This window comes from Python bivittatus, unplaced genomic scaffold, assembly GCF_059951505.1.
Source record: "Python bivittatus isolate LINGU-HERP-01145 unplaced genomic scaffold, Pbiv_v1 ctg000020_np1212, whole genome shotgun sequence".
NCBI classification, from domain to species: Eukaryota; Metazoa; Chordata; class Lepidosauria; order Squamata; family Pythonidae; genus Python; species Python bivittatus.
In genome coordinates this window covers 48,961,050-49,033,138 of record NW_028277030.1, presented here as the reverse complement: position 1 = coordinate 49,033,138, position 72,089 = coordinate 48,961,050, and the positions used below count along the sequence as shown (strand labels likewise).

At 38.5% G+C, this 72,089-nt stretch overlaps 1 protein-coding gene across 1 annotated transcript; it reads right to left on the bottom strand.

Annotated features, from left to right (window-relative positions):
* Nucleotides 1–12,267: 12,267 nt before the first annotated feature.
* On the bottom strand, nucleotides 12,268–35,588 carry SPACA1 (sperm acrosome associated 1). The gene is made up of 7 exons (XM_007438025.3): nucleotides 35,309–35,588; nucleotides 34,683–34,739; nucleotides 28,754–28,855; nucleotides 27,695–27,801; nucleotides 26,338–26,473; nucleotides 15,421–15,541; nucleotides 12,268–14,032 (listed from the first exon to the last, which is right to left on the bottom strand). The coding sequence occupies exons 1-7, from the start codon at nucleotides 35,460–35,462 to the stop codon at nucleotides 13,816–13,818; spliced, it is 894 nt and encodes a 297-aa protein (XP_007438087.3). The 5' UTR covers nucleotides 35,463–35,588; the 3' UTR covers nucleotides 12,268–13,815.
* Nucleotides 35,589–72,089: the final 36,501 nt, after the last annotated feature.

Here is a 72,089-nt window from a genome sequence, read left to right as displayed (position 1 = left end):
GCTGGAAGAGTGTTTTCGCAAAATAGGGCTTTACTGATACTTTAAAGGAATATTTTACCGAATTGTATTGGCAGGCAAAGTAGCCCACACTAACAGAATGAAATAACTCTCATTTGAGAGAGAAAGATGCAAGGGTGTGTGTTGGGGGCAGGCAAAGACAGCGGTTACAACAGAGTTTGAAAATGAACATTCTCCTTATTGTCATTTTGGAGGCAGTTAGTACAGAGCAGATTGAAGGCAAAAGGAGAAGAGGATGGCAGAGGATGAGATGGTTAGATAGCATCACTGAAGCAATGAGCATGAAACTGAGCCAACTCAGGGAGGCAGTGAAGGACAGGAAGGCCTGGCGCAATATGGTTCATAGGGTCACGAAGAGTCGGACATGACTTAACGACTGAACAACAACAACAAAGTACAGAGCAGAGATGGTGGGGATCCGGCAAGCATGGGCACCTGCAGAATCCTGTGGCTGTCATCAGAATGATGGGGGCAGTGCCACAGCTCTGCCCCTTTCATGTGCGCATGCAACATCGCCATGCTCATAGAGAAGGGTTGGGGCATGCAGTGCAATGCTAGAGTGTGATTTTTGTTATTCTTCCCCCTTCTTCCCCTGCCCCGCTGAGGCCACAATCTGCTAAGTATGCAATCAGAAAATGTCCAGGAAAATACGTAGATGCGGGAGAAATTGTGCATTGTGATTCATTACAATTCAGGGGAAAAGAGAGTGACTTTGTGAACTATTTGTATGAAAACAGCATTTATGATAGAAATATCATCACAGAAGTGAAAAGCAAAATTCTAAGTAGATAGATATAGAGCAGTGTTTTTCCAGTGTCTTAAAGTTGCCAAGTTGGAAAAACACTGATATAGAGGCTAGGAAGTTAAAATAAATGAAAACCAATGTGAGGGGTTGTTTTTATTGTATGGTTCTATTGATAGCAATGGACATATTGTTCCTTTTATATCCCCTCTCCAAAACACTATGATTAGAGGCTTAAAAGGAAGTCCTGCAGAAAACAAATTCCTGATTGGAAGCTGGAGCTGTCAATCACTGTCTGCCTCTGCTTCCTTGGAATCCCTGAGATGCAGCTGAAAACTACTCATTGTCTTTGAATCCCAGGGTTATGCCTATAGTATAAACCTATCACACCAGTTGACAGGCAGCTACATAGCCATTCCAGATGGTTTTTGGTACATCTCAGACAAGGGTGCCCAAAGGATTATCTTTGCCCATATAAACCTGCTGGACTATTGCGTTTGGCATCTGCTGCTCTATTCTAAGCATCACAGTTTTCTGAGATGAAAGCTCATTCTTTGTCTCCACCTCTCCTTTGGCATTTGATTCCCAGGAAATTTTGACTGGTGTCATCTTTATTTTCCTTTGGTGTTTTCACTCTCTTATTTGTTTCTTCTGCTACTCTTGCTGGAAGGTTGGGTAAAGCAGATTGCCTAAAGCCATCTTGGGTGTTCACTGGCAGAAGTTACCACAAAAGAGAGCTCCTGTTTTGCTTCTTAGAGCCCTTGCTCTCAAAACAAGGGTGGTTTTTTTGAGCCAGGCAACCAAGGATACATAGCAGCAAGTAGCAATGTGCTGCTTTTTTCTGAGAAGCAGTAATTTTGAGAGAGTGAAAAGTAAAGGTAATGGATCAAAGAATATAGAAAAGGAAAAGGAAATCTCTGAATGCCCTTTGCTCTGGCTTTCCAATCCCCCCCCCCCCTTTAAACTACAGCAAATTGATCATATCTGTGGGGACTAAAGATTCTCAAATTGAAAAGCAGAAAGAATAAAAATTGATTTTGGGGGTGGGGGAAGCAGAGTGTTAGTTGTAAAAACACCAGCAAGAAGATGGAGTGGAGGCTGAATAGGAGAGAGGGAGCGCAGAGAACTTCCTACATGGTAGTGTAGAAGTAAAACCAGGAATAATTAGATGGTGCTTTTGTGATATAAAGCAGGGGAAATAAATTACCTAATTAGTAAGTTTCAGGTTTCCTGTCTTCATTAAGATTAGTGGTAGGAAGGGATTAAGGAAATAAAGTTGAACAATCAAGTTCACTTTATGCTTCCTTAATATGCTACTGGAATAAGACCACAGAAACAGACAATGGGCTTTTCCGCACTATGGCCTTGAGCTGCACTGTCTCCTGTGCATAAAATGGCTGGAAATGAAGCCGGCTTAAAAAATGGCTTTCTGGCTTTCTGGCTCTTCCTCCACTTTGGCCCCAGTGATGCCAGGCGTTCTGTCCAGACCGCAGTTAACGTGGCCTGATTGGTGGATTCTCCTCCTCTTTTCCTCTTCTGTTCATGCCATGAAACAAGCATCAGTTGCTTTCCCTTCTGTGGGCACATCTTTTGAGGACTGGTGAAAAAAAGTAAAATAAAAACAGTTTTATAGCTTTTCCTGTCACTTGGGCTAGGAGGGAAAACTTGGCAAAACTATTGGAAGGAAGGAAGGAAGGAAGGAAGGAAGGAAGGAAGGAAGGAAGGAAGGAAGGAAGGAAGGAAGGAAGGAAGGGAGGGAGGGAGGGAGGGAGGGAGGGAGAGCCAACATGTCACCATTCCACTACTGAACCTGTAAAACATAACAAAACAAAAAGAAAAAACACAAAGCTTCAACTGTTCATGGCCAGCAGCCCAGCAGCCCACTTTAAAATAGCCATCGAAGGCAGAGAGGGGGATCCAGTGGGAATGACCACCAGAACCCTCCCCAGCCAATTGGAATAGAGGCATTTATGTAGGTCAGAATGAAGCACAGGAGGTGGACCAGGTTGCCCTGCTTGTACCACCAGAGAAGGAAAAACACAACTTTTGATGCAAAACCAGAAGATACTTAGATAGAGATTGCCATTCCAGCAGACTTGGGGCAGGCTGAGGAAAACATCATCCATTCCTGCCCTCCCAAAATGGTAGGTGGCCCATTCTCATACTGGAGTAAGCAGGAAGTATGGATCAGCCCAAAGTCTGCCTCCATGGACTGAAACTGGAAAAATATGCACATATATTTTTCATTTCACAAGGTTTTGAAACCACAAAACTCACTGCTGAGAAACCATCATGTTGACATTTGATCTTATTTTAGAGATATTATGTGAAGACCCAGATCCTTTGAAAAACCCATAATGCTGAGAAAAGTGGAAGGAAAGAGAAGAAGAGGAGAACCAGCAGCCAGGTGGATGGACTTAGCTACAGTGGCGATGGGTACACAGTTGGAAGTCCTGAAGGGGCAAGCTGGGGAAGACCTACAGTATCTATGCGGTTGCTAAAAGTTAACACTGTTTTGATAGTGCATGATCAATCAATTAATCAAAATATTGTATTATTCTGTACAGATATATGTAATGATCCACGGCATATTCTAAACCAATGGTTCTTATTGCATCTGTAAAGTCTTACCAATCAAAGATCCTGGTTTCTACCATAAATGGAGCAAGAAGTCAACTTCTTCCTCAAGAAAGACGTTATCAATTGATGGGCATTCTATTATAATAGTTATAATTCATGGTAAGATTTCAGACTCAAAGTTTAAATTACATACTGTGTTTCCCACCTAAACTACTGGTGAGGTCTGTGATATACACACCACCTGTTGAGAACTACTGTGCCAGACCACATGTATCAAAATATTTCTGACAGCCTATAGGTCAACTAATTATGAAAAAGAAAAAAGAAATACTTCTTTATATGAATGAATCAGCTGATTCAAGTACAGATACAAATGCCACATCCTTTATAGTTATATTTAAAAAATATGTTGGTTTATACACATAGCATAACCCTGTATCAGTCTATCCAGAAGTAATCTGTGATCACTTGGGATTTTGCACAGATAAATGGCATAGACTGCAGATTTAAGAACTATCTTATATATATATATATATGTATTCTGGAGTCAGACCCACTGAACTTCATGATACTTGCTTCTGAATAGGCATGGATAAAATTATACAGTCCAGTAAAATACAGTTAGAAATACAATTAATCTTTCAGTGCTTTTATTGCCATGAAATGTTAGACTGATGTGCATATTTAGTGAGGTGGAGACATGGAATTCCATTCTGAATTTATATTATTCACAGCACTAATTAATGCAAACTTTGGAAATTTCACTTATCAACTGAAACTATTGTTTAATTCACAATTCAAATTATAGTTTCCTGAGTCTTAAGCACTCTAGAGAAAATATCTCCACTGATCATACAGAACTAAATGATCTCTTTCCATGATTATTTTTTATTTGTTTTACGAAGCATGAAGTTTAAAAAAATAGTCTTTTTTAAACATTGGTAAGAAATTAATGTTACAAAACACCATGGGAGGGAAAATCCCTGTTGCTTTCCTGTTTTTTTGTTAAATGTCTTTGACTAAATTAAGTAATAAAATATAATTAAAATCTTTGGGATTCATCACCTTCATTTTGAGCTAGGCATGCATAAAACTGTAAAAAAGAGAGAGAATTATTTCCATCACACACTATTAGATCACACGTTAAGTGAAACTGGCTCATATATTATGATCTTTAAAAAAATTAATATACCTTCGGTTTCTTGAGAAACACACAGCAGATATATACAGATGAACTAGGCATTACTAAAAGATCTCCAAAGCAAAATAGCAAAACAGAAAGAAAGGAGAGATTGCCTCGTTGGTATGTGTTCTATTACCCTCTCAGACAAATTAGGAATGGACAGAAATCAAGGCTAGGTGAAGACTCCCTTTGAGTGTGTGAGTGCATGTCATGTGCATACGCACTTGCCTGGAAGAACCTTCTTCAACCCAGGGATCTCCAGACGGATCGCAACACTCCCTCCCAGAATTCCCAATCACAGAGCTGTTGGCCCTCTTGGCCGGTATATCATTTGGGGGAATATGCCCTACAAGGGCACAGGTTTTGTTCCTAATCAGAAGTCAGAAGCAGAAAATACATTTCTGGAAATGAATATGTAAGGGAAATGCCATCACATATGTACTGATAGTAAAATATGAAATAAGAGAAACTACTTTGCATGGGTATATGCTGTTGCAAAATCACTATTCAGTCATTAATGAGGTCCCTTTCTCTCATAATGTACCTCAGAAGTGTCCAACCAGGCTGCAAGTGGTCCCCAAGTGACCCATCCCTGAGAGAATTTTAAAGTTGTTACCACACTTTAATTACTAACACAACAGTCAGAAGAAATAATTACATATGTGACTGGAAGATAATACTCTTAATTCTACCTTATTTTAATTAAATGTAAATGAAATGAAATAAACTTTTTTCCTAGCCCCACCACTACTTTGGGGGACGTGGCCCAAAGGCCAGCTGTAGCCCTCAGCCCCCACCCCAGTAACTACCCGATTTATTCATTGCATGTTCATCTTTATGATATTTATAATGTAAGGATTTAGTTAAATGTTCCACAAACTCAGTCAAAATATAAGGAAAATAAGATTTATTTATTCATTTATTTAAAGATTGATATGACCGTCCAACTCACAAAAATGCAACTCTGGGCAGCATACCGCCATGAAAACAAAGAACAGTATCCCAACAAGAGAAAATCAACAAGAACAAGACATACAGTCAGGGTACACTAACACGGTCACCACTTCCCAGGACAATTAAATGTGCAGATCTAAATCTTTCAAACTGACTTGTAGGTTTATTAGTACTAAAAGTGCAACTTTGTATATGACCAAAACAAATGTAGCAGATTTCCATCCAAAGGTTGGCATCCTTCAACATCTCTTCTGAAGATTTAAATAGATTTTTTTAAAGTCAGAAAGCATGAAATCCTATCTATATTGAAGTGTATAAAAACTCTTTTTTAATATATTTATTGAAGTTGCATTTTTAAAACTGCCTTTTCCATTTTTATACAGAATTTCAATTAATTTTATCTGATTCCAAAACCAGGTTGCATTATCTCAAAAGTTTTCTATTCAACTTTATTTGTATAAAAATATTTTCTGTCTCTTTCCAATCATGGATAAAATTCTGTATTTATATATAAGGGCTGTTAGAAATATTTTGTATCTGAAATGAGACCATAGCCTTTAAATTTTTCCATAATTCCCTGATATGAAAAGACAAAATTAAGACTGGCCCATTTTCCTGATTACTAACAATGCACATAGATGGTGGCTTCAAAGAGTTTGCAGATGGATTCTCATATAAACAAGATTATAATGCAGTATCTGAAGTATAGTATGCTTGCTCTCATCAAGTTAGTAGCAAAACTGACTGCAGTCTTGAGAAATGTGGAGGTGGAAATAGCAACTGGAGATCATGAAAAACTCCAGGTCATTTAACATCCTGAAAATATTTAAAATTGTATTGAAGGTAAGGCACTAGAAATGCATGTAGATCCTGCAAATCAAACCTATAACGTACAGGACTGTTGAACAGGGAATTTACTGTTCATTCTAAATAAGTATTAGTCTTTGGGGATCAGATCATGATATTAGATAGGCACGGAAATACTATATGCAGTAATATTCACTCTATAAATAAACCCTTGAGTTATGAAGTCCCTGCCTTCACAAAAATGCTTGAAATTTAAAATGTAATATGGAGTGTAAAGATCAGCAAGTGGAAGAATTGAATACCTTGGAAGGTTGAAAACAACTACCACAGGGGCAAAATATTATCTTACTTGGGGATCAAAAGGAGTAGCGGTTACTTCTATCACTTTGTTGGTGAACTTATTGATGGTGGGGTTATTAACAATTTCTATTGTGAATATGCTCTTAAATGAATAGTCAAAGTTAGCTTCTCTTTGCTATTTGCTTCAGCTATTTCATTTTTCCTATCTTTGCTTAGTGGATTGGATTCAAACTTAAAAGCAGAATATTTGAACTTAATGGGATTTAAAATAGAGATGATTAACTTGTTCCACAGATTTCAATGGGTCTCTGCTCTCAGAGACACATGATGCTTTACAGTCCAAAATGATCAGCTTCCCACCATACCCTAAACCAAAAATGAACAAACTACTTTATGGTTTGACAGGTTGGATGAACCTGGTCATTGCAGGCATAACCAAGATATGGGTGTAGCTTCTGCCAGCCAAGTATTCTCTAGTAGAGGAGGCTGAGGAAAATGGGAAGGAAGAGATGTGGTTGTAATCCCTAAGAACCTCATCTCCCTTAGCAAGATCCATGTTAGAGTATCTGGTTTATATGTGTACCTCAGCCTTGGGGCTGGGATGTATTGGGGATTCTGTTATGTGCTGCCTACCACTCTGCCTCCCTGACCAAGTTGATGGAGCTGCTCTTGAAGTCTCCCACAGTCTTGGAGCAGAAGGACATTGGGGATGGTTTGTCTGGAGGGGTCAGGAGCTCATAGCAATCAACTTGTCAGCCCTTTTTGGTAGGCCAGGTCAGGAAACAGACTTCATAAGTTTGCTTGGAACTATGCTTTATTGATAAAAGCTGTAGTAACAGAATCTGTAAAGCTTATGTCATAACCCACTGCTGTTTGTTTTGGACTTTGATGCACTGTTCCTATCTAGTGGTTTTTGTTTGTAAGTCACAGAATCAAGGGGAAATATTGCACACTGTGGGGTAGGGGGTGAGAGAGGAAGGAGAGCAAGCTTCACATAATCTATGGAGAAACTGAAACGGGTGCTTACTGGAAATAGCGAAGATTGCTGGGAAATCACTGTTGAGCTATCCTTGGATCAACAGCTAGATTTAAAAGAGGCTTTATTTTATAGTTTTGATTGTGTGTGTGTGTGTGTGTGTGTAGAGAGAGAGAGAGAGAGAGAGAGAGAAAGGAGCAGAGATCAAAGCAGGGAGGCAACTGGGCTTGTTGCCCAGGGAGGCAACAAGCCCAGGGGAGGGGGTGTGGGAAGCCATGCAGCCAATCACAGCTGTGGCTGTTAACAGGTAGTCCTCACTTACCGACCGCAATTGGGACTGGCTACTCCATCAAGTGATGCAGTCACAAAGTGAAATGTTACATGACCACACCAACTTACAACATCAGTTCCAGCTGTGGTGGTTAAGCAAATCACACAGGTTAAGAGTGATGTCACATGACTGCAACTTGTGACTTCCTGCCACCTTCCCCATTGACTTTGCTTGTTGGAAGCAGCTGTGACGCTCACAAATGGTGATCATGTCACTACAGAACGCTGTGACTGTCGTAAATGCACACCAGTTCCCAAGCATCCAACTCATGATCAGGGTGACTGCAGGGACACTATGATGGCTGCAACTTTGAGGACTGGTCGTAAGTCTCCTTTTTCAACACTGTTGTAACTTCAGTTATTGAACGGTCAGTAAGCGAGGATTACCTGTAAATTGGACGGAGCACTTGAAACCCTCTGCTCTGAAGTGCTCAAGGCAGCTTGCGCAGAAAACTACAACTTTTGTAGCTGAAAAACTTGGGTAAGAATTGCTTTTGCGATGGGCTACAAGTGGGAGCAGTACAACATCATCCATTCCTGCCCTCCAGAAGAGGTGGATGACCCCTACCGGCAATGGGCTATGTGGACATTTAGATATGCTCCTTAGTCTAAGGCAGTGGTTCTCAAAGTGTAGTCTGGGGACCCCTGGGAGTCCCTGAACCTTTTCAGGGGGTCCACGAAGTCAAATAAATATTTTAAAATTTCTCAATTTTAATTTCTAAATATCAATAGATATAACCTACATAAACCAAAGCTTTTTGGGGTTCTCAATCATTTTTAAGAATGTAAAGGGGTCCTGAGACCAAAATGTTTGAAAACTGCTGGTCTAAGGAAAACTGCATATATGACAGTGTAACAAAGAAAAATCCTAGATAGAGAGGATTTATTTAACAAGTTAAAAAACCAGAGTATCCTGGGTATGGAGTGACCGCTTGCACATTAAGACCTAGCTTTTTTAACCATGGTTTGCTGAACAGGCCACAATGGGCTTCCATGAATTCTAAGCCATAAATCGTGATTTACAAGCCATAATAGCTGGGTTCACATATAATAAGCCAGGCAAAATAGTACTTATCTTAAGTTAATGCAGCATTAATAAAGTCCAATATACAGTCTGCAACCAATGGCTAGATTCACACAACATCCTAAACTGCAAAGTAGCTAACAACATTTTAGCCCAGCATGTTTGGTAAAACCAGCTCAACATGTTGTATGAAGCCAGCAAATTGGATTAAATAAACTAAGTAACCATGATACTGATATGAACATTGCCAGTAAATTTCAGATTCTGCCCACCTTCGGTCACAAACAATTCATTTTGATAGTTTCTATTCCTCGGGCTCAGCAAATTCTGCCGTGTAGTTCTTCCTCCAGACTTTTCTCCTGATCCTCTCAGTCCTCCCATCTCTCCACCAACCCAGATTCCCACCTCAGAGAAAAGCTTCTCTGGGCACAAAAGAAGCCGATACCCTGCTTAAACAGACACTGGGACTCCATTTTGGGGCAAGGGCAATGTTCAATACACCCAGATGGCTAAGCAACATATCTGAAGGGCTACCTCTGTGGTGGGGTGTGTGTGCCAGAGTAGGCAAGTACAGATGCTTCAGAGCACACAGGAATGTGAATATAGGGGCTTTCTGCAAATTCTTAAAACAGCCATACCTTTTCCCAGGATCACATGACTGCCTGCAGTTGGTGCATGATCCTATGAAACAGTGAACTTCCAGGTTGGTAAAAATGGAGGACTGATGAGTCTCCAAACAGTGGAGATGACACTTTGGTGGGGACAGGTAATGGGGCAGCAAGCCCGGGACTGCGAAGCCTCTCCGGACAAGGAGAAGCCAGGAGATTATCCATGTGTGCTCCAGAAGACAGCTCCTTGTGAAGAGACTGCAAACTCTACAGGAGACTCCTAAGACTGCTGGAGCCATGGAAGAAATATCACACTCACAGCACATTTGGAACATAACTTTAAAAGCTACAGAGGTCTTCCAAGCAGCAGGTCTTACTGTACCATCCAGTATGTGATCCTTCGATCAGGCTTAAAGATTAAAGCTAAAAGCAAAGAAAAAAATATAAAGACTTAAAAATAATTAAAAGCAAAAAGGTTTGCTAAGAATCTGAATTAAGAAAGTTTAAAATGAACTAGGGACAGTTGAACTTGGAACTATTTACTTTAAAGTACTTCTGAAATAATTAAATACATACTTCCCTAGGAAAGAGGACTATTTAGATTTGCCAAAGAAAATGATTGGCTTTGTCAAACAAAGAGATAAAGGAAAATTGGAAAAGATCATCTGACCATAGAACTACAGAGTGCTGAATGGGACCAAAGAGTTAAGGGCACAGAGAAAGGTGGGGGGGGGAGCCACTCTTTTATTTTTACTTCTCCTTTCTGGATGATAAATTAAAGAAACTTGCAGAAGGGAGGAGAGGATCTTTGACAGAGCAAATGACAGAAAAAGGGATTACACCAGAGACATTGCAAAGGATGTTTGAGGACTTGGGGAAAAATGTGACTGAATCTGTCAAGAGAGATTTGGCTTCATTGGAAGGGAGGATGAAGGAAAAATTTGCAAACATGGAAGAAAAGATGAATTAAAAATTTGAAGAATCTGTATTGCAGATGAGTTGGGAGGTTAAACAAACTAAAGATAAAATGGAAAAATTATCTGTTAAGAGACATTTGATTACATTTGAAGGGAGAAAGACCTGCGAATATGGAAGAAAATATGAATAAAACAATTGAAGAATCTGCAATACAAATGAGACAGAAACATTAAGCCAAGAGATGAAAAGACAATGTGACACTAGATTTAAAAGAGAAAGTATTTTGCCTGAGATTGAGAGTAGCTACAGAATGATCTGGACAGTAGGAGAGGGTTGCTGAAACCTTAATTTTTTTTTTAGAATGGGAGGAAGAAGACATGGATGCAGAAGTGGACCAGGTGTACAGAATCAATACAAGAAATTAAGAGTCAAGAAATGTACTCAGAAATATTTCTGTGCCCCTTGTCTCTACGACAATATCTTAACACCAAGCTAAGGATTAATAAAGTATCTTTTACTTCCATATCCTAAACAGTGCACGGCCTATAGCAGACACCAACAGATTTAGCTTACCAGGACTAGGTCTGTTCTCATGCATCCTGAATGTGCTTTTCATCAGGGAGTTTATCGAATTTTGTGTGTGCAGGTTAATACACTCTATTTTGTTTTCTAGCAAGAGTTTGAGTAGCATTATATGCTTTTAAATTGCTCACAATTTCGTAACTGAACTTAAGATTTGCATTTGAATTCTAAAGTTTTTTTTTAAAATACAACCTCTGAAAAAGAAACACTAGTATCAGTGACAAGACAATATTGTGCCTGTTTTCTTCCTTTTTTAAAAAAAAAAAGTATTTTGAGTTGTTGGATTTTTTTTCTCCTCATAAAGTTTGTAAATACCAAATTTATCATCCTATTGCTGTCTGGCAAATTGTATGAAATGTTTTTGCTGTTTAGGTTGCTCATTCTGAAGTTTCCTTGACAGGTTCATGAAAAATAACTGCATTGTCATTAAACAAACATTACATGGAGTAATAGGTTTGAACCTGAGCAAAATGTTTGATTTAATTTAAAAGGCAGACACTATTGCTACCACTGTGTTCTATGTTTTTATCTCTATTTTCTGTACAGGTAGTCTTCAGTTAACAATGGTAACTGGGACCACAATTGCCATCACTAAGCAATAAAGTATGATGTCACATGACTGCACTGCTTAGTGATGGCAATTCTGGTACCCCAGTTGCTGTTAAGCTAATCACTGTTGTTAAGTGAGGATGTCACATGGTTGCCACTTGCAACCTGCTGCTGGCTTCCCCGCTGACTTTGCTTCTTGGAAGCTGGCAAAGGTGGTCGCAAATGGTGACCATGTGTCCATGGGACACTGTGGCGTATTCACGAGCCGGGTGCCGAGCGCCCGGATCACAATCGTGTGACTGCAGGGACACTCTGACAGCCAGAACTCTGAGGACCGGTCATAAGTACCACTCATTCAGTGCCGATGCAAGTTTGAACAGTCACTGAATAAGTGGTCATTAACAGAGGACTACCTGTATATATATTGGTTCATTCGAATCAGTCTGGACTCTTGGCATCTACATGGACAAGTCCCTGAAGTTTTCTTGGCAACTTTTTTAGAAGAGGTTTGCTACTGCCTTCTTCCTAGGGCTGAGAGGGAGTGACAAGTCCAAAGTCACCCAGCTTCTATTCCTGCACTTCTAACCATTACACCAAATTGGCTCTCATTCAGATTTTAGGATGCTCTAATTCATTCACTAAATGACACAATAAAACCATGCCCATTTCATAGATACAAATGTCTTTTTATTTGGTTGCCATAGTCTGGTTAGGGAAACAACATGTCATTTTTAAATGTAGAATTTTATGTCCAGTAATGTTTATTTTGTTTCTTAGAAAGAAAACAAAATATATATACAGAAACAGTTGATAAGTTCTTTAAAGAATTACAGGAGGTGCATTTAGAAGGCTTGCATCAATGTCTGAAGAAAAATAAATAAGGTTTACTTCCTTCAGTGAACTGTCATCTTTTTAATTATTTACTGAATAAATGTTTAATGAAGACCTTTGTGAATATCATAATCAATTTTAAGTAAACTTCCATATCTTTAGCATAAGTCTGTAAAGTTTTTAGCAGAGTTATTAATACCGTAACTATTCTAGGCACTTTTAAATTCAGTAATGGCTACTTACTATAGCATATTTAAGATGTCCTACCTTATTCATAATGAACCTTGTAGTTTTAATTTTTTATTTCTGGAGCCATAATTGTGAAGATCTTAAATATCTAATACCTCTCACTTTAACACTCTAACCCCTTTGTCTAACCCTGACATCAGAAACATGCAAATTTAGCTATTATTTAGACAAAAGAAAATAAATTATCTGGATTCTATAATTTATGTATTTATTTATACTTATATTCTGCTTTTCTTCCAGGATCTCAACACACTACACTAAACACAATACTCCTTCCTCTAATTTTATGCCTATAACTCTGAGGTAGGTTGAATGGAGAGATGGTGAACAGTCCAAAGTCATTCAGTAAATTTTCATAACTGATTGTGGACTTGAACATGATCGAGTGCTAACCACAATACTCCATTATATTAAACTGTAATGTGTGTTGCAGGAGTGTTGCATAAGATATGGTTCTGATCATTTTGGCTTACTGTGTGTGATCCATGGCACAATGGCTTATTCAACAACCCATGGTTAATTTTTATTATTGTTTAACATTGTATGTGAATCCTCCCTCCATGTTTATTATAGTGTAGTATTTATAACTGGGCAAGACATAAGGCTATCATGAGATTACATCATTTCATCTCTATGAAAATATTGTTAACATGTCACGCCATGCAAAAGATCCTCATGTAGATTGCTAAATGTAACTGCAGAATAGTGCACTGAATTCAATGCCATTCAGGAACAAAGGTCTGCCCTGGCATATGGCCAAATGCACATATACAAGTCATAAATTCCTTAAAATGTCACATATATCAGTAAATCTACTAGCATAATTTTATAAAACATGAATACATCATAGAAAGATACAACAAAATAAATATTTAGAATCAGAGTGCCATTGTATTTATTGCAAGTTTTGTAACTCCTTATTAAAATATTTCATTTTTGGTTTTTAAGAACCCAGACGGGCAGAAGTCTCTGGTGAATCACATTATTCGTAACAGCAGAAATCCACTTTTAAATCTGGTTCCTACAGTTTCACACATTATCTCAATGCTTCAAAGCAATGTTCATCAAAGCAGCAAAAGTCACTTTTTAGAAGTGGTACTCTTTAATAGTTTGTGCATTTTTTAATATAATATCTCTGATTTAAAATAGTTTTTTTCCTCTCTTTTAATAATTTTGCTTGTCTCCTTCCCCTTCCGCTTCCCCTTCTCCTCCTGGTGTTGCATTCCATTCCTGATAGGAACCCTGTTCCTGTACATTGTTATCTATTTGTGACATCTGAGATGCTTCTGTTGTGGCTGTTGGCCCCGATGATGTTCTTACTGAACCTAATTCGTCCTTATTTTTCCAAACTTTTGTCTGCCAGAAAGTTTTCACAGCAGCCCTATAATAAAAATCACACCCAAAAAATCACAGAGCAAATGTAACCCAATTTTAGATAGTTTAGATAAGCTATATTAACAAAGTTAGCAAAAGGGATCCCTTCCCATATTATAAGTACATTTCTTGTAATTCTTTAGCTTAGCACTATCACCCTATACAATATGTAGGCAATATAGGGCCCCAAGTCTTCTTTTTGCACTCTTCAGAAGCCATCTAGCCATGATTGTTAAAAACTGAGAGCACAATTTTTACCACTTTGAGATTGAGAACAAACAAAAACAGCAGTGTAAGCTCTAAAATAAGCATATCACCAGCGGGGGGAGGGGGGACGACCCAGTCGTGACCATGTATATGTTACTTAATTAATTTTACAGCATTCAGTCCCCCAAAATGTTTAACCAAGAAAATGTTTTACATAATCTTTCTCAATTCTAGCTGGAGATGCTAGGGACTGAATCTGACGCATACGGCATTCAAAAGCACGCTCAGTTACTGAGCCACGGATTTTCCTATTTAACTAAAAACAAACAAACCCAAACTCCCAACCCAACAATCTTTGCAGGGGTATCTAGATATACAGCAAATATATTATTTAATGTAACCTTGTTACATTAAAATGCTTTTCAGCTATTATTCATGTCACACTATGTAATTCTAATATTTGAATTTCTGACCTAATTCTCTCTTCTTTAATTTCCTTATATTCAATCTCTCCTTCATTTCACTCTTTATATGCTAATTTGCCTTGCGAGATTCCTTTTAATTTTCTCCCATTTCTGTATGCTTTCTGCCATGGAATTTTCTATGGTGGGCACACCTCTCCTCCTATCATTCCTCTTCCTAACTCACTGCCAAGCTACTTCCTCTCCTTTTTCAACAGTCACCTTAAAGTTCAGTAGTGTCATGCCTCTCCTGGATCTCTCTCGAGAAACCTCTTCTATGCTACTACAGGTTTCACCAGCTCTATCTGCATACTGAGGAAAGCTGCCCTTACAATGAAGTTACTTGAAGTAGCTGTTTTGAAGTTCTGGAGTATCATCTAGGTATATCATTAATTAAGGAAGGAACAAGTGTGTTTGTGTGCACATTTATGTGTGTATGCATGACTTCGTATATATGTACGCATGTGCAAGACTTTTCATCTCAATTAAAAGCATCTGGCAGTGTTAGAAATTTTGTTCTCTCTCTTAATTGCCAGAGAAGCAAGTCTGTGCTAGTGTTTTTGTTTCGTACTTGAACATACTGCAGATACCTTCTGGAGTTCACACATCATCCTAGCTCTATCCCGAATACAGCTTTGCTTCTGGAGAGAGGAGGGGCAATGTGAACATTAGTTGTTACTCAAGTGCAAAACCTAATGCAATTAAAATTTAGGTGTGCTCTACCTACCAATTAAGAGTGATGAAGATTATTGCAAAGATAACTCCAACGCAAACTATAACTCCAGTTATGAGGACAAACACCAATACAATATCCGTAGCTGGCTTCTTCAACCGCCTTGTTTCCAATTCTAAAGAAAAAGAAAATTCTCATTGCTGTGGTGCCTGTTATGAAAATGTGAAAATAAACTGCATGAAAATTAAACTAGGTGAAACAAATTTTCCACTCACTTTAAGGGCTAGATAGTATTTTATACTTATGAAAAGTGAAAAATGCAAAGAAAGGATTTTGCATACCTACACTATCTTAGATTACTTTAAACTGACTGAACAGTTCTAAATGTCATAGTAAAAAAGAAATTCAATTAAAGTTGTACAGTTTCTCTAATACAACAAGATGTACAAAGAAATATCTTTTAATAGGAAGGTCAATAATAAGATAGAGCTTTACCACAATCTTAGGCAAAACTGATCTTCAGATATTTTATATAGTTCTGCGTGCACAGTTGGAAAAAAAGCTGCATCACCCTGATAAGATTAAGGGTATAGCAACAGAAATAATTTAAAAGAACATGTGGGAAGCTAGAGAAGTAAATAGATACAATTGCTTACAGTAAGATTTCCATTAAAAAGCTGGCTTAAAGTACAATAACTCTTTGAAATGCTATATAGAACACTTTAATGAGTGTGAGGTTCAGGTGGGCTAAATAAATAAAATACTAACAGTTCAAAACAACAAACAAAATTTGAAGCAAAGTTGAATTTACAGTCATTACTATTGGAGTCATTCTTTCTATAATATAAAGAATGATTCTAGTAAGGAAAAAGCTAAAGTAAGAAAAACTGTGGAAAGTGCTGTACCCACAAGCTTGTACTAGATTTAGTACAAAACTAAATAACAACAAAGGAAATTTTCACATATTATTATCTATTCTTTTTAAAGTATGCTTTACTACACTGGGTGTCTTTATCTGAACATCTCTATTTATGGCATTTTTTGAGATGTTATTTTAAGCTGGTGATACACGATGACAGCTTAGCAGCACAGACTTGCCACAAGACTGAATTACTAGATGACATTAAAAAAATACTGAAAGTCCCCTATCCTCTAACCAAATTTCACTACATTTTAATGATTCTACTCAAACATCTCAAAGATCACGCCTGAAACTCAAAATAAGAAATTATAGTAGCATTAAAAACCAATTGTGTCTAGACTGGATATAAAACCTTTATTTGTGCTTTGTACTGTTATGTTTGAAGAGGAATTATAAGAGTGCTTGCTATTCACATTTCAAATACGAATTTAGTTCAGGTATGCAGAAGCTGTGCCTAGTGGATCAAATAAAGTCTGTGGGGGCTCACTAACTGACCCACTGGTTTTAAAACTAGGTGTTGTCCCTCTCTTAAAGCACCTTTTTTTCCCTAATCAGCAACTGATTACAGATGAGAGCTTCCTCTGCCCCTTATAATGATTAAGGTTAAAAAAATGCACAATGATTCATTTTCAGAAGTCATTGTAATCCATTTTGAACACTCATCCTCTCCATCTCTTTTACGTGTATATATGAGACAGTGTGTTAAATCAATGAGATATGTGTGTCAATGGAACAAATGTGTAAGGGAGAGAATGGTGTGTCATCAGGCTTTATGAATGAGTGCATACGTGCAGGCTTGCTGGGAAAGCACATGGGAAGCAGTTATGCCTACAGTTGATATTCCTGCCTGCTCCAGGCTATGGCTCTATGTTTTGCAAGCGTAGACAGACTTGCCTAGAATGAGTTTGGCCTTTGGGCCAAGAGTGGTTCACTACCCTTAGTTTAATTAATTTAATAAAGATCACCTCACTTGCTGTGTCTTTCTGTTGTTCGTGATCAATGAGTACTGGAAACTCTCAAATACTAACCAATCTACACTGTTCACCCCTAGACCCTCAACCCCCAGATTCTAAGCTTTCCTAACTTATGGCTTCCAGTCCTTCTTCAGGGTTACAAATATCATTTGAACGCCCCCCCCCCCAAGTTAGGTACTATTTTTGTCCTACTGCAAATGCATCCTTGTCTCTCACTTATTCTTCTCTCAAGTTTCTCCTTCTCAGCCTGTTGCTTGTTCTTCAGCCAGCACTAGCCACATTCCTGGGGACTGTCATCAAAGATCAACCTATGTTTTGTAACCCTGAAGCAGAACTATTGTATTCTTTTCTATGTAAGTCTAATATTGAACAAAGAATAACTGCAGTTGGTCAAACTACCTAAAAAGACTCTTTGCCAGTTAAAAATCTGATTTCTTTAATCTTAATTTTGGCTGAATAAATCTTAGGGCAGTTACAGATAATGGAATGTTATTATTTGAGTGATATTGCAAATACCTACAGGAAGACCACATTAATTAATCAAATTAATTCCCATTAATTTAAGCAGAAACTCTGCAAGTCACCATATTGCTATTATCTCCTTTGCAGATTGAAAATGCTTCATGATTTGGCCTGTAATGCAGCTATTAAAGATGCCCCAAACAAAACAAAAAAAAATGTTGGCAACATAAGATGCTACAAGTCTAGCATGTTTATATAATTAGGACCTTTCTCATTGAATACATCAAAATGTGTTGGAATTTCAAAAATCCCCACCTGGCTAGAAATTCTGGCAGTTGAATTCCAAATTAACATGGAGGACATTAGATTAGGAAGTTTTTCATATAAAGTATGAGAATAAAAGCTCAGATTCAAATTGGATAAGTCGTATTATTAGCAGCTGTATGGATGGCTTTTAAAATGTAAATTATAACTGCAAAAGCTTACTTTGGGCAGACAGCTAGAGGGGTTAGTTCTGCCCTTGTAGGCTGGATTCAGTGCTCTCCTGAAGCATGATGGGGGAAGCTTCCATTGGCTCAAATAACAGGTGTAGTCTTTCATTCAGCCATTCATTCATTCATTCATTCATTCATTCATTCATTCATTCATTCATTCATTCAATGGATTCAACCTATATATTACCCCCTAAGAATGTTAATCCAACTGGTAATTGCCTAAAAGGTGTTTCCTCTTTATCATGACAATTCTACCCATTAGTCTATGAATACCCACTCTCTAGACCCATAGCCACAATGCTTGCTAGAGCCACACAATTCTCAGATGGCACAGTAGGACTGTGTAATCATCTGGCTTCAAATAATCTAGTAGCTATTTAGAAACCAGTAAGAAGCCAGAATCTCTCTCTTGAGATAATCAGCAGTGCCACTGACTTGGTAATAAACATTTCTAATAGAAGCAAAATGCAAATAGAAAATTTGATTCCTAGTTTTTGCTTTAAAAAGGAAGGGATTCAGGGATGGCAACACATATATAGACAGACATTAATAATCATAGGTTTGATCCTATATTGTAGAAAAACTGTTCATTATACTCAATATGAGTTTTGTTTTAAATGATACAGGATCTGGCACAATCCTTCTGATTCAGAAGTTTTTAAACAATTTGGGAGGTAGGGTGGAATCAAGAAATCACCCGAATGTTCTTTTTAGAGGCAAAGAAGTTTGTAGAAAACTAAGCCATTTGAATTTATTCATCAGATTAATCAGTACTTCCAGCATTATGTATTAAAAATATCAAATAAAAATTAAAATATATTTAATTATTAGAAGGAGTCTCATCTTCTACTCATAAGTTCCATTTGCTTCATATATTATAAGGTGGTTACAAAGGTGGTAGGTTTTAGTGAATTTTTGCTATCATGGAGCTAGATGTCACCATGGCTTTTTCCATACATCCCTCTATGGCAAATGGATCATATATGATACATTTCTGTAAGTATAACTGTAATTTGTATGACTCTATTATAGTTTATTATGTCTGATACTGAAATCTATTAGATTGGTGGGTTTTATTTGTAAATGTAACATAAGGACAACTGGCTCTGTGTGCACAGGCAAAAATTATTTCTGGAACTAAACAAAGAAGTATTGTTTATGTCAATTTTTTTTAATATACACTTATCAAATATACAACATTATAATCAAATATTCTCCAAGCCAAAAAAAAAAAAATCAGGAAGTACAAACAGTATTTTAGTTTATTCTGATGTATACAGTAGATACAGAGGAATCTGGGAGACCAAGTTCAGGGTTTCATAGTGTCAGTCTGGGGCCTGAAGGAGTGGTGGTGGTGGGACTTCAAAGGCTGGGGTGATAGGGAAAGACAGGCTTTGATTCAAAGATGTGGAAACAGTATCAGTCATATTATAAATCAAGAAGGTAAGATAGTCCTCTTCAAGTTGAGCTCAATTCATGGTGACTTCATGGAGTGGTTTGTATAGTTTTCTTACAACAATACAGAAGTGCCTTCCCGAATGGTTTTTTGACTTCCCAGTCTAGCTCATAGCCTATAAATTTTCCTAGTGATTTCCATCAAAATACTAACCAAATATGATTCTACTTAAGATTTCTGAGATCTGCCACTGTCAGTGAAATGCTGCCGCCAAGCCAGGCAAATGAGCAAATCAGGATTATTTTCAATTTTGCTGCTAGTGGAGAGAGGGGTCGCTTTTGTTCGATCTTTGCTCTGTTCCAGTAATATAATAGCTTGAAAAGATATCTAGAATATTATTTTCAGGGTAAGATAAGTAGAATGCAACTCTCCTTTGCTACTTGTCAGAAGCTACCACAAGGGCAGAAAGGACCTGAATACTCCTATTTTCTCCCTAAACTACTAAATCCACCCCTGCAGAACGTATAGTTAAAAAGAATTCCAGTTAAGAATTGTTTAGATCCAATGTTTACTTGTATATGCAATGTAACAAAAAACTCCCTATTTAAGATGTTATGGAAAATGTTAAAGACTATCAGAACTTTCTCAAACTAGATCTTATCTAAAAGCTTACAGCAGCAGCATAGACCTGATCGTTCCTATCAAACAAACAAACAAAAAAATGAAGAGGCTTCAAGCTATGATTAGTTCAGGTATTATTAGTGGACTTTACCACATGAGGCTTGTACTGGTTTTTACTCAAAATACTCTGCCTGTGCAACAAAGTTCCAAAAAAGATTTTAGAAACTGTCACCTGATGGTAGACAAGTAACAAAGATAGCAGGGGTATTTCAAATGGATCTCCTTCAGAGCAGAGTGGTGGGCTAGTTAATACACTGTGTCCTCTTTCTCCTTCATGGTTCCGTGATTTTAAGTTTTCGTATTATCTTTTGCTGTGGTGCAAACTCTTGACTTTGTGGTCAGCTACAGCACTGCTTTGATAATCACAGTTTCAAGTCATGTGGGTCTTACATACCCAGTACAGGGTGATATGGAGCAACATTGTTCCTTTCCTGTAGGAAAAAAAACTTTTGAGGATTTGAGGACCTTGCATCTCTAGGGAAAGGAATCCTCTGTTGATATTAATCCAAAGGAGGGGGAAAAAACAGAAGATTTCCTTGAAAATGATGACCTGGGACAGCTGCCCTCTGTGGAAGGCAAAGGAAAATGTTTTGTTTCTCAGCAGAAAGCGCAGAACTGCTGAATACTCTGTTCTTTAGGCATTATCACTATCACTGAAACTCTTTTAGATCATTCCAGATAATGACAACTTGGTTAACGTGCCACATGTGCTTTACAGGGCAAAGTATTGCAATGCAACAGCCTTTGCCTGCAAAGGAAATGAACTGAATTAATGAAAACTGAGTGCAGAATTGCTTCAGCACAGCCAACTGTGCCATGTTCATGTGGGAGATGCTGCCATTTCTGAAAACTGGCCAGCTGCCACCTCCACCTCCTCCCGTTGTTGCCAACACACTCACTCACATGGGTGGCAGAACAAGGAACACACTCTAGATCTCGTCTGGCTCTCTCCTCACATGGCAAGATAAGAAGAATCATCCCTTTCACTTACACACACTACCTCCCCCGCAGAACTATTATCAGAAAACATGAATAAACTGCCTTATGTCACTGGTTTTGTCAAAAGCAAGTTACAAACCAAAATAGGCTGGAGTATGAAATAGAGCAGCAGTACAGGAACAAGGCCATATACCAAACTCATTTATTAATGAGATGATGGAAAAGAGTTAAAAATAGAAGGGATTTTTAGTTTATTTCTACTAGGTATAAGCACCACCTGTTAGTATAGAGTAGGGGTGGGCAACATGTAGATCAGGATCTACTGGTGGATCTCAGGTAATTTGTGGTGTATCAGCACAGACTTTTTAAAAAATTCCCATTTATTAGCAATAATGATGATTTTTTTATCCTTATTTTTGGGAGGGAGGTGGAGTACTTAGGAGTGAACTTTTATGAGGAGCGGCTATACCTTTGGTATATTCTGATATGCAAAGCAATTTCCTGGACCGTAATTATAAATGTTTGTGTTTTGCATCAGAATCCAGTTGCTGGAACTCATGTTTAATAAAAACAAAAACAAATTCGCAAGTCTGAAATCTGTCAGCTTCTGAGCCAGTACGTTATTAGAAATTAAAGTCACTTTAATTATGAATGCAAACAACCAAAGACTGCTACACAGAAAACCAATCTTGTCCAAAATGCTCCCTATGGGTGCTTTTGGGCTATACCAATCTTACCCTTACATCTACCTGGAAACTGAAGGAAAATTGCTCATAATAATTGCTGTGCCATTCACACTTGCCTCCACTGAGCTCCCTATTGCCCTCAAATCAATAATGAAAACTTCTGAATTGCACATTACGAGCAAGAAAATGGATGTATTGTTTATATTATTCCAACTATCCAAAGAATGTCATGGTTCTATTCTTGCTTTCACCTCTAGTTTTTAATGTGTGCAAATAAAAGACAACTGCATGGCTACTTTCTTCATACTAAGAGGCGGCTTTATTTACAGGGTGAGCAATTGTGTCCAAATTGAGTTTCCAGCTGATGGCATTAAATTGGGGCTCTAATGGCAGGAAAACTACTGCTAACAGCAGCAAAACAGAACCTATAAAAGGATGGGGGAGAGCTGGTTAATAAGAATTTTTTTTCTTCCCCCACCAACTCATTTAAAAAAAAATGTTCTCAGGATCCTTTGAGAAAACTGTAAACTAAAAATATCTTGTAACTGTTTTTTGTGTTCTGTTTACAACTGTTTGACAATAAGGCTGGCTGGTGGGGGATGAATCAACTGCAATATCATGAGATATAAGTGCTGCAAAATTATTATAATAGCCTTGCAGGAATCTATCAAAAATTGTGATATGTATACAAAGCTCACCAGATGCCTCAGATCCTCAAGTATCCATGAAGAGCCAAAAGCTCAGAAAAAAATGCCCTTTAAAGCTGATCATATATGTATATCTTAATTATCAGAAAAAAAATGAACATTTTGTCTCAAATAATTACCTGCGAGGGACAGAGGGAAAAGCTAATCATACATCTCTATTGCCAAGAACAGAAGAAGATGCAAATGCTTGGGTGGGAAGTGTAGAGTGACTGCCTTTGCTCTTCTCATTGCTGTCTACAGGTAGAGGATGAGTGTTTGCAATGGGGACCTCCCTTATTCATGAAAACTCTCTCCATAAATTATGGTCCTCAACTGATCCTGCCAATGCATTCCCTTAACCACTGCACTTGAATTCAAATATGTCACACCCAACTGGTCTATCTGCACCTCCTCTCCGCAATCTTTTTGAACCATTTTGCACAGGCCACTGTTCAGATAAACCAAAACCCAGAATCCTACCAATGCTTTCCCTTAACTACTGCACTTGATTTCAGATTATGTCACACCCAACTGGTTCATCTGCGCCTCCTCTCTGCAATATCCCAGTGCCTTCCTTTCCCTTATCCCCCACTGGTTTCATTGCTGGCTATGCCTTTTCCTGTTTCTCATCCTAAAATACCTCTGCCAGAGACACATGTTTGCACAGACTAAACATACATGATTTAGATCTATACCTGGACAGAGCATACATGTTTCAGTCCAGACATGGACCAGCCAAAACATGCATAATGGTCTGCACACGTAACATTTTGTAGTTTCAAAGAAAGATTGCTTCCCTATTTTTCATTCCATCTTACAGGGAAACATCTTGGCTAAACAAATCCATCCCCAGCATAACAGCAGTCTGTGCATACTCCCTTGGAAAAGCCAGTGAACCCAGTGGGACTTACTACAGAAGCGTGTACAGGTTTATGATAGCTGAAATCAGATTTCTGCAATCTTTATCTTCCTAAGTGTGTGTACGTGTGAGTACATGTGAGTGGTTTATATAAGAAAGAATAGGCTGAGTGTGTATGTACTGTATATACTGTGCAGGTGAGAATCAATTTTACAAATGAGGTGCTTTAATCAACAGATAATTATAATCAGTAATCATTAACATTATTTTAATTTTTTTATCTTGCCCTTATAATTTTGAAGTATTTCTTGTGGTCAGTCCATATATATTAATACTTATTGAGAGTTAGCATCTCCCTTGATAAGGTAAGGAAGCTCAGCAGTATAAAGGTTTTTGTATGTGTTTAAAAACTTTTTTTCTTTTTAATCTTTCTTTTTTGAGAACTCTGCCTTAAATTTGGTGTCTTCCTTTGGATAAATAGTAATACTCTCTACTGTTCCTTACAATTCACACAATTTACACAAAAATAGAAACATAATCCAGACTTACTGAGTTAACTTATTAGTACAAATAGCTATGTAGTGGCAGTGGTGAGGCTGCAGGGGGAAAACATGAACTTCCTCTGCCAAAACCCAATGCCTCTACACACCCACACTCTGCCGCCTCCTCTGGTTTAACAGCTTGGTTATCGCTGCTGCCATGCCTATCTTCCAGGGAGATCCTTTTATCTGATGTCCTCCCCCCAACCTCCATATGTGAGATAGGATGTCCATAGACTATGTGCCTTACTGGCAAGTAAAAGGAGAAAAAAAGATGATAAAAATTAAATGAATTCTGCAGTGCCACCTTCCTGACAAGAGAATCAGTCCCCACTATTTTGGGAGAGCCATCTCACAAGGTATAAAAAGAATCAAACTTTATTACTTTTAAAAGAAAAAGGTAAAAATCCCTTTTCCTCTTTAAGTAGTCACAAATAAAAAAGGCAGATAAAAATATAGAGATGTTCAATTTTGTGGGAGATCAAAGCTACCAGGAAGGAGGGGCGACATTCCAGCAGGGCAAAAGGCAACACAGTCCGCAGGGGGAGTTTGGGAAAAGTAAGAGATTCAGGATAGCCGCTCCCTAGAATCTCACAGGGTATATCCACTAGTTGGTGTAGTATAGATTTAGTTTGGCAAGATTCTGTCTATAAGGTGTAAGCAAATAAAGGAACTGTACTCGACTGAACTGTTTCATCGTTGTTCTTGGGCTGGGCCTGACAAATTTAACCTTGTTTCCCTCTCCTACTTTTCATCAACATATACTTGAGAATTCATGATACATTATTTCAATGAACAAGTTTTTATATTTTATGTCTCAATTCTTTAGAATATACCTAGGGTATGTGTAGAAGGAAGGGAAGCAAGATTCCTACTGCAGAAGTCAATTCAATATAACATTGGATTTACCCAATATTAAAAACAATACAATACCATTTTCATAGTCACAGTGAAATCACACAGCTGAAAATATATCAAGCAAGCAATAGCACACTCATATGTATTAAATGAAATAGTGTCTCAGAAACAAACATTATTCTTTTGAGTTCTATTTTACTGTTATCAAGGTGGTTTCTTACTTTACAAATTTCAATTATAAGTAGGATGGGTAAATGCAAAGCAAAATCAAACTCTCAAGCTTTTATAGAGGTGTAGGAGATTACAGTAATAAAATGCCCTCTTCTATACAATATTTAGAGGCATTCTTTTGTACTTACTATCCTACTTCTAGATGTGTTCTCATTGTGGTCTATACATACATGTCTTCTTTACAAAGAGACATAATATAAATTCTTTCCATGTTTTTTTTTCATGACAGTTTTTCAAGAGCTTTCCTGAGAAAACTACCTAGCCTACCAACATGAATAAGTCTTAACTACAATAGAAAAGAGAACAGCATTATTCAAAAGAAGGGGGCATTTTTTTCATGTTGACTGGAGGTTTCTTTTGAAGCCTTGGAATTATTATCTACTCTGGGTGCAAAATTCAAGGTAACAGCTACAGATAGTGCATCAATAAAATTCTCCTCTGTAGCACCTCAAGATCATTATAAAGGGCCTGAGAACTGAACAAGGTGGCACCAGCTGCTTCTGTTAAACTGCCTGATCTTGGCCTTTTGAAATGCTGCAGATAAAATCTAGATTAAAATTGTATAATAACAAATTGAGGATTTCTTAAATTTCGCATAAATATATTGCAGAACATGCGCTGCTGCCATAAAAATATTGTTTTCAATGGGAATAACCAATCAAGCACTGCTGTTAAGCATTTTTCCATTAATTTCAATTATGGCTACCATATCTGGGCTACAGAACTCCAGATGACCACTAGATGGCAGCAAAGAAACACAGAAAATCCTAATTCTTTTGTGCCATCCAATCCAGAAATTCCTATTTTAATATAATTTCATATAACTAGTCTCTCATATATAAAAATGCCCTATATTATTCAGCAAATTTGGCATGTTCCCATCAATTAAGCAATGCCACCTGATAGGAATTGGATGTCCCCACAGATCTGTATGGACCCCACCCTGATCTATTTTTTAGATAATCCCTTAAGACTTGGCTCTTTTCCCAAGCCTTTGTCTAAAGTCAATGGGGTACCCTTTATGGGTTATCTGATCTATAAGATAATAGTTGTTTTCTCCAGACATCCTTTTGGATTATTGTACTGTGTGGATTGTTATTTTAAGTCTTCTATATTGCATGCTGCCCAGAGTTTGGGCACCTTATACATTTAATTAAAAATAAACCAATTAAGAAATGTGTGGTTCTTCTCATATTCATTTAAGAGAAGCACTGATTAAACAGTTATGAATTTCATGAACTTACCAGCTGTGGTGTACACCGTATATTTTACAGATGCAATCAATTCATCATTTTCTATGGTATCACACTCAAATGCAACGGGGTGAGTATCTCTGTGTACTTCCAAAATAGCTGAATCATTAGGAATAATGAGTGATTGCTATCAATTCAAGGGTGATAAAAAACAAGATTTGTTTATTTCATAATTAGGAATTCACTACATCAAAATCGTGTGACAATTTTGGAGCTTTTCCCCCAGTGGTCCCTTATAATATCCAAAATAAGAATGTTTTGAAGTCTCCAGCCACATTTTCTTTTTAGTTCACAAAAGAGGATCTTATGCTCCTATAAATGTTGCTAAACTACAACACCGAGCACCCTTCACAATTTGCCACAGTGGCAGAGGCTGCAGGGAATTGTTTCGGAGCATGTGGAGAGTCAAAAATCCTTCACCCATGTGTTATTTATCTTAAATACATAAATCTGGGTTGCAAACTATCCATACAAAAACAACATTAAAAAACCGTAACAAATTAAAATAATCCAGTGCAAGAAAAGATAATTGAGATACCACATAACAATCCCATAAAAACAAAAGCACTTATATTGGGCTTCCCTCACATCCTGGCCCTAACATATGGAGAGAAACCCAGGTTTTAATCATGTTCTAGAAGGTTAAGAGGGTGTTAATGGCTATGCAGTGCAGGATGAACTATCATTTTATAACTCTTACTGATTCTCTTTTACACCATATATTCCAGACAAACGAATTTAAAGGAAAGACTGAGTATCAAAATTATAACCATTATTTAAATAAATAAGGAAAAGTGGAGATGAGGGGACAAATTATTATAAAAATCTAGCTAACAGCAATGGCTACTTTATAGTTTATCATTAAGTTTCTTTCCATATTCTGCTAATGTCTCTGTTTTGAACAGCTTAACCCTAAATAAAATATTAAAAAGGCAGAATTTCTCTGGCCTTGGCATGGAGGAAAAAACATGGTTGAGCTTGGAGATGGATTTAGTGAGAGATTTGTTGCAAATAAAAAGGTTTCTTTCCCCAGGGAAATATAATGAAGGATGATACAAGCAGTAGAGATAGTGTCTTATTTAGATCAGAAGGGAGTAAAGGAAACCATCACTTTTTAAATGACTTTTGAATATATATTTCATATTATTTTTGAATTTTGCCATTCAGGTTACATCCTTTTCTCTGATTTTAGGTTTAAGGTAAAAGAAGCATTAATTCTAGAACTACCTAACTGAATTGTTAAATTAAAGACAACCATACATGGTATGTAGGAAATAGGAAATCATTTGCAAAATCATGTAATAAATTCACAAGACACAAACATATAGTATAAAACAAAATTACTTACTTGGTCTGGAATCAACATTTTCCAAACGTATTGAAACCGATTTTCTGGAGGTACAAATATACAAGGTATCTTCACACTAACAAGACTTTCAGAAATAGGTTTGCCCCCTGCAAGAACACAACTATAATAATCACTTTATGCCAGTATAAAGTAAAATATTATACTATGTAGCATATTAATGAGTCTTGGAAACTAAGCAGGGTTGAGCTTGATTAGTACGTGGAGGGGAGACCACCAGAGCTGTAGACTAGACTGAGGAACTGAAAAAAGCGTTCTAGGAGATGACAATGGTGAACCACTTCCATATTGTTGACAAGAGAATTGCATGGACACATCCATGTAATCGCCAGAGATTGAGCTCAACTCGAGGTTGTACTCTCCTTTTTTTATTCCAACCACCTAAAGCTCTGGAAATTGTAATTAAAATTAGAATAATTATAAATAGCAGGGAGCTGAGCTTATTTTTAACATTGTTTAAAAGTATCTCCAACCTAAAGCATCAGACACCACATCCAGATGCAATTTAAGTTGCTGTTTGTCATCTATAAAGCTCTTCTGGGGCTTCACACTGGTTGTTTCTTTCCATCCTGTAAGACCTGGCAGATTTGGTTCACTTCAGGTCCTATCATGTTGTAGGACCTCAGAGAAAGGGCTTTTCTGAAGCTGTGCCTTCTCTCTGGAACACCATTCCCCCTGAAGTTGATACAAGGTTGAGCTTGTTGGAGACATGGCCCTTTTCAGCAGGTTCTAGAGGAGGATAGCTTATGATTTGGCTTCCTGATGTGTATTCTGCATTGTTTTTGTTAACTAGTTGTGCTATTCTCCCCACTGTGGACATTCAGTAATTCTATTATCATTTGTTATTACTTTTTTTTTTCTTTTGGAATGCTGTTTTAGTCTTAACCCTTACATTGTAAGCTGCCTAGAGTTGTGACTGTGATTTATGTGACCTATAAGTTTGAGTAAATAAATAACCTCATAATGAATGCATGCTGTTATGGAAGGGAGCCACGAAATTCTTATAGGCTAACTAGAATTTATCATTGCATCATGACTTACATCCACAATCTGCTGGTCCTCTGCATTCTTCAACACGAACAATACACTTTGTTTCACCTCCAGGACATCCATTGGTTAATATAACTTCTCGAATGCCAATACCTTTGATCAAAAATTTTAAAAATAATGTATGTATATGTGTGAGATAGATAGATAGATCCCTAACCCATATTTTAATTTCCTCTCTTTAGATATTCCATCATTTAAAATAAAAGGTGCAGAAAAATCTAAAGGCCTTCGGGGAAAAAAAAAACTTTTTATACGTAAAATGTTGCTTAGGACGATCTCCTAAATAGTGCCCCATCATCTCACAATGCAAAAATGTTCTCTTTTTAGTTGAATTTGATATGCACTTTCAATTTATACACTACTGAAACAAACAAGTTAATTAAATTTAAATATCAACATTAGCTTGCAGCCTTCATGAACCTGGCCTTTCAAAGCATCCACCATCTGGTGCCTGAAGCATTTTTGCTCTGATGAGCTCATTCCAATCAGGTACCGAGCATTCTTAATATTTATTGATACCAACAGAAAATCAGAATAGTGAACACCTTATGGGATCTAGGAGTTCCAGGAAGGAGATGCAAGTTAAGGGTGTTTCAGATGACACATTCATCTCAACCTCTAAGCAACTCTTGTAAGATAAATGTTATATGTATTATTCACTGGTAACATGTGCATCCATATATACTGTATTTTTAATCCCCTCCCCCCAAAAAACCAACACATTCACTGCAAGACTACACCATAAGATATGGTGTGCTCAGGAATAGCATGAACTTCTATTAGAAGCACTTGATTCAAAATGTTCCTTTCAATAGGTTATATATTTTATAGGGTTTTTTAATTAATATGTTCATCTTCGGTATTTTAAATAATGGCAATAATGGAATGCATGATCTGTACTTATGGTGGTTTTCATAGACGGGCAAAACTTTTGCCATCAACTATTCAAATTTACAATCTCCAGAGTAAGAGGTTAACTTTAATCAAATGTTTATGGACATGTTTGATTTTGTGTAATACAGTAGTATTGCCAGAGTCAATGGTATGTTGGTAAATGTTCAATCACCAGCTCTCCCCTCCTGCCCCCATTTTTCCCAATCAACACCTCCAGGCCTCACTGACACTGATGGCTCCATTGCCACCACTGTGCTATGAGCTGCCAAACAGCTGACTGCCGTGCCAGCCATAGTGGCTCAGCTCTGCTCTCAACCAGCTTGCAAAACTCCAGAAAATGTAACGATTGGCAAGCCATTATTAACTCCAGCACACCGTTGGCCACAGTACAGTATAATAATGACATCCACCACTTTGCTATTTTATATTCAGAGTGCAGAAGTGAGGCAGAAGGACAAAAACTCCTACTGCTGAATGCTTAAGAGTATAGGCAAGTGAGCAACTTTTTGGATCTCTACCTGCATTCAGCCAAATTAGAAGAGCAAAGGAAAGGAATTTGAGAGTAAAGGGGAATACTCCTAACCAATCAAGGGTACTCGGCACATCTAGCTGGCCAATGGGCAAAGTCTGAATATCCAAATGTTCTCTATTGATCTGACAAAATACAGTTTTAGTAAGTGGAGCAACAGCTATTTTTATCTTATCAACCTCAATGGAATCCTGGAAATAATTTATATAAGGAGGGTTGGGACTTTACATATCATCACAATAACTCTCCAAAATCTGAACAAAACAGGACCAAATTTGGTGTGGGAGGAGAAGGTCAAGAGGCACTGGTGCCTTAAACCTTGCAGAATTTTAACAGCCCAATTTTTCCTCTTAAAAACCCCAACCTCTCCCCCAAAACCAAGCCTACTTTTAAAATGTGGCCATGAACATGCTATGCAAAGTCCAGCAGTCCAAACGAATGAGTAACCCTACAGCCATCACTGCATCTGATGCAACTGGGCACAAGCCACTACTGCTTATTACACCATTTTAGATTATTTTCACCTATCTTCTTTACTCAGGAATAAGTCTCAAGGAATTCAAGAGCACATATTTCCTAGTGAATGTGCAGAGGGTTCCAGCCAACAGCAAAGAGATATTCATATATGCAATTCAAATCAGATAAAGAGTCCCAAATTTAAATTGTCAATATTTCACTTAGCAATGCCATGTTATTTTTTAAAAATGTAAAGATATTAAACACAAATGCTATGTTACTTTGCTTTTTTTCCCCCTCTCTCTTTTATGCCAAACACTGCATTCCCTGCTCATGACATATAATGCGAGGGAGGAGAGAATATCATGTTTAGTTGCAGTAAACTATTGAATAGATTATCATCTATTATAGAGACATTTGTTTATTGAACAGTAGGGTTTTTTTTTAAAGAAATATTTTGTTGACCTAGAAATAAACAGAATAAAAGTTACTGGAATACTGAATTATATCCTAGGAATACCAAAAAATAACTTGGGATATTTTGGGATATAAAAATATTTTGCATTTTTAAATCTATTGAACACAACCTGATGGATACTTAATATTTCTTGGATTACATGTAAGTCATAAAACATTACTTCAGGTGACAGAGGGAAGCAGCAACATTTACTGAAACTGTCACAAAATAAAGATTCTACAACATGGCTGAATATGGCTCAACTCAAAAATGCAAAAACTAGAAATGTAAATGGTTAAGAATCGACACTTTTATTGAAAATATTTTATTTGTTTTGCAGGCCTGCGGAATATTTTTAATACACATAGAGTGTAACAAAAACTTATGATGACAAAGATAGTAGGGGAAATAGGTGGGGAAAGCAGTAGTTATACCAGGAAGATAACAAAGAATTCTTCTAGTCCTGAGAAAGTATAGGTGGGCGTGGGAGAGATATAGTGTCCTTCTCATGGCACCACTCTTCCTAAGACCTTTCTAGACAACCAGCTCACTCTTGTATCCAGTCCTAGCTCTTGTGTTATCATCATCCAAATTATAATTCAATGTCTATAACTTTCAAGGTTATTCTGACATTCATACTGCTAAATTCCATATACTTCAGTAATCAGGCTGTCAGGGTGCTTGCTAACTATGCAATCAATTATTATCCATGTTGCTGCCCCATCCTCTGTTCTCCTCCCCACTGCATCAGAACATGCATGGATTCTGATAAAAAAAAACAAACGTAACTTTCATTCACCTAGCCCAGAAAGAACGACCAAAGTATTTGCTACTGGTTTTACACTCCCATACCATATAACGTATCTATCTGTCCACAATAAACACAAGCCCTGTGGAAACTAGCCAAGTGACCGGATGATTTCTAAGTGCAAATAGCAGCATTCAGAAGCCAGCTGAAGAAAATATAATCAAATGAGAACATAGATTTTAAACAGAACCCTTTGGATCATACCCAGGTATTTCACAACTGATTCCTGAAGATCAATGAGAGGAGAGAGAAGAAATTGAGAGAAGAAATAGTTTGTAAGTGGATGAAAATGAAATAGCAAGAACTTCTGGAAATAGGTAGCAACTTGAAAAGAACAGGGAAAGCTCTTCCACAAAAGACAATTTCTAGGAAGGGACAAGGGTCTTTTGCAACACGGGGAGAAACACAGGGGGAAAAAAAAACATACCAGGTTACTTACTTGGTAGTCCTGGCATACAGAACTATATACCAAGACACCACATATTAATTTGACTATAGAGTCTCTTGAGAGCCTGTTTGGCATAGTGGTTAAGTCACCAGGCTAGAAACCAGGAGACTGGGAGTTCTAGTCCTGCCTTAAGCACAAAGCCATGTGGGGGACTTTGGGCCAGTCACTGTCTTTCAGCCGTAGGAAGGAGGCAATAGCAAACCACCTCTGAAAAACCTTGCCAAGAAAACTGCAGGGAATTGTCCAGGCATGAGTGCGTGCTTGAAATAATCTTACTTATCACATTTTAATCATGCCTTTTCACTGGAATCCCACCCAGCATATATAGTCTCTCATCACTTTATCCCTACAACAAGTCCACGTGGCAGGCTGGATTGAGAGAGAGGAAGAAGTTTTCTAGATGGGTAATTCTTTTACCAGAACTTGTGTCATGAATAAAGGAAACAAATATAAACCACTAAATGAGTAAAATTTAAACATCTGTAAAGACTTATTTCAGATCTCAAACCCCTTTATGCATATAAATCTTGAAGTTGGCTACTTTTTCTGCTTTTATTCTCTAGGCACTGAATGTTTTTATTTCCATATTCATGAAATTAAACTATTTTGAGAAATGCAGTATGATTTTATTTATTTGTAGATTTATGTCCTCCCTTCCCTCTAACACAGTGATTCTTAAACTGTTTCACCCAACCACCCATTTTCCCAGTCTCAAGTAATATAATTACCCTGATAAAAAACCCCAAAATCTGTTGTTTTACACAAGTGACTCAGCAGCCACACTCTCAAACTGGATCCTTGACTCACAAACAAGCAGGTACCAACTGCTCTTTTACCCCCAGGATATGCCCAAGGTACCCCCTTGGGGTAATCACCCCCGGTTTAAGAACCACTGCTCTAACAGCTCAAGACAGCTTCCTGAGGAATCTCACTTCATTTAGTCCCACCACAGGCCCACCCCACCTATGAAGGATGGGCTCCAAGTCACCCGCTAAGTTTCTATGGCTAAGAGTAAACTTGAACTTGTCAAACAGCAATATCCCACACTTTGCAAAACTATTTGACAGTTTTACCAATCTTAAAGAAAACTAAGAACATATTAATTTAATTAACATAATAAATTAAACTGAAAAAACAGCAATTAGCATTGCCAAAAAGATTAAGACAGACCAAAGGCCAAAAAATCATTTAAATGTAAACCAACCTTTAACTAAAGAATTAAAACAATTCAAATATATTCTCTTATTTGTTGTTTAAACAGCTACGTTAGATAAACCACAATTATAACACAAAGTAGAAAATTAATCAGGAATTAATTATACAGCAGAGAAAATTAAGCCAAATCCTGGAAAATCATCTGGATGTAGGCAGTAAAAGGAGTTTTACTGGCAATATAAAGGCAATATAAAGCTAGGAACATAGAAAAAATCAATTCTCTCCTAAATAAAACATGACCCAGATAAAGATTATTGGTTGGGCTGGGGGCGGGGAGACTAATGATAGAGGATGAGTTGTAGAGAGAGTTACTGCTGGTAATCCTTTTATTATAGCTACTGAAAATTTTAAAACACACACACATAAGAATGACTTAAATATTAGTAACATTTACTAACAAGAAATGCTGCATGGATAGAGGAAGGGACTTAATATTTCCTGTATCACTGCAGAAGTCCAACAACATTTTCTAAACAAGCCAGGTTTTCCTTTTAATCAACTACCTGAGAAATAAACTCACTAGAAGAATTGCAAACACCTATCTTATTTGCTCTTCTCTGCATGAAACCAGACATCTGTTACAAGACAATGGGTGCTCTACTTCTAAACGCCCTCCACTCCTTTCTGAGGCCTGAACCACCCTTAGCACAACTAATAAATTGTACGAAGTGCTGAATAGGCTACAGCAGAGAAGCGATTTGTGCTAATAGAGCTGGCAACATTGTAAGTGGGAAAACATCTGTGGGAATACATCTGTGAGATGATGCATCAGAAGGTCTTTCAGCTTCTGAACATCTCACAGATGTTCACAAATAGAGGGAAATTGTTACTTGGTGAAAGCAGCTCATAGCCAATAAAGGAAAGGAACTGGCTTTTTAAAAGGAGCTTACAGGCTGTGAAATTAACAGATCTAACCTAAATTTGTAATGACAATCAACTGGATTGTTTTTGTTAATTATAGTTAATAACTGAAAATCGCTAGGAGGTAAGGAAGGAGGTACAACTTAAAACAATAAAAAAACTATTGTTAGCATGTTGTTTATACACATATATGCAAATACATATATATCACCAAACTATATTATTGCCTTATCCATTTGCTTTTTTACTTACCACATGTAACGGTGCATTCTCCAAATTCTACTTCCTTAGGTTCTGTCAAATTTTCACCTGCAAAAGGATAAATTACCACAAGCTGATAAGATGTGGCTGTTTAATTAAAGTAAAATGTATCTCCTAAATTCTTCTCTAGTGCATTTCACTTGAAATGATACAGTTCCTCCATCCACTGAATAATGTGAAAAAAACTGGACTCTGCCTCAATTTATTTACCCAAGCGTAACTAGCATGAATATTCTTTAATTATTTAAATTTCAAAATATTACCTCTTTAAATATCAAACTGCTTTTAAGAAATAGAATGTACATCCTTACATGTGATTTAATTTTAAGAACCCAGCATTGCATTTATTCCATACAGCCATGTATTTTTAAACGATTAAGGATATGATGAGAACAAATGTTAACACAACAGGACCAGATATTAATATATACACAGATTTTTTTTCCCAGCCGTTCTGTGTTCCGTAGGGTCCAGCCGTCCCCCTCCTAAAGTAAGATGCAAACGTGCTCCTCAGCAGCCCGCTTTTTTTGGGCTCCTCCCTTCCTTTTCAGGCAACCTCAGATAGGTTTGGCCTTGATAAGCCGCGCTTTCCCTTTGCGCCGCCTCGAGTCCCTCACCCGAGTCCACGAGCTTCACAATGGGCTCTGCTAAAGCTGCTTCTAGAGACAACGTGTCATTAAAGGCGATTTCGCGGTCTTCGGCCAGTAGGTTCAGGAACAAGCTCAGTAAGAAGGCGAGTGTCCACGCGCCTCCGGCCTTGCGGAACCCCATTTTTTGCAGCGCCTTGACTGCGCCGAGCCTGCGCGGAGCTGATCCGAGTGGGAGCCGCGCTCGCGGCAACCATTCAGGCGTCACAATGCGACCTGCTCAGAATTCGAAGGGAGGCTCCCGGCGGGAAGAAAAATAGCACATTTTTTTTTTTTGAGGCTCTCTCCCCTTGTTGGAAGACGGGTCTAATGACGCGAGCATCCTTTCTGCCCCAGGGGTCTTCTCCCGCCTCTGCCGCTTCCATGATTCCCAGAGACCTTATAAGTACTGTAGTCTCTACAGAAAAAAATTCGCATTATTCCGCTGCGCAAAACCACGTTGAAGCTGCCCGAATCAGCGTAGGTTTCTTACGTTTTAATTCCTTGGACGGAGCTTTCTAAAAACGGCCAGGATTGTGCCTAAACAGACATCATCCTGTTTATCCTATTCGTTCTTTAACCTATTTGGTGTTTTCATGCACCAGATCTCTTATCCTCCCTTGCATGGATATTCATATGCTGGGATGGTTAGACACCTGTTGTCTCTAAACTATCCCAGAAGGCCTCGTGTGGTTTAAAGTGACAGTTTGTCACATCCCAGTGTCCTGCACTTGCGCCAAAACATCCTTTGAGGTCTGTTTCGTGGGTCGTTTGTCCCTGATCTGCTTTCTGGACAAATGTAAATTCATACCCCATTGGTTCTTTTGCCCCAGCCTTTTATTCAAGAGTTACAGATTGCTTGATTCCTGTTGCTGCAAAGAACTTTTCAAACTTAAGCTTTAAGCTTTGTTTAATAAATCAGCATGTTGCAGTGGTTAGCACCTTGCTCTCAGCTTCTCCTTCCTGTGCTTTAAATACCTAATCAGTCTTTGAGCTGGACCTCTATTATAGCTCTTGTGAGGGTTCTTTAAACTTTTACATTACAACCAGTACCATAACATGGACTGGTGTCTGCATCACAGCTACAGCTATTAATTTTATGTTGTCAATAATATTTGAATGAAGAGCTTACCCAATGAAACTGAATGTTGTCCTTTGACAGTGCTATATGTTCAGATATCCTTAGAGCAGGAGATAGGCAAAAATAGTTCTGTGCTCAGTTAATATTAGCTATTCTGAATGCTTAGGCTGAAGCCATAGCAAGATTATAATAAATCAGCTATCTGGCAAATATTAGGGTGTTCCATGAATGTGGTCAGATCTCAAATCCTGGTCAGAAGAAGACTGAATCTGTAGTTACGCAAGGCAAGCTGCAATTTTTACAAAACAACCTAAAAGAGTTGAGAAGCTTTGTGAATCAGTGGTCTTTGATGCCTGTTCATGCAGAAAGGCATGCCAGGCGAGGTATCTACCAAAAGGGTTACTGTACATTGTTTCAGTTTTTCCACAGAAAGGTATAATGGGGAGAAATGCGAAGTGACTAATATATTTTATTTGTATGAGGGTTTCAATCTTTATTTTGAATGAACCATCTCCTATAACAAATAGAACATAAACAGATGGATGCTGACTGCTAATTGCACTGCACTGGATCATAGAAAATCATTTCAAGATTTTAGGAACTATCCCCAAATCAAAATACTTGCTTCAGAAGTTATCTTCTCAGCTATGCCATTTAGACAGCAGTAAAGCTCCACTGTGTACTCTCTGAATAGCTTATTTCATAAAATTCTTTATTGTTTTCATACATCCCCTTCCCAGCAATTCTGTTTTCAAGTCACTGAGTTTTCAATGCAAGGACTAGAATTTTCTGGCATAATAAATATAGAGTGAGCTTCATTTATTCTTTCCCATCCAACCCTAACCCACTAGAGAAGGTTAATTTTTTTAACCTCCCCTGATTTTAAAGTCTTTCTTTACAGAAAATATCTCAACTTATTTATCTAAAACTTGGTAGGATTTATTCCCACTGTAGAACTGTGCCATCTAAATTGTGTCCAAAAGGAAGGAGGTTATAGTCAATTCCCTTTTTTTAAAAGGTCATGTTTAAAGAGCCCTAGCTCTAAAACATCTGAATTCTGCAGCACCTGAAACTGGGTGAACTTTATTCCTGGGAATATTCTCTTCTGGAAGTTTTGTCTCATTGAAAAGAAGAGGGCCACTTTTGTTTAACACTGACTCTCTTCTTGGATCAAAGTTGGAATAAGCAACTTTCCATTCCATTGAACTGAAACAGGATTGTATGAGTACCTACTAGAAGGGATATGCAGAGGAAACTATGGTGGGTTTCTGTCCCTAGTAAATTTTCTTGCCAAAACAATTTAAGCTACTTGTGCAACATGAAGAACCCAGCCCATCCAATGCAGTTGATGGTCATTATGGTATCCCTATTCTGTCATTTAATTTGCTCTTTTGAATCATTTTAATTCTAAAAATTCTTTGTGGATAGCACTTCACTATTAGCAAGAATTAATGCTCATAGATCTGCCCTCTCTTTCCATAGTCACAAAAATGAAGCTCTTTTGGGATTGTTAAATGTCAATCAGTAATAAGGTTTGTAAGTATACAATCTACAACATTGACAGAAAGCTAGACTTGAAACTTTTTTCTAGTGGAAGATATTTCCACATTCCAGACCTCTCTAAAGAAAACAAAACTAATTTCTTTAACTTAATTTCCTGCCAGTAATTTCTCCCACACAAAGGAAAGCAAAATTCACTGTCTCACTGACGATGACATATTGGACAGTAGTGCTTAAGAGCTCTGCTAATCTGAAATCTTTAAATTCAAATCTCAGCTTGGATTGTGTATTATTTGTTAACCTTGGACTGCCCTCTTATAATAAAACTGTAATATCTCAAGTCTGATTTAGATCTAAATTTACTGGTAGATTTGTAGACAATTGCCAGCAGATGTTCAAGTTTTATAAGTCCCAGTTGGCCTAAAGTAGCAACAACTAAAACACCTTTTCTCCTAAATTAGGTTGCTGAAAAAGTACTGTGGGAGAAAAGCTTTTTTTTTTAATGAAAGAACTTGGGTGCTTGGTTTTACCGATCACAGTTGAATAAGTGCTCAGAAGCTCCCCTTTAATTCTTACCACAAATTGGCCCAATTGAGCCACTATTTGCATCTAGCCTAGTTAATTAACTTTGGTGTTCTAGTAAAAAGCAAAATAGATTACACAAGGCTAAGGCTAGTCGTCTATCAGCTTTTCAAAGCCATAGAATTGGATAACTTTTTATCCTCAATATTTTATCCTCAATAAACCTCAATATTTTCCTAGGCACTAAGTTCCACAGATCTTTCATTTCCCTTCACCAGGTAAACAGATGAGGAAACAGATTACCATCCAGAAAAAAAGTGGAGGAAGAGATCTGTCAGTACTTGATCGATAGTTTGCCTAAATTTGTATGAGGAAGGCAGCTGTTTCCTAAGTGAAAAATTATCAGGATGAAAACTGATAAACTTCAGGATGTTTGTTACTGTCCTTGTTGAAAAAGCAAGTCCTGTCTAAGGTTTCTATTTTGCCATATAATCCAAATATTCTGTTAAAAGACTGCATTTTTTTTTCTGGTATAACTAATCTATCCAACCAGGTAGCTTCTGGATGCTAGAAAGCTTCTTTTCTCTCCCTTCCATGATAGTCAGATATAATAAAAGTTGTATTCTCCTGTACTAAGATATTACCCTAGAATGTATGCTGTCAGCTGGTATGAGATCATGTGGTGGGAATAAGAATTTAAGATGCTTCTTGAAAGATTTCGAATGGCCCTTGCAAAATAATCTTTAACTTTACATAATCTGAATGAGTTTAATTACAATAAATGTACATACAATGTAAACAAAATTCCCTGTATCTGTTACAAATGAAGCTAAACTTAAATAAATATCTGATGTAAAATTTGGTAGGGCTAGTAGAAATGTGAATCAGCTTGCAGGATACTGGATGCCCATCTTCTAAAATGTTGGTCTTGTTCATTTGGTGATAGTTCAAATCAGATAGTGTTAGGTTATTCATGGTTGAATGAGGCTTATTTAAACAGCATCCTGAGAAGAAGAAAAACAGAGAATGGTACAACCCATTTACAGGTTTCTATTAATTGTAGTTACTATGTCTGAAAGGATTGAAGCTGCCTAGAAATTTTAAAAGTATTATTCTTTCTGCTTTCCTTTTGAGATATAAGATCAGATAACAAGCAAACTCATGTCCACCCTCCAGACATATCTAATGGCAAAGGACTTGGAGTTGTCATTCAAAACATCTGGAAGGCACCAAGTTGACCTCTTGTTATAGATCATTCTAATTCAGAGTAAACAACCTTGGGCCCTTTAGTTGCCATACTGTTGTTGGAATATTGACCATATCAGCTGAGCCCTTAAAGGCTGTACTTCAGCCACATTTGGAGGACCACGTATTGCTCACATCTGAACTTTGTATAATACTTTAGTCAAAAGACTACCACTTATAAAAGGAAAGACAAATCATATTGATATGTTTGCAGTCCACCAAATGTGCTATTCCATGAATTCTCATTCAATGAAATTTTCACAGCAATAGGATTTGTTTTGTTGCATGTTATACCATTCACACAATTGCTAATAATTATACATTCACATTCTGTTTTGTCTGTTTTTGCTTTGAACTTATATTGCTATTTAAAAGAATTGTTAGCAGTTAAGGACTATTTTTTTTTTAAAAAAATCATATTCTAGGAAAGTAAGGCTACTGAAATGAATGCAGCTACATGTTATTCTGTGTATGTATATCATATGTGGACTTACAAGAACTGTTCTGAACATATAACCTAGTGGCCAAATAGCACTCCTTGCAATAGCACAAAATTAAATGCATAAGAGACCCTTGTTTGAGTTCTTTATAGCAGAGTTAATAGCCAAAACTGCCCTATAGGTAGATATACAACATTGCACTTGAGTATGTATGCAAATATAATTTAAGCTATGTGGGAATTTTCTGTAAGGTTGTAAACATACCCCAGATACCTTACTATGAAAGGTCAAGATTTACATTTCAATAAAATGTTTGCCATGTAATAAAATATAATCACCAGTTTATGTAGCAAAAACTTGTAAATATAAAGAAAAAAAAATAGCCTACCTGGAAATTAAGAAAAAAAATGATAATTTATGCAGGCCAAGTTGCCTGCATGTTTAGAAAATGATAAAAGCAATTAATGTTTAAGAATTCTCTGAACTCTTAATAAAATCTGTACTCAACCCACACATCTAATAAATAATAGACTTTACGTTGTGTAATTGTTAGTTTGATGAGATGGAGAAGGAGCCCAGCTGAATTTTTAAAAATGAAATAAGGCCTCTAAGTGTACTATTAATGGTTGTTTTTAATTGAATCTTTTGTTTTTCTAGCAAATTAGTTTGATTGTTTAAATTATAAGTGCTTCCTAAAATTAATTAGATCTTAAAATACCTATTTAGACGTATCAAAAGAAATACTGCCCTTATTACTTTATGCAATTATCAGAGTAGTGCTTTATATCAAATTAAAAGAGTAGAGAAAATTATAATGTTCACTTATACCGGTTATCTCCACTGTTTTTAATTTATTTGCTTTCTGTATAATTCCTGAATAGAAGCGGGAGGGGAAGCAATTAAAGGAGAAGGGGAGGGAATAGGCCAGTCATTTTCAGCCTGTTCATATTTAAGCTGTAGCCTTACATTCATTTATGTGAGAGAAAGTCCTGTTGAATTCTGTTAAGACCTGTTACACATGGTGGGCTTACTTCTGCAAAAAGCATAGGTATGTACTATAACAGTTTGAGCTAGGCACAACTTGTTCAACAATGACACCTCCATATTCTTAAATTGTTTCAGTGAGGTGTACAGACAATGGTGGGCAGCTAATAGGCTTCCATGATCATTGTCTATCAGTTGATTATATCTACTGTATTATAAGGCAGCTTTTTCTAGTCAGTATTTTCAGATAAGAATGGCTCCATTCTGAAATTGTTATGATCAAGGGGATGTAAAGACAGAAATTGAAGAATTCCAGTATTTTGATAGATTTTTTTTTAAAATGATGAAACAATGGTTGAAAAGTTGGAAAATCAAAACATTTGGAAATTAGGGGTTAGGAAAAAAGAACTCTATACATTTTCTCCCCTGGATGAAAAGATTTGTGTGTGTGTGTGTGTGTGTGTGTCTTTGCATTCAGAATTGCTATTAAACCAATGATGCATAAGCTTCTAAGAATCAGAATTATGTTTTCCCATTTGCTAGCCCAAGGCTTTTCCACTTCAGGGTTTCTCATTTATGGAAGCGTGTAAGTTTGAAATTGCACCTCTCACTGCTTATGTTCCATACCAACAGGAGATCATACATAGACATCATGACTAGTAGTCACTGATTTTGAGTTCTGCCACACCACCATCCACTCAATTTGCAAGTCATTACCAAAGCACTTTAGATACATACTCTTCTTACTACCTTCAGATAAAAAAATGTCTTGTTCTGTATTTGGATTTTGGAGCTTGCAGAGAGAATTTTCAGCTAGTCATTGCTCAACTTAAGTCAATCACTGATGAATGCTCATCAATTAATGTTCATGTTCCCTGTTTCAAACTTGCCAATCACTGAGTTTATTGCCTATCCTTTGAGGATTTTCACAAATTAACAAATTGCCTTTTTCACCTTCTTTCATAGAGGAGCAACAAAAATTCCTAACTCCTGATCCACCCTCCCACGCAATCCATGGCTTTGTCCCCATGTATTTGTAGAGATATGTTCATTTACAACACAACCTTTCAGAGTGGCTATTTGCAAGTAAAGACTAATTTTTGATCTATTAGCATATGGGATGAGAAGCCTGAAATGCCTTCTTCTCTCCATGGTGCTAGATCAGTCTAGCATGTGGGGTTTGTTATATATAGCAGTAAACCTAGTGAGAGCATCGTGCTGGCAAAACTGCATTCAGCAGCTTTTCCCCAAGCTGGGCTGAGTAAAAAATAGTAGGAAAGCAATGGATATATCAGGCATCCTTTGCCTGTAAAAATGAAAATGCCACAAATACAGGATTTGTTTGTTGAAATATGACTTTGTTCCATAGTACAAGCATGAGAAGACAAACTTGGCTTCATGAAGATTAAAGAAATGTGAGTTTTTAGAAGACTGAAACATCAACAGTGGTTTGCTGTTGGCATCGTTATTGGAGGCATATGCAGTAAAATTATTGTAAAGTAGGATTCAGTTTTACTGTCTGTTAATTTGTACAAAAAAGTCTGCTGGGTGAAAAAGTATTTTTATCTCCTAAATTGCACCATTGAAACACTTTAGTGGACAAGGGTTACAAGGAGGAAGAAGTATCTCTACCTTTCAGTTTTGTCCACAGTTATATACTTTTGTCACATTTCATCTAATTTTTAGTCTTTGAAACTATGACATCCCAAATGTTACAAACTTTCCGCATAGGAAGGTTAATTCAACTCTCTGGATTTTTTTGTCCATTTCTGTGCTTTTTTTCAGCTCTCCAGTATAGTATCCCTTTCAAGATGTGATGAAATCTTGTAACACACCCTAACTGTTGTGCATATCCTTCACATTTCTTCTCTCTCTTGAACAAACAAATTAACTTTTTTTTTCAGACATTTCATTACCCGACTAGGTAACATCATCAGTGCAAGTGAGTGTGGGGTTTGCTCCCTGTTTATATACAGTGGCATGTCCTGCCAGTGTTGGTGGGGCTCTGGTTTTCTCCTTGGTAGTTCCTTGATTAGGGTGTTTTCTGCTTGATTGTTTGCCTGATGTTAATCTATGCTTATCTGGGTGTTGGCTGCTGGAGAGGATGTGTTCTGGTCCTTTTGTTTTCTTAGTTTTTTTTATTGTCTCTTTTGAATAGTGTGTAAATGTGGTTTATCTCTGTGTGTCTATTGATGGCTGGACTCCACAGTTCAACCCTGAGCTACGTGTATTTTCTTCTGTTGAAATTAACTTTTATTATTGTGATGGAAAATAATAAAATAAGGCTGCAAACTCTTCACTTCCCCCCTTCCCCCCCTCTTTCTGTCCCCCCCCCCATCCTCCTTGCCTCTCCTGCTGCAAACTCTTCACTTCCCCATTTCCTTCTGCCATTCTTTGCTCATGCGAAACAGGATCAGTCCCAAGCTATTGCATGGCCCAAGAATGACCATGTTCCGCTGCCAAAAACAGCCCTCTTAACACTATCACACTGAAACAATGGGAGGGCCATCACCTGTCTGCTTAGAGTTTGCCAAAGGGGCAACCCCAATAAGGAAATCCTTTGTTAACAAGTGAGAAACCGCAGAAATTCCGTTCTTATTAAGAACACGTGCCTGCTCTTCCCAACATTCCATTCTCTTTTGCAATAGATTCCTTGACTCATGGAAACAAAACCATTTGTCCCCTGTTTAACTTCTATCCAAAACCTGTCCTCAGATCAGATCCCTCAGGCTTCCCACCTCTCAACCCCAAAGTGTATAAAACCTATGCTATTCTATTGTTCAGGGTCCCTCTTTCTCTGAAAGCAGGTTCCCAATGATCGTTGAATAAAGTTCGGTTCTTTTCTCCTCAGCGTTGTGCTCCTTTCTTTGGCAGAAATTCTACAACATTATATAACTTAAAAATCGTTGTACACAGGTGTCCTTAAGAGTACAATTTAGGTTAACTCCTTTAGACTATTCTCTTAATTCTGCCAGCAAGATGACTCCTAGTAACTGATATTCACACAGGAGATGGAGTCAACTTATTCTCTATAGTTCCACAGGGCAGGGCCAGAACCATGGATTAAAACTACAAGGAAGCAGTTTCAGACCAGGTATCAGGAGGAACTTCCTGACTATATGAGATCTTAACCAATGGAATAGACTGCTATATGAAGTGCTTAGTTTTGTAAGATTTTCAAACAAAATCTAGATGGTAATCTGTCAGAGATACACTGGTGGATTCTGTACTAGACAGAAAGTTGAATTTAATTGTCTCTAAGGTCCTTTCTGGGGACATGGTGGCACAGCGGCTTAATGACGCTGAAAATTGCCGGCCAGAAATGGTCGACACTTCAGCAGTTCGAGCCCAGCTTTCGCACAGCAGAGTGAGCTCCTGTTTCCTCCGCAGCTCCTGTCAACCCAACAGATCGAAAACTGACGTGAGTAGATAAATGGGTACTCTCACTCCGGTGGGAGGAAAAATGCTGGCGGCGCCTTGCAAAAGGAGTCGGGAGCAGTTGCCGGTAGCGCGGAAGCTGCGCACGCCCGAAAAAGGCGCAAGCAACAGAAACCCCGCCTCCTGCGCTCGCCAGCTGGGCTCTGCTCTAGGAAGGAGGCAATGGCAAACCACTTTCGAAAAACACCTTGCCTTGAAAACTGCAGGGACTCATCCAAGCAGTCAGTCACCGTAGAGTCGGTAACAACTGAGTGCGGATAAAAAAAAAAAAAGGTCCTTTCCAACTCTAAGTATCTATAGGCTACAAATCTTTGCCTTGCCAGATAATAAATATCTACTTCTAATACTGTCACTCTGAAAGTTAGAGCCTTTCCTTGAAATATAACTCAGAGCCTTATGCAGACCTACAGTATCCTTCTATCCACACCTTCAAAATCGTCTCCTTAGCCGCTTTCCCTCCAAAATTTAAACTGAGAAGTGGTATCTCATGCTACCGTTCTTTGAGGGACAATTCTAATGTCTAGTCATCTGGTATTCCAAGCTGGTTACACTGTACATTTGTACAAAGGCATTATGATATTGGCAGTTTTATTTTTGATTCCTTAAGGTCTCCTATGTGAAACAGAAACCACCAGACTGAATTAATATACTTCTAAACCTCAACTCCAATCTCTCTTTCCTTTTCAGTCACTGCTAGTTCAGATCCAATCAATGTACAGTATATATGGTTAGAATATTTTTGCCTCAGTATCCGAGGGATATTTGCTTAATCTGAACACATTTGTCATTCTAATTTCAGTACCCCCAATTTAGATCCATCCTAAATAATCTGATGTTGTCAGCAAAATTGGCCGCCTCCTTGCTCACCTTTTACTCCAGCTCATTTAAGAACAGCTGCAATTCTTGCTGTCTTATTGTTATCCAGAGAATTGTTGGCAGTAAAATGGGAATAAAATAAAATTCATGTTTTTAAAGCAATTTATATTCTTTTGTTTGTGGAAATCTTGAACTTGTGAAAATGAGGGCTCAGTTCCACAAGTAAATAAAGTAAGATGAAATGGTTAATGAGGGCTGATCAACTCCACAGAATACCAGTGTGAAAATTCAGTAATACATGAAGTTTTGGAATGTGATTTTACATTGTGATGGCCTTTAAAATAGAGTGATTTTAATCCAGAGTATTAGATGTTATAATTTCATAAACTCTTAATTTTTTGAAACAATGTCTTCTCCTGGGTTTTGAAATAATCTTGTTTCTACTTTTCAATCATCTTTTTCAGTGTATCTTTTAGAAGCAACAGATTCTTAAATGATTTTTATTACTCAATGAGAATAATATTTTAGGGCTTTCCAGAGGAATAGCTATGTTAGTCTCCTGTAGTGAAAGCAATAAAGAATTTTGTGGTACCTCAAAGGTTAACAAATTTTATTCCATAATACTTACTTTTGTGAAAATATGTCTCAAATCATGCCTATGTCTTGTCTTCTTTCTACATCAAATTACTTCTTATTTTTCCACACCAAAGTTTATATTCAGTCATTTCTTGATCTCTAGGGCAAGGTGGTGGAGACACAGAGAAGATAAATGTTACTGCCCACTAAAGTATCCCATTTGTGCTGCATTAATGTGGAGTCATCTACGTAGCCCTTTAGCAGAGACCTCATCATCTATCTTCTCTTTGTATATATATTCCTAAGTTATGGATGTCAGTACTCAATAATTGAACATCCTGTGCCACTCTAATCATTTCACTAAATGATATTTTCTCCCATCCTTGCATCTTGTAGTTAGCTGTGAGAGAGTATGTACTGTATACTCTAATTTGCCCTTCTTGGCATTAATCTGTTATTCCTTGAGATAGAAAGAACAAGAAGTAGTTTTTGACATGTACTACATGTACATCCATGCATGTTCTGGATCTGGCTCTCTGCAAAGTCTTAGTATTTTTAGCTATAAAGCTTGTTTACATTTTTGTTTTTAAAGTATACTGTATTAATTTATAACCCACAGTTTGAGACCACCAGGTCTTCTGTTTCCAAAATCTTTACAGGTAGTCCTCAGTTAGCAACCACAATTGGGACCAGCAACTTGGTCATTAAGCAAAGCGGTCACTAAGGGAAACCATGACTGTGCTTATGATCTTACCTCAGCTTTCCTTCGCTTTACAGACCTACAAAGGTCATAAATGCAAGGATTGGTCACAAAGTTACTTCTTCATCACCGTCATAACTGTGAATGGTCACTGTCCAAGGCAGTCACTAAACAAGGACTACCTGTGCAATGCATTTTTAAATAAATTTGGAATATCTATAAGTTATCTCTCATTTTTTTCAGACCTATGTCAGTATTCACTGCACTGTCAGCAAATTACCTCTGGGACTATTTTTGAAGGGGTTAAAGAATATTTTTAAAAACTCAGGGAAGGAATACAAGGTCAGCTTGTTTGATCAGGGCTAAAATAAGAAGATAGTTATATCTGGTTGCCCTTACTGGACTTTTGCTGACAATGAACAATTGACAAAGTATTTGGATTTTGGTTTTCTTACCTAAGAGATGAGCTCTGGGGAGAAGAGAGATTATGTTGTATTTAGAGATTGTGGTAAACTATTAAAACTGTTTCTACTTGTTGGGATGAAGGGGGAAGTTACTTTTTTTTCTTTTTCTCCTTTTTTATTTGCTTTTTTTTTTCCCCGATCCACATTCCTCCCCTTCTTTTTCTTTTATATTTTTTTCTGTTTGTATTTTTTGTAGTTTCTACTGGCTTTTAATATTTTCATTTATTATTCTTAATAAAATTATCTTAAAAAAAACGAAAAAACAAAAGACATAAAAGCATTCACTGCACTGTAATAATGGGTTTTCTATATTTTTGTGAGTTTAGAGCTTGCAGAGAACATTATATGTTAACCCTAGTTTCCTCCATCCTATTTCCAACAGCTAAATATCCTTTGAGCCTGCTAACAGGTTTCACCTCCCAGTGATCTGAGCTGTGAATTTTCCCCATTATTGTCTATATATATTTATCTACATTTGTCTGTCTGATTGCAAAAAAACCCTCTTCTGAGACACTGCTGTATGAAAGGTGAAGGGATCATTAATTGAAAACATGTAAATGGATATCTGAGTGCTGCTGTGCCATGGCCATGGTGATACAGTAGGAAACCGGCATGCAGAAGCCTTTTTGAGTTGCAGCTATCATGATGGTACATACCTACAAGTTGGTGACATGACACTAAGCCTGCATAGAAAAGCTCTTCTGTGCAGAGGTGGGAGGAAGATCAGTTGTAACCAAAGACCCAAATCTTAGAACAAGACTTTAGATCTCTTGGGAGAGGTAGGAGGAAGAGAAGATTGGTTTCACATAAACTCGTAATGATTAAGCCAAGTACACTCGGAGGCAGGAAATGAAGAAAATCCCCTTCAGTGGAAAACAGATCATCTCCACAGACTGCTGAAGTGCAGGAGAGCTTCTCAACGATTTTGGTAATATAGTAAATATCAAAGGGAAAAATGGGTTTTTCATAGTTTGGGAAAATTGCAGGATTGTCCCATTCATCAGATTAGAAATGGCTTCTCCTTCATGAAAACTGTCAGTAGGTCAGGTGTTCTATTGGCAGGCTAACAGAGATGCCTGGAAATTATCACTGATAATTTATCACTGATAAAGTGATGAATTCCATACTGCATGAATGGAGTTTTTCGCAACCTACTGTCCTTGCATATTAAACTACAATTCTCATCATCTCAGCAAGCGTAGCTGGGTGGATGAAAATAGCAGCCCACTGTATCTGGAAAATACAGAGTTGCTCACGGTTTTATTCGTGGGCGTTTTTGCGGGGGGGGGGGGGGAGAGATTCCATATGAAATTTGCCACTTTTTCTTCCATCCTGTCTGAAAACCTCTCTCCATCCAATTTCTCCACTGACTTCAGGAAGCCCGCTAGGCTTGCAAGCAGCAATAGTTTCCACGCTTTTCTTTAGGAACAATCCTTTCAAATCATACCCTATTATGCAACTGCTTGTGGTGATGCATCCTCTAATTCACCATGTTAAGGTCCATTGTAAACATGACCATAGCTAAGCTTTAGAAGTAGAGTCTCTTAGGAGTTGAATAGTCCTCTCTTTCCAAGGCCAACTATCATGCCTGCTGGGGAAAATGATAAACTCTAGGTATCAGTTTTTTATTATCTATTTTCCTGCTTCCTGAGTTTCGGCACTAAATATTCTGAAATACTAGAGTAGGCGTACTAATGTTTGACAGGCAGGGAGCCACAACTCACCCTCCCAATTTTCTAGGAAACCACTAGTGATGTAATCGTGCTAGAAGGGGCATGGCTGAGTTTTGTGTCTGCTTGTTTTGCTTTTTGGAAGGTGTTAAAAGTGGAAGTGGCAGCAGGATGCCACTTAACAATTGTCCTCCTCCCAGACTGGTTAAAAGTGTGCTGGTGCAATATGATCATTTTGCTGCTGAATGTTAATGGTGTATTCTCAAGCCTGAAGGGCTGAAATAAGGGGTGTTGAAGAGTTGTACACAGCCAGGTTGTCTAAATCTGTATTAGAAGATGAGGAAAACCTTTCATGCATATTAGTTATATCATGTTCTCTCAGAATGTGTCTGGGCAAACAAAAGAGCCACATCCAGCTTCTCTCAACAGTGCTAGACTGGAAGCAGGCATTCAGAGGCACAGAGCTGCAGAAAAGCTAAGGGAACCTGAGCAAAAGATTCCGACAACTGGCATGTATCAAATGCAAGCTCTATTCACAGCAAAATCCAGGTTCAGGTTCTCACATCTTTTTCTCCCATCCACAGAGTGAGATGGACTTGAAGCAAGTCTCTTTGGGGAGGGAGGGACAGTTTCCCACTGTCCCTTGTTTTGGTAATGTCCAACTAGTTTCAAGCTGTGTGCTGCTGACATTGTGAGAATTGGGTCTCACGTGCCACCTGTATCCTTGGACTAGCTATCTTCTGATTGACTGTAGAGAAGGGTGTTGTTATCTGGCTCAAAACCTGGAAGTGTCTGCCTACCTATCTAGGAGGAAAAACAAGCTGAACATGGTCAGGGAACATCTTGAGAGGCTTAATGGGGTGGTAAGAAGCAACCTCATTCCTTCATTGCCTTTTGCTAAATGGGTATTTTGTGAAATTCCCAAGGAACTCCCTTGCCTCAGGAAGACTGGGGAGGATCTATGACCTGATTTGTCTGCATATAGAAACAAATCAGAAGCTTCTATGTCATTTCCCCTAATATTTCTTAGTTTCTGGAGTTCAACTGATCCTGAAACACATTGTAAAAGAAAATAATATGACGAAAGTAATTAAATCTCCAACTTACTTCTTGCTTTCCCCCTTCCTGCTTGGCATAATGTTATCTGGATTACTAGATGCAGCAGGTGTTTAAATATCATGAAGGCAGGCACCTCCAATTAGCTAGATCTCCAAAGGCAGCCACAGAAAAGGAAGCTGTGATGCACCCCAGCATGGAACAGAAGCCTGTGTTTCCTATAGAATTAGCATAACTGGTGAGAATATCAGATTTCTTCTAAGCAGCAAGAATTCAAAACTGTGACTTGCAAAACTACTCTCCAAGGTAAGTGTAATTTCTTATTGCCAGGCTTTTTATTACTTGGATAAAGTAAGAAGTAGGTGTGTGTGTGTGGTACATAATGTGTAATGTTTCTCATTCTTCATAGATATATTGTTAGGCTAATATTTTTGCTGGGAAAGATGTCAGTGTCTCAAGCCAACTTTGAATACATTCAGGCAATTCTGCTAGGGCAGGGGTCCACACCTGAGGAGAGGAGAGGAGAGGGCTAAAAATCATGCTTGTTTATAAGCATCATGTGTTTATAAGATGCACATATGAGAGCATATTTGAGAGGATGCACATGGGGAGAGAGGGAACTGGCAGGAACTCCAAAATATGACTTCCCCCTGAGAGCATCTTGCCAGTGCATCCTCAATCCTAGCAGCCCCAATGGCCACATGTGGTCGGTGATATTATTAGTGCCTCACATCCAGCTGTTTCTGCTTCTGAAGAAGCATTGCTTCCAGCTCCTCCCTGACAGGTGCTTGTGATTCTCCAGCTTCCCAGGGGTTTTGGCCTTGAAGAGGTAGCACCTCCTCCTCATTATCAGGGGCAGACCTGAATTTGGGTCTTGAATCTCAATATGTGTATCACTACACTGACTCTAATTCAAGTCCCACCCATATCTTGGGCTTGGGCAGGTCTTACAGCTAGCTATGCCCATCATGGCAACCGTTTTGTGAGTCAGGAAAGCCTCCCCTAGAAGACATTTTGCATGGTCTTAAAATTCTAAATGTGCTAACAAAAATGTTGGTCTATTTTCTATGGCAAATCTTTCTGTTGATGCCTATATGTCATGAGAAGGCTATCCCAAGGAAATGTTGGATAGCATTGTGGACTCAACTGGCTTACTTCAAAGGAAGTGGATATAAAATTGTAGTCTTAGTTATGTTTTCAGAGCTAATATAAAAGGAAGCACCACATAGTTATATATGACATAGGGCCTGGATACCTGAGAGACCACCTGTCTCCCATAGTATTTGTCCAGCCAACTCGATCTGGCAGGGTTGGCATCCTCCAGGTTCCTTCAATTAATGCCATCGGGACCCTGAAAGTGCATCTCCTTTGTAGCAGTGGGGAATGAGGTTCCCCCCAGATTCAAATGGCCCCTACCCTACTGGTGTTTCAAAGCAGCTTGACGACCTGGCTCTTCTCCCAGATCTTTGGTGAGGATGAATGAAACCCTGTGGATTGTGTGTTGTTCCTGTCCAATTTTTGTCATGTTTGCCATCTTTCTTTTTTACTTGTGAGCCACCCAGAGTCGTTGGGAGTTGGGCAGCTCACAAATTCAATAAATAAATGAACTATGTGAACAGTCACGCGACAAGTATACCTCTAAAATATTAGGATGCAACTCAGCCAACAGCTATTAGCATAATGCCAAATTATAAAATGAATCATTTCTCAGGATTCTCTTGACAACTGATTTTCTAATAGAAGAGAATAGCTGTAGCTCCGGATTGAACTGTTGAGTCCCTGGTGCTCTCTCAGCTTGGTTGTTTGCTTGCAGACATTTCATTACCCATCTAGGTAACATCATCAGTGTGAGTGAGTGTGGGGTTTGCTCCCTGTTTATAATCAGTAACTTGCCTGCCAGTGTTGGTGGGGGTGTGGTTTTCTCCTTGGTAGTTCCTTGATTAGGGTGGTGTTTTCTGCTTGATTGTTTGCTTGGTATTAATCCCTGTTTATCTGGGTGTGGGCTGCTGGAGATGATGTATTCTGATCTTTTTGTTTCCTTCTTAGCTTTTTTTATTTTTGAATGGTGTGTAAATGTGGTTTATCTCTTGTTTATTGATGGCTGATTTGTCTGAATGCCAAGCTTCCAGGAATTCCCTCGCGTTTTTGGATTTAGCTTGGTCTAGGATGCTCACAGTTTCCCAGTTGAAACTGTGGTTGAGTCTGTCCATGTGTTGTGAGATTAAGGAGTTTTCATCATGTCTTGTGACTGCTAGTTGGTGTTCATGGATGCACTCTGCTAATCTTCTGCCTGTCTGTCCTACATAGTGGCTGTTACAATCCTTACACTGTATGTTGTAGATGACTCTGATTTTCTTCTGATATAGAATTAAAGAATATTCACAAAAATTGTATTTCATCTTTATAGAACAGAACTAGCTACATTAGAATATTTACCACATGGTTGTGCTTAATCCTTCTCCTTCTCCAACAGTTGTTTTGTTTAGTAGTACCATATTTGTAAATGCAAATACTGCTGTATTACATTAGTACAAGCAAGCACTGAGCAAAAGCTTGTATGTTCCCTAGTGCACACAGAGAGAGAGAGAGAGAGAGACACACACAGAGAGAATATAGCCAAAACTAGATGACACATGCTGGGCAGAGTTTATCAGGTAATGCCTTTCCTGAGCAGAGTCTAAAGGCTATCATATTATTTACCGTTTTACTTATGTCTTTCAAGTGGAAAAGAGCAGATGAGTTCTGCTTGCTGTGTGATGCATTTAAGATGGATGGTTCTGAACCTCAGTGTCGCAGTCTGCACCAACAGCGAGCTAGCTTGCTACCACATTCTGACAACAGATGACTAAATGCAGGCTCCATGGCAAGGATGTGACGTAGATTTTTAAATTTGCCATGGCTCAGCTGCGATGTGAGTGTTCATCTTGAACAGAGTGTAGAAGCCCTTCTGTCAGCTGCGTCCATATGCTAGGCATGTGTTCCTCACTGCCAAGCACATCTTTTAAATTTAGTCCTGGTGGGAGCATGTTCTACACCTTCCTGATGCTTGGAATGAGTGTACTCTTCCCCCCCCCCCAGTTGTGTGCTTGAAATTAAAGCACACGTTCATTTCAGAATATCCTTAGGCTCAGGAGATGACAGTTCTCTCCCTTTTAAGCAGCAGCCCTTGCCAAGATCTAGTTACTTGTTCCTTAATTTGGAGGAATACAATGAATCAGTGGACTCTTTTTACCATGAGAAGATCTATAAATGAGTCCTTTTACATCCTTATGCATTTTTTACATGCTGGTTTTTCTTGATATTGACAAAAATGATCTCCCTCAGAGCTCTTCAAATCTGACAGTGTATTTGATAATATCACACACAGCTTGTGGCCATTAGGGCTGCCAGGGCTGAGGATGCATGGGCAAGATGTTCTCAAGGGGAAGCACATGTTGTGGAGCTCCCTGCTAGTTCCTCCCCCCGCCCCCCCGGGTTACATGTGCATCCTCTCACATGTACTTGTGCTTCTGATGTTTTTTTTCTCTCCCTGTCCAGAGGGCCTCTAGGAAAGATAGAGGGCTAAGGAGGAAACGAGACAAGATATTTCTTGATCTTAAAAAGAAGTGTCACTACTTTGGGGACTGTTTCAGCGTCAGGACTCTGAATCTGCACCATATGGTCCAGTCCTAGCAGCTCAACCACTGATGACAGTGTTCCCTTCATGCCACAGCAAGGATATACCCACCGGTTTAATGTAACCCCCCCAGCACCCTGAGATCATGCCATCAAATTTGCAACCTCCCAGCACCCTAAGATTGCACCACCATCATTCAACTGGTCCATTTTTCATGGCATGGGGTACAAATAATATCACTGAAATGGGTGAAATAGCAGCTAGAATATTGTAAGGTATGGGTGCTCACATCTGAAATATAATACTGAGTAGGGGTAACTACTACCAGCAGAGAGAACAATTACAAAAACACAGTAAGAATTCCCTTCCTGGACAGTCCCTGTTTTTTAGGCAGGCCCAATATTTTGAAGATGAACTCCTGGCTCAAGGTTGCTGTACAATCAGAAAAACCTTTTGCCCCTACATGTAGGGGGAAGGAGGTGGTCTCCAAAGCATTGGACTTATCCAGAAAGACAGACACTTCTAAGAATTTTTTTGTATCATAAAGTGCCCCCCCCTTTTTTTTTTCTTTTACACAGTACCTCTGTTTTTGACTCATTCCCTCCTCAGGCCTAACCCACAACATGTTAAAGCCTAAAGTGCAAAATTTCCAAATCAGTCTTTACTCTTCTGGCTAAAATATTGAAATGAACCATTTGACATTCTTTAAAAGTGCCACAAACTGACTCTCATTGTAACTCATAGAAGGAATTGCCCTCTTTTTAAATGGGATTAACCTTTCTCTGCACAAATATTTTGAGTGCCTCTTGATAAAAGAAATGTTTTGATACTAATAGTAAAAACCTTTCTGCACATTTGCTCATCCTCCATCCTCATGTTTTTAAAGTAATATTGATCAGCACACAAAATCATTTCTTTTCTGAAATATAAATAAATAACTAGTTTTGCCATTAAAATTCAAGCCACATGAATTAAATAAAGATATTTCAACTATCCTTTGAAAGAGAACTGTTTTCGAAAGACACTGTCCATGGTATCAGAAGTGAACTGTTTTTCCAATTTTAGAATAAATCCAGCAGAAAAATGAGGTAGAGAGTTACCCAATAGTATTCCCTTCAAAAAACTTGGCTTATAATAAAAATGTCATGCAATATCCCAGCTACCACCTAAGTATTTTCACTAGAACAAAACATCTTGTCCTTGTCTGGTTCAGAATTATTGTAACTATCAAAATTAGAAGAAAATGCAAACCTCCTTCTTTTAGACTAGCAAATACTGAAGACTTTATAGAGTTGGAATGGATTTAAGAGGTCAAGTCCAATCCCCTGCACACTGCAGGATTCACTACACAATCCCCACTAGATGACCATCCAACTTCTGTTTGAAAACCTCCAGTGAAGGGGAAGAAACCATTCCATGCAGTAACCTCTTCCACTGACTGAGAGTTCTTACTGTCAAGAAGTTCTTCCTAATGTCTATCTACATCCTTGAAGTTTCACCCCACTAGTTCTAGTTTTACTGTCTGGAGCAAGTGAGAATAAGTCCAAACTCTACAATGTGACAGTCCTTCAGATATTTGAAACAGCTATCATGTCCCCTCTTAATCTTCTCTTCTGCAAGCTAAACATGCCTAGCTCAAACTTACTGTATTTATTTAGAGGTTCTTCCTGTGAAAGGGATAATCATAATTCCTAGAAGTGCATAAAAAAGTATTAATCTAACATTAAAGCATTTGTCACCATATTGGAGGTTGAAATCCCCTGACACTGGCTCTTCATTATGTCAAGATCTACAGGATCTACAGACCACAAGGATGTAGGTAGAGAGTTAAGGGTTTACTCTGTGTCCCCTCTGTCCCTCTGCCTGCTGTTTGTCTATGAGATTGCAAATCTGAAGTCACTTGTTCTACTCTTTTTCTCAGGCACACAGGCACAGAGCATTCACCCATTGACTCTTCTGACAGAATGTAGCTAGCTAGGTGCTAGGCTTTCCCTATTCCTGTGATGTATGTCCTGTAAATAAATCTCCTTTCTGTTATAGAAGCCTGTCCTGATCATTGCTCAGATTAGATTCCTGCTCTCTGGAACACTCACATGCACACACAGAACACTTCAACCTCCAATGCACCTAAAGACGCTTGTTTTCAAAGCTCTATCCTTTGAAAACAAACATCTATAAAATTAAACATTCTTAACAAAACATAGTTTTTTTTTAAAAAAAAAAGATTCCTGGAAAATCTAGATATTAATACTTAAATACTGAAGAAGATTCTCCAAACATTGCCAAAATGTATAAGCAAATTGTATAAGATGGAGGACTAAGCCACCATCCTTTCAACAGTTCTGTGTTTCTGAGACCTGAAATTCTGAATATTTGAGTATACGTTTGTTATATTTCCTAGACTTTGATTAGCAGATATAGATATTATTTCATTTTTCTGTCTGTGTATTTTTAAAAACATATCTCTCCTTTGGGAGCTCAGTCTCCCATTTTATCCTCAGTAGCCCTATGAGAGAGATTGGGCTGAGACAGTGATTGGCCCAAAGTCACCCAGTGAGCTGGGTGATCAGTTGATTATTTGGACTGGAGTTTCCCCAGTCCACATCGACACCTTATACACCTCACTGTGCTGGCTCTCTGGGTGGCATATTGGGTGGTCCCTCCACTTTTGCTTGCTTTTAGGATTGCCTCAGCTGCATACATTCAGAGCAAGCTTGCTTAAATCAGATCTTTTTCAGGCTAAAGGCCACACTTGACTTTCATTTAGTATGCTGATTCTGCAGCTTGAAGATTGGGTAGGCAAGGAAGAAAGAGGGCAGAGCAAAACAAAAGCTAATTTCCATTTAATTTCCATTCAATTAAATATTAATTTGATGATTTAAATATAGTTAATGCATTACCCACTCAACCCATGTATTGAATAATTTTCCTGTGCTGTCATATTAAAAAAATATAAATTATGGAGAATGTGATAAATTCCTGGCTTTTGGTAAGGTACTATAGGCCCCCCAAAGCATCTGATAAATTAATACTGTGCTGAGAGATCTGAACAGATAGGATTCAACTTTGTTTTCCATGCAATCCTATTTACACAACTGCATTAGTGAAAATTAGACTATGCCTTTATAGTTGCACCAAAGTTTGTTAGAAAGGTGACTTTAGCCACTAAATAATTTATCCTATGCATGCTGGCTAAACTATTAAGTTTAGAGAGGTTTACTACCCACACATCTATGCCAGCTTTGATGCCTTTATAAACAAAGCCTTTCCCTCATAATTACCTTGGCACAGTTATTTGACGAGACACAAGCAAAGACCACATTTAAGTATCTTTTTCTTAAATTTGCGTAAAGAATTTTGCAACATTATACAGTTTAGCATAAAACTTGTCAGATATAATAAGATTATATCTCGATAAAGCAGGACAGCCAGTCTTATTTCAGTATCCATCTGTCAGGGGTTCCTTTTTAACCCATACCCAATTAGATTGACCCAGACTCAAGAGAGTCACAAAAGCACTGGACCCTGGACCAGGCAATGTCTTTATGTCACCCTATAAGGGTTGGGGGGACTTTTTATTTTGTAAAACAAAGGTATCCGCAGGAGATGGGCAGCATACAAATTTAATAAGTAAATGAATAAAATATTTTATAAATGTGTAAAACTTAAAAATGTATCTGTGGGGGCTTCCTTTAACCTCTATCCTATATTCTATTTCTATTACTTCTGTACTATTACTATTACATCAATGTCTTCTTCTTACAGAGCCTGTACTGTCTTATTTCCTCTCTCTGGGCTTTCTTCTACTTTTTTCTTCTCTGATGTTGCTTTCTAACGGCCAGCACGTACAGCTGTTGCACCTTTCCAAGTGGTGCTTTTCCTCGCTGGGCCTTTAGACTTCTTTTTTCTCTGGACTGTCCACTCCCTCTGAAGGAGAAACACCTTCTTTCTTTTGGCTTCTCCTGTCGCTGGTGGCTGCAGAGCTCCAAAAACCCACCAGGCCGGGCCTCCCTTCTCCTCCCATACCTGTCTCAAGGTTGCTGCTTTATTGGCAACTCCGTTGTGCTGACCGCAGGGAGAAGGCTCAGATGGGAGGGAAAGGAGCCTGCCATTTTCTCCAGCAGCCTGCTCTTCCATAATGGTGCCACTAACCCCTTATTTGCATTGGTGACTAGAGATTAACAAGAGACATTTTCCCAAAGAACTATGAATTGATAAAAAATAGATGTGAGTGGTTAATTTGATGTCAAATTGATAAACTTTCATATTTGATTGTGTGACATGTCAGTTGAATTAATATGCATATAGAGGCAGATTCCCAGAGGAAAACTGGGTGGGAAGAAACAGCTGCCTGAGGGAAAAAAAGGGAAGGCAAAAAATCCCAAATAATTTCATTCAATAGTTTACACTATTACACTCTGTTGTTGCTTTCTAACGACCAGCATGTACAGCTGTTGCACCTTTCCAAGTGGTGCTTTTCCTCGCTGGGCCTTTAGACTTCCTTTTTTTCTCTGGACTGTCCACTCCCTCTGAAGGAAAAACATCTTTTTTCTTTTGGCTTCTCCATTCACTAGTGACTGCAGAGCTCCAAAGACCCAGGCCAGGCCAGGCCACACCTGGGTCAGGGTTGCTGCTTTATTGGCAAATCTGCCATGCTGATGTTGGGGACAGCCTCAAATGGGAAGGAAAGGAAAGAGCGTAGGTGGCTGCAATTTTCTCCAGCAGCCTGCTCTTCCACACTATTTGCAAGTTGCAGATTTGGCTAGAAAACCAGCATGAGTTGAGTTAGCTGGAAGATGAAGAAAAGCTGAGAGGGTGGGGCATGTGCCAGAAAATAGATGGTGAGTGTCCCTCTGCCAGTCAAGCAAAATAACATCCTTGCATTTCACCAAATTCTGAGTTGCTTTCAAAGATTCTCATCCTATTTGCTCAGGCCCATTTTTGGTGCTTTGGACTTAACCCCAAGCTTGGGTCCATTTGGGATTGGCGGTTTCAGGCAAGTTTCCAATTTTTGTTCTTTATGACTGGCAGATAGGATGATGCTTGTTTTGATATTTGGCTTCATAATTCTCTTGACACATAGCGCCTAATTCTGTTGAAACCTGTCATAATTCCGAGCACAAATCTGTGAACGTCTTTGCCCTCTCAACTTTATCCCATTAGTCTTATGGAAATCTGTATTTCTCTCTTCCAGAGACAAAGCATTCCAGCATGTCTTCTCAATCAATGATATAAACTTAGCAAGACCAGTAAAATCTTATCAGGGGGGAGGGGACTGTATTAATACAAAAGGATCAATTCTGTAACCCATCTTTCTTTTTGAGAAACTTCTTCCAGGGATTCTACTCTAGCAGTAAAGCTGCAGAGCAAGATGATAGAAACTCCTATGTAACAGTGCCTTTTTATGCTAACTTTCATATGACAGAGAACAGCTCCCAGCATCTTGCACTAGTCTGGTATCTTTCTAAGCAGCCATTCCTTAATTATCTGCTATAGCATTAGCTAAATTGATTCTAATTAAACAGAATCCTGTCCTGATTAAAGAGCAGTAATTATCTCTCTGTGTCATTAGGTGAAATCAGTGTTAACAAATATTTTTAGCTCTTATTTTTAATTGCAACCCTAACAGATTACCCAATAAGATCAGGATGTCACAGTGGCAAGACCAATGTCTCGAGTATGCTGGAATGCAGTATGGTTAGTTAGAATGCTGCCTTCACAGGGCTCAGTCTACAATATAGAACTGACCTACAGAAAACTTTTGAGGCACTAGTTTTAAAAATGTATCTTCCCTTGCAACCACCTCTCAAACAGGCTATTGAGAAGACTGATTTGTAAACTACCCAATGTATGCAAATATAGATAGACAAACATATGGACCTCACATATATGATAGAGATCTGTATGCCATGTGAGTGTATTTCTGTGCATGAATGGAAGTTAATTCACAGAGCATAGTCCACTCAGTGATTGGCCTGCTTGAAACGGGAACAGTGAGTATTGTGTTTAGCATTCTGTGCACTCAGCTGTTGGCCAAGTCACATTGTCCAAGTCTGAACAATGTTGGGTGAAGGTATTCTCTGTGAGCTCCAGGTTCATAAACATATAGATAGCACTATATCAAATGCCCTTTTGATTAACACATGGGAAGGACAAGATGGACAAGACATGGCTTTGTTCTAAAGTTTTGTGAATGACTAGCAAATGGAAAAGTTGATGGTGTTGTAGACGTCATCATTAAGCATTACTCAGTTTTGTGTCCAATAAGGAATCCAGGACTTCTTTGGTGGCAATAGGCATATTTGAAATTTGGGTGGAATATTCTGGGCACCCAAAAAGAAAAGTGTATATGCATGTGTAAAACAGTCAACACAATGGGAGTGGCTACTTACAAAGCACCCAGTTTACCAGAAGGCAAAATTACAGTGGTACCTCGGGATACGAACGCCTCTACTAACGAACTTTTCGGGTTACAACCAGCTCTGGCCGCAAAAATTTACCTCAATGTGTGAACTCCGCCTCGGGGTACGGCCATTTTTCTGTGACATGTGGTCGGCGGCCATTTTCCCGCCCCTGACACATGGTCCGCGGCTGTTTTCCTGCCCCTGACATGTGGTCCGCGGCCGTTTTCCCGCCACGCGGTGCCCGGCCGTTTTCCCGCCGCGCCACACCACGCCGCGCCCGGCCATTTTCCCGCCACACCGCGCCACGCCCGGCCATTTTCCCGCCACACCACGCCGCGCCCTACCGTTTTCCCGCCACGCCGCGCTGCGCCCGGCCGTTTTCCCGCTGCGCCATGCCCGGCCGTTTTCCTGCCCCTGACGCGTGGTCCGCGGATGCCAGAACAGATTAACGGTAATTACATTGAACCTTATGGGAAAATTTGGTTCGGGGTGCGACCAAATTCGGAGGGCGGAACGGATTAACCGGATTTACATTGAACCCTATGGGGAAATTTGTGTCGGGTTACGACCAACTCGGGATACGCCCAGAGTCACAGAACGGATTAAGTTTGTATCCCGAGGTACCACTGTATGTTGTTTCTCGCCAAACCCTCAGGCTCCTCTAGATACCGTCTAATGCCCCAATTTACTTCTCCATCCCTACTCCAGCAAATGGGTCCACATCAAAACTAAACTCAGGGCAGCAGCCAACGACCATTTCAATTTTCTAAGTGTGATTAAAGACTTTGGTGGGGCTCAGTGTCGCTCTTGTAAATGAAGTACTGAAAACTGGCACACTGCTTTGTAATATGCCAGCTTCCCATATATCAAAATTTTTTTAAAAAATCTTAATAAGAAAGCAGCAGTTCCAGTTATTTAACTATTTTGCATTGTTTTGTTCCTCTCATACAGCAAAGCACAGTATTATATTACATTGTTACACATTTCCAAGGAAGAATTAGCCAAGAGCTTCAAGCATGTTTTAGATAAAAGTGTTGGTTATTTCTGTGGAGTCCTTGGTGCTCTCTGAGCTTGGTTATAACAGCCACTATGTAGGAAAGACAGGCAAAAGACTAGCAGAGTGCACACATGAACACCAACTAGCAGTCAGAGGACACAAATGAAAACGTCTTAATTCACAACACATGGACAGACTCAACCATAGTTGCAACTGGGAAACTGTGAGCATCCTAGATCAAGCTAAATTGAAAAATGCTAAAGAATTCCTGGAAGCTTGGCATTCAAACCAATCTGCCATCAATCGACACATCGAAATAAACCATATTTACACACCATTTTCAAAAGAGACAATAAAACTAAGAAGGAAACAAAAAGACTAGAACACATCCTTTCCAGCAGCTAACACCCAGATAAGCAGGGATTAACACCAGGCAAACAATCAAGCAGAAAACAATAACCTAATCAAGGAACTACCAAAAAGAAAAATCACACCCCTACTAAAACTGGTAGGGCAAGCTACTATATATAAACAGGGAGCAAACCTCACACTCACACCGATGATGTTACGTAGTTGGGTAATGAAACGTCTGCAAGCAAACAACCAAACTCAGCATCAAGGACTTCACAGTTCAACCCTGAGCTACATCCATTCTCTTCTAGTGATTGGTTATTTCAGAGTGAAAGTTTCATATCTGATTCTAGCAAGCTTTAAATTACCCAAAGCAGTCAGTACTTTGGTCAAGAAAGATCAGCAATAATATACAGAAGAGAAGATAAAAGATTTGTTCCATAAATATAGTGGTACCTCGGGTTACGAACACCTCTGTTAACGAACTTTTCGGGTTATGACCAGCTCCGGCCGCAAAAAATTACCTCAGTTTGCGAACTCCGCCTCGGGGTACGAACAGGATACGCGGCCATTTTCCCTCCTGTGACACGGTCCGCGGCCATTTTTCTGCCCCGACACATGGTCCGCGGCCATTTTTCCGCCCCTGACACGTGGTCCACGGCCAGTTTCCACCCCTGACACGTGGTCCGTGGCCATTTCCCGCCCCTGACACGTGGTCCATGGCCATTTTTCCACCCCTGACACATGGTCCGCAGCCATTTTTCTGCCCCTGACACGTGGTCCATGGCCATTTTTCCGCCCCTGACACGTGGTCCACGCCCATTTTTCCACCCCTGACACATGGTCCGCAGCCATTTTCCGCCCTTGACACGTGGCCGTAGGGAGGGGGACTCTCCCTCCAAGCAATAGCCGCCTCTCTGTCCTCCACGCCAGAACGGATTAACGGTAATTACATTGAACCTTATAGGGAAATTTCCTTCGGGTTGCGACCAATTCGGGCTGTGACCAGAGTCACAAAACGGATTAAGTTCGTAACCCGAGGTTCCACTGTATAATTGATTATGTAACCATGTTCTCTGTTATCCTCAAAGGGTAATTTTATCCCTTTAGAGGGGGCTTCCTACATAGCCATTCAGAATGCTTCTAATAGAAATTAAGCTGCACTGAGTTTTAGAACTTAGAATTAAGGTTTTCGACTGCCAAGCAGGGCTGGTGTTAAAGAGGGTTAAAGTGTCTGCATTTGCAAAATATAGTAAGCTTGGTTAATGTTAAACTAGTTAGGTTTGGAGAGGGGGGAATGTATTGTATGAATTCAGCTAGTCTGCTCTATTTCTGGTTTGATGTATTGCATCAGCCCAGAAAATGAATTAATTCCACACCCAGGCTATGTATGCTGTTTGAACACAACTACTCATTTTAAGATAAAATGCGCAATTGATAAATATTAGTTACTACCTTCTTCTTCCAAATGATCAAGACTACAGATAAATTGTTTCCTATCTTATAATTCTTTGGAAGGGAGAAGTGATAAATAATACAAGGATTATGTTATTCCCCTTGGACGAGGGCTGAGGTGACTTTGTATGTGGCTATAGATACATGAGCCCAAAACTAATGTAAGAACATCAGTTGATGATGGAAAATTCCATATAAACATTATGTTAAAGTGGTTTCTGCTATAATCCTTTGATGAACAGGCCTTTGTTCAGATACATTATTAGCATATCCAAGAAACCCCATGAAAACAAAGGATTTCCTAAATTTGTTTTGGTTGGCAGTGGTATAGTGTGGAGAGCAATGCAGCTTTTTCATCTCTCTTTCTCCTTGATCTGTTGGGCACTGTGTGACTCAAACTTGAGATCTGAAATTGGATTACCTTTGGCAATTATTTTGTCATCTCTCAGCATTCAGAACCATAACTGGAGAGATGAAAGACAGGCATGGTAGACAGCACTGGGAGATATTTTTCACTCTAAGGTTCACAGTGACCTTGAAAAGTAAGGAGGAACCCATGTGCATGTATAAATTCAGTAATCTGCTTTTTCAAATCTTGTTTTTGTATCTCTAATCAGTGTTTGGTCACTCTTATTTCAGACAAATTTTTTGACCTAAGTCTCTCTAAACTTTTTTCTGAACTTAGTATAAAATGATTTCCCTTACTTTCTAATGCAGTACTTCTACTTCTCTCTGTTCTCTCAAGAGAATCCACATATTGGTTTTCTTTTAAAGGCACACTGGTCCCTCTATCACTCCTGAGAGGCAGATGAGTCCTGTCATTTTTTTCTGACATAGCACCTTACAACAGGTCCTGGCGGAGTGCTTTATAGACACTAGTAAGTTCATCCCTCTGAAGCAGGCAGACATTCGTCATCTGGCTGGCAGGGCATGTCAAGCCTGGAGTTTGTGAATTTTGTTTCAGTTGCTATTGACTTACAAATCCATCATTCTGGTTATCACTCTGGAAACTCCAAATCATGCAGTTTTGGGAATGAAAGAAAACTGAAGGTCCTCTGGTCCTTGATAGATACATCCAGAAGTTTCCAGGAGTCCTATGGAAAGCAAGCTCCCCTAAAAAACTATGGGATTTATGATTTAGGATTAGGATTTATGAGGAAACACAATGTCTAAATCAGATTTTGGTTTGTCTCCCCTCTTTAGAAGATGTATTCAGCACATGGAAAGGCTTTGTCCTTTGCAGTGCATACATTTCAGAGCAGAAACGCAGCTGGAAGCCTTAGCACCAAATGCCTTCCCATCAAACTTTGGACACCAAACTGTAATCTAATATGGCAGACTGGACAAATATTAAATGTTGGAGAGTAACCATATTAATACTATTTGTTTCAGTTCAAAGAAATGAAATTTCACTTTTGTCCTGGGCAGGCCCGAGTCTTAATTCTAATCCACTCCCTTGGCATTCTGCTCAAAGGCTACGTGTAGCACCTCAGCTCCAGGACAGGTTGTGCTCCCTTGTTCTATACGTATCTGGCCAAGAGTTTACACCGGAAGCCTCTTGTTTGTTTGCATATTTCTAAAAAGCTGTTAATTATGATTGGTGATACGTTGTTGCTTCTTAGGCTGCATTTTTTTATGATTAGATATTCATAAAATGTTTGTATGTAAGCAAGTTTCAATACTGCTTATACAAAAGCATCAAATGCAAGCAAGATGAATCTATTCTGTACTGCACGATAAGGCAAAGATCAGTCCTGAAGGCCACCTACCAGTCTGTTCTGAGGAACCCGTCAGCTCATGAAAGTCAAGATTTGTTAGCTAGGATTGTCTGAAAATGAGTTGCCTGCACTCTTTAGCAAAAGGCCTCAAACTTACTTATCCTCTTTTTGGTTGTAAATATCTTTGATGCCTCAGAAGGAAGCAAGGGAGGGGGAAACTGAATCTGCAAGGTGAAAATGGAAAATCCTTCCTAAATCTAATAAGCCAACAGTAAATCATTAGAATGAATCTCATCATAAAAATACCTTACATAAATATATCTGGCTCCAGGCTGAAACTAATGAGATTTGTTACTCCCATGACAGTACAGGGAAACAGTGCAGGAGTCATGTATCTCTTCAATGTGCTTTACGTTAATCAATTAATCAGTATACATCCTGGACCAAATCACCTAAGTGTTCAGCTGCATCACTGGTTGTTACACTGGGTTCATGCAGTCGAAAGACTTCTTTCCTTCCTTTTTTAATGCTTCCAGGAGGAGATGCCTCCCACAAGCATTGATCCATTGTGTGCATTTCTCTGCCCAGCAGTATATCATATGTATCGGTTTTGATTGCATTAACAATTCCAGGAATAATTTCTGTTCCTTCCTGTGCTGGGAGCTTCACCAATACTTTCACACACACACAAAGAATAGAATGTGAGAAGCAGCCCTGAGTTCACTCAGAATATTCAATATGCAGGTGAAAATAAGAACTGTAGCTTGGAGACTCAAGAGCTGGTAATTCTAGCCTAAAGCAAGCCATTTCTTTAGATTTTTTTTTTCTTACTAGAAGTTTGCTATAGAATCTCTAATGAATGGTCTACTAATTTTTCATTTGAAAATTAAGGTGAATCTCTGGAGAAAATAGCAATCCTAGGGATTCGCTGTTTTTTGTTGCAATAGTCATAAATAAAACTATGCGTGATTTTCAACAGTAGTTAGCTGGTTTTATTTATAGCCTATTAGACAAATCCCAGCATATCTTAAGCGTTCCCAAATTATACTTGATGCAAATTCTAACCACCTCAATGTTCCTCCTCTCTTCTGCAAAATCTTTTGATTTCTGTTTGCATGTGTATATATGTGTGTGTGTATTTATATTCATATTCAGACCCAGTTTGGTGTAGTGGTTAAGGCATCAGGAGACTGTGAGTTCTAGTCCTGCCTTGGATATGAAGCCAGCTGGGTAACCTTGGGCTAGTCACTCTCTCTCAGCTCTAGGAAGGAGACAAAGCCAAACCACTTCTGTATTGCATGATCAGTGTTACATCAACAATTCTGTGAAGCTGCCAAGATTTGGTTTCAGAATTACCATTGTGGCCCCAAGTAGAGCCTAAGAAGTCAATATTGGGGTTTGGGTGGATCAAGATCCTGTGTCAAGGTTAGCAGCATCGATACCAATAATCAGATCCTGAATCATTGCCAATCAGGAATCCCAAAAATGAAAGCTGAATGATAACTGCTGTTTTTGGTTTTGTTTAATTTTCCTTCATTTCCCTGACATATCCAATCTCTCTGTGGACCCAGCCAGTCTTAGCAGCACCTTTGATTTCTTCTCTTCCTCCTCTACCATCATTCACTGTACTATTCAGCATATACAGAAGATGGGGTTGAACAAGGAGGCAGTATCCAGAAAGATGAGCAACACCTGCAGTTGTGCTACTAGACACAGACATGTTCTATTTCATACTTATAAATGAGAACTTTCAGTTTCCTATCGTACTGCCAAGAACAGGAAGCTGTGTAGAAGAAAATCTATTTCAGGATGGATGAAGTTCTGACTCCTTTGTTTATTTTGACATAAGAATTCCCAGCAACCATTCTCAATTGAACTTACCCTTTGTTTTGGTGCAAATGAAAGAAGTTTTGAGTTTCCCTGCATAAATGGAATAAGATAAATGCTTAAGATGAATATAGCTCCAAGGTTGATTTATGTATTGAAAGGCCTTTCCATATTTATTGTGTCACATTTTTAAAAAAAATTAAAAGATTCTGAAGAATTTTGCTTGTCAAGGTCATCCTGGGATATTTTCATTGTTTAAATTACAACTTCCTGTAAAAAAGAAAAGAAAAGGATTTAACTTCCCACACCTTTAGATTTATCACTGGGCATTTATCCCGTCTTTCGTTACTGGCAAAAATAGAGAAATTAGCTTCTCTTTAGGCTCAGCTTGAGAGTAAATATCTGGGTCCATTGAAATTCTGACAAGTATTTAGATCCTCCTTTGTATAAGGATCAGTTTCAATACTTACACTGAATGCTACAAGACGTATCTGGAAAGTATTGGATCTCAGATATAACTTTTACCCATTTACCAATGAAAAGTTTATGTTACAGGATAGTCCCGGTTAAAAAAATGATGTCTAAATCTATTTTGGGGATAACTGAGCCTCTCACAACTTTATCACTTTGAATCAATTCAACTCTCAGGAAGCTGTTTTTAAAATTTAAAAATTTTGCAGAATTAAAAGAATAGGTTGATTTTTCCTCAAAGTTTGCTAGTTAAGTGCACTGCTTGTTTCATTTGATCCAAATCCAAAGTGGTCAGATGTTCTAGAACACAGAAATTATCTACACCTTCTAAGCTGGTAATCCTTCATTATAAGAAGATGAAGGTAACTGCTGAAATAGATGTGACTTATTTATCTGATCTTTGGAATAACAAGCTTGAATGTCCTCTTTCTGGAAAACCAATAGAGATTGCATAAATCTATGGGATCAGTAAATAAATAAATAAATAAATAAATAAATATGTACACTGAACACCTCAGAAAAAGTTTAATAAGGGTTTTGTTAATTACTGTGCTGTTGGAGATGTAATTTAGGAGTTGGAACATTAACACATATGGTTTGGTCCTGCTCTATAGTTTTTGCATTTGGGGGCTAATATTAATAGGATTATTAACATGATGCAGGTTTCAATATTATATGTCAAGGAAGCACAGATCTTCTTGTATATATCTTCAGTATTTGGAATCTATCAAGGGATACTCCTATACACAACATATCAAAAGTTGTGAATTTTTCAAGCATGTGGATTGATTAAAAATTATTTTGCAGCATTAGAAGGATAGATCTACATCTGATGTGCAGAATTGGCTTGTTGATATGTGTTATTTGTCATCATTTGAATTCTTTTTACAAAAGGGGCAAAGAAGATGATATTTGAGCACTATGAGAAAATTTGGATATTGTGTTTGTACCATAATTTCCAGGCCTTTTTCCTCCTTTTCCCCCTTTTTAAACTGTGTTGCTTATTAGTTCTGGTATTGTGTTGATATGTGTCTATGCTTTGATTACTTAGCATGACATTTCTAATTTCTATAATAAAATTATTTCAAAAAGTGACAGCAGTGGAGCTGTGTCAGGGACTCATACAGGGCTAGAAGCTGAGCAGAATGAAGCGTTACACAACAGACAGACATCAAGCACAGAGTTTATAGCCAAGTTGTATTTGCCCAGCCTTTTCCTAGATAAGAAGGGCCACAATTCAAACTGAGCATGCACTGATTCAGTGAGGGAAAGCCTTGTATGGCAATTACCGAATGCTACTCTTGAACTTACAGCCTTTGCCTCTGGAATCTGTTCTGAAGATTGGGGTTTTGACAACACATTTCAGATCCTCTGAATGTTCAGCCTTATTTGACTCATAAGTCTCAAACTATTTAACTGGGTCCATTGATGATCCTTGGTCTCTGTATAGGCTTATAGTGGTTTTATAGGCGTATAATAGTTTCTCACAGATCTGCTTATAACTGATCTTGTGGTGCAACATGCCACACATATTCTGTGGGTCCATGCCATGAGACAACAGGGAAGAAGTACTGTATTACTTGGGTGCATTCTTCAACTGAGATGATTCTCTGCCTCTCCTTCCAGCATCATGAAAACAAAAGGACCAGAGTTAATGTTAGAAAGCATATTCATGAATGAAAATGCAAAAATCTCCCGTTGCTCGTCTAGCAGCACTAGAACTTGCCAGTGTGGCTTTATAGTTGGCAAGGAAACCTCAGCTGCCATGCTAATAATTGAGCTGGAGCGCTGCTGCTGCTGCTGCTGCTGCTTTTTTTTTTTTTTAATCTTGGAAAGGTACAATATATCTATAGTATATAGCTCAAGCTATAACTTTGAAGTTATTCCAATAATATTCCTTTCTTAGGCAGATATTACGTACTTTCAGAAGATGCAAATCTTCTATGTTTGGGGTGAACTTAGCTTAAATTCAAGAAATGCTTCGAGCTAGGCAAACCCCATTAATAAAATGGTTGTTGTTTTCTTGAAAAGAGATGCAAATCATCTGCATTTTTGAACTGATGAATATGTAATACAATAAATGTACTGTAATAATAGAGAGATTGCTGTGGGAAGGAATTCAATGGTTCCACATTATTTGAGATTAATGTACATAAACATTGAAAATTCTATCCAGTATCAGCAGAAATTGTTTCATCCATTTTTTCAGGGTAAGGATTGCTGCTTCAAATATTAGGAAGCAAGGGAAGAGGAATTCCATTCATTTTGGGATTCTTTAGGAATTTTTGATAACATTAAAGTGGAATGATTCAATCCAGGTTCCTAACTTGCTGAATCAGTCTGCCTCGTGAGATTGCAAGACTTAAAAGAAACCATTTTTATCAGAAAGCTGCTGTTTGAGCAAAGCCCATGAGGGACCCATTAAACAATATCTTTCCAATTTGTTCTGCTACATAGTCATTTGTCATTCCCTCATCTATCCAAGGATTTAAGAGGACAGCCTATTAATTTAAACTGACTTTTTGCAGGACTAAAACTCCCAAATCTAGGCTCTCTGATTCACACAATGGCAAATTTGTCATTATTGTCAAATTCATTCCACACAGGCTTACCTTTTTGAGTGTTCAAAAACATTCTGAGGGCTCCACATTTTCTGATGCATTTTCAAAAATATTTCAATAATTAAAAATTATGGTTTCATTCTCAAGTGTCAGCCTTGACACAAATAGCAGATTCAGACTAATGATAAATGCATGTGCTGCTGTAGTTGAAGCACATCGTTCTTCATGAAGTTATAATTGAATTACAACTGTGTGGGTATAGAACAATAACTAATTAACATTTAGATTTCAAGTCACTAATTAGCATTTACATTGTCTAACATAGCAAACCTTGATTTTCAGACATGCATATTTCAAATATACAAGGACATGACATTGTTTATGAAGAATAATTCATATCTACCACTAAACTTTGCATCATTGTGTTAGCTTGCCCCGTATCTTAACTTTTCACTTTCACATTCATATCTAGAGGTAGATGGTGCAAATATTATGTCTTTTGATCTCTTGAGATACCAAGTTAGAAGCATAGCCAAACAAATAAAAAGTTTAGCAATAGAAGCCTGGGAGCATATCCATATCCCTCCACAGAAAATATTAAGAGGGGTGTGTGTGTGTGTGTGTGTAGGGAGGGAGAGAGAGGCAGGAGAGCCAGCTTGGTGTAGTGGTTAAGGCACCAGGCTAGAAACTGGGAGACACAAAGACAGCTGGATGACCTTAGGCCAGTCACTTTCTCTCAGCCCAAAGAAGGAGGCAATGGCAAACCACTTCTGAAAAACCTTGCCAAAAAAAACTGCAGGGACTTGTCCAGGCAGTCTCCAAGAATCGGACACGATTGAACGGATAATATACTGTATATGTAGGACTTCCAGATCCCGATGGACAGGCAGGTACTGGCCAATCAACCAGACATTGTGGTAGTAGACAAGGACCAGAAGATAGCAGTGGTAATAGGTGTAGCAGTGCCAGGTGACAGCAACATCAGGAAGGAGGAGTATGAGAAGCTGGAGAAGTACCAGGACCTGAAGGAGGAATTAGAGAAGATGTGGAAAGTAAAGACCAAAGTGGTCCCAGTGGTGGTAGGAGCACTCGGGGCTGTGGCTCCTAAGCTGGGAGAGTGGCTCCAACAGATCTCAGGAATGACATCAGAGCTCTCTGTCCAGAAGAGTGCAGTGCCAGGAACAGCTAAGATACTGCTCAGAACCCTTAAACTCCCAGGCCTTAAACTCCCAGGCCTTTGACCCTGGATTGAGGAAGACACAGACCACCCACAGGGGTGAGAGGGGATTTTTATATCTATCTATCTATCTATCTATCTATCTATCTATCTATCTATCTATCTATCTATCTATCTATCTGGTCAGTAATGGCCCAAGTAATTGGCTGGAGCTTGATAGCTCTCCCTACAAGACCTTCTTCCTGTTTTCATACTCTTGCTCTGGTATAATAGAATCTAAATAACAGAACACCAATAATATTTGTTTCTTTATTATCAAAATGTTATACTATCTATTATTGCCTCAGGTTAAAACCAGCAGCATACTAGCAGAAAGGTAGGGATACTTGAAACTGGATCCTTACACTAAACAGGAGGTTGGACTCAGTGGTGTAAATCAGGACTGAGAACCCATTGCCTATGGCTGCAAGCAGAACCCAGCACCCCCTTTGCAGCCCAGAGTGGGCGGAGGCAACATTCCTCAACTTCTTTTGTTTCGGAGATTTGGGGGAGGGATTATGGGTAGCTTAAGACTTGTAGACTTTTAAGGCATTCGTAGTATTCTTAAACATCCTTCAAAACACAACACTGAACCAATTTTCTCCATGGATGCTCTTTCTCAGGCCTTTGACTAGAGTGGGTGTGGGCCCCTTGTATGTTATATGGGTCTTTTTAGTGCTGGGGAGGGGTGTCATTGTTTCCAGACATCTGTTGTTCTTCATTTATGTTTTTGAATTGTTTTAATATTGCATGTCATCCAGATTCACAATGGAGTTTAGTGCCCTTATAAATTAAATACATACATAAATACACCTTTCCAAATCAGGGTGGACAACCCATAGCCCACAACTACATGTAGCTTCTCACAGCCCATTTCAAATGTCTGCTTTGCTTTTGGGGATTTGGAGAGGACTTAAGGGACAAAATGGGTGCCTTGAGCTTAAAACCCATGAAAAACAAACTGAATTTTCTACTTTGGGATGGTTTTAAGGGCAAAATGGGTCCCTTACATCTCTACAAAATTTAAGTCCACAATTTCATCCTTTAAACTTTCTCAGAAATTCCTAAAGTAGGAGATCTGAACATCACTCTGGTATTCCCCCAGAGGCCCCAGCAAAATAGGAAATGAAAGAGAAGGTCATAGGGCAAAAATATTTTCTCCCAGCCTAAGTTACCCCTCCCAATTCCATGGTTTTATGATTTTATGGTAAGCTTAGGCCCAGGCCAGGATGGCACCCAGTTTTGCAACCCTCTGAAATGCAAGATTAGGCTGCTTACAATCTTTGTAGAAGAAACAAAAAACCTATATAAGACCTATAGTTCAGCTTGGAATCCATTAATCTCAACCAACCAGATCTTCCTCTTATATAATAACTCATTGAAGTAGATTATCACAAGCACCCATTTTGGATCATTTCAAACTACACAGGAAGATCATTTCTTCAGCTTGCTCTGACATATCTTATCTTGCAACAACAGTTGTATGTTCCAGGTAAATCCTACCATCCATTGCCCTGCAGAAGATGGTAGATAAACTGAATTTCAGAAATATGTGGAAGCATTAAAAAACCCTGGGGAAATATATCAACTGAATTTGTTATTCTGTCAATGGTCTGTTTGATACACTGGGTCCCAGACATATTGAGAAGACCTTGAAATAAATT

Bases quoted from the DNA above. Each gene is read 5' to 3' on its own strand.
- SPACA1 (XM_007438025.3), bottom strand. From the start codon at position 35,462: ATGGGGTTCCGCAAGGCCGGAGGCGCGTGGACACTCGCCTTCTTACTG. The intron at 28,856-34,682 runs GTAAGTAAAAAA...TTTTGATCAAAG, and splicing joins AGAATGCACCGTTACATGTG to GTATTGGCATTCGAGAAGTT. The intron at 15,542-26,337 runs GTAAGTTCATGA...CTTTTTCTTTAG, and splicing joins TACGGTGTACACCACAGCTG to AATTGGAAACAAGGCGGTTG.